A 72089-nucleotide genomic window follows, 5' to 3' on the forward strand; every position below is an offset into this window, starting at 1 on the left:
AAATAAAATAAAAATAATTAAAAAGAGAAGTAATCAGACCTATGGTAAAGCGTATCTACGAATTTTAATGTTGTTTATAACATAAACTACTTCCACCCACTCAGTTTGTCTAGATTTTTAACGTATAACTGTGGTATAACTTAGTACTTTATGTATGAGAATAGACATACCTACTCACATGAAGTTAAACGCTGTTAATGTCGACGGCGTCCCAGCATTCGGTATTTATAAAAAGAAAGAATCGAATAACGTTCTGCGGTGGTATATTTGTGGTATTATATTGCACAATGGACAACACGCATAAGTTGTAATATTAAGTTAAATTATGACTTAATTTAAAGTTTAGATCACACACATTACACTAGTTTTTATTTCACCTCAATCCATCCAGTATTACCGAAGATAGAGCCTCGAGAAGTTTACGGACTTTTTAAAATTTTCAAAAATTTCCAATATTCGCGCGTGACGTCACAACATGATTTTGCAGCCCCCGCACGTTAACCCATTTACTACTTTTTGTCTTTTTCCAACTAAAATAAAATTTTACCTAACTGACAACTGTTGTTAGTTGTCATCGTTCAATCACATTTCAAACTAGGCGCTATAAAAGTAACCATTATTATGCCACCTATTGCCAATTTTGTGCACTATGAAGCCATTTTTACATTTATGCACTTAAATATAAATTTTCTGAAAAAATAACCAAGTTTGTGTCTCTGTGCTCAATAACGAGTAAATAGTCCAGTTATTTGTTAATTTTACTTGGAAAGTTTTCCGGAATTTTTGAAAATTGGTGAATAAATAGATTTCGCTATGTTCTTTCCGAATTTTGTGACCTCGTTTTTTTTTTTTTTGTCTTGTTTGTTTCTACATTACATAATTGTATCCTACTATTATTATAAATGCGAAAGTTTGGATGTCTGGAAGTTTAAAATAAAGTAAAGTAAAGTAATGTTTATTTCTCACCAACATAAAAGATAATATTATGATAACAAACAATCAGGAAAAACAAAAAGTAAGAATGTTGGTGGGTTGATACCTGAACTAGGAAGATTCCTGTGTCTCAGGTTTGTTACTCTTTCATGCAAAAAGTACTCAACGGATTTTGTTGAAACTGTACAATATTATTGTTTGTAACCCAGATTAACATATAGGCTATAATTTATGCCGATCTGTGACACTAAATTTCACGCGGGTGAAGCCGCAGGCAAAAGCTAGTCGTGAAATAAATAGGAAAGTTTAAGGTTCTGAAACGTGGTCGCTTACTATGGGCCTCATAAGAAGGCTCAAGGTCACCCAAAGGGTAATGGAGCGGGCTGTGCTCGGGGTTTCCCTGCGTGATCGAATCAGAAATGAGGAGATCCGCAGGAGAACCAAAGTGACCGACATAGCACGCAGAATTGCTAAAATCAAGTGGCAGTGGGCGGGACACATAGCTCGTAGAGACGATGGCCATTGGGGCAGAAAATTTCTTGAGTGGCGACCACGGGCTGGAAGACGTAGCGTGGGCAGGCCTCCTACTAGGTGGACCGACGATCTGGTAAAGGTCGCGGGAAGAACCTGAATGCGGGCAGCGCAGGACTGTTCATTATGAAAAACCTATGGAAAACCCAAAGGCCTCTCGCCTTTGTCCAGCAGTGAACGTCATTTGGAACGACGAAATAGGAAAGAATGTAACTATCAAAAATCTTCTCTAAGGCAGCATTTTTCCAATTTCGCAACGAGCGCGGCAATCACACTTAACTAACAGACTAACAGAGAGCATAGCGAAATCTATTTAATTAATCACCAATTTTCAAAACTCACGGAACACTTTCCAGGTAATCACGTTAATTTGCACCAAACGACTGGACTATAATTAAATTGATATAAAAATTGGGTACATCTTCTCAAAAACAAAAGAACTGGTGCTAAAAGGGTTAAGTGACGTTTTGACATTTGTAGAGGGCCTTGTAGAAGGGGAGGCTATGGTGCTGAATGTGGATTAACTTGAGTGTCATAGTAACTTATTAGACTGCTAAGCTTGATGATAAAAAGAAAAATATTTTATTCAATGTACATAGTCTGGTCATAAGTTCTGTCATATGATAATAACTTTTGAATTTTGAATGAAGGTTTCAAAAACATTTTTTACTGAATTAGAATTAAAAAGAAAAAATGTGCGATAGTTCGAATTTTATTATGTGTAGTGGACGCATAAAGAAGTCCGAACTGTAGTTGTCACGTTGCATTGCTACGCGCCAAGCAGATTTTCGTTGTGCTGAAAAAAATTTGTTTATCTTTTCATTAAATGATAGGTATAGGTGTACCAGAATCTCATGGCAAACAAAAATATTGGAAAAGTGTGTCTTTCAAATGGCAAATGTCTATGGCTTTATTGTCACCTGTCAACGTAAATCAAGTGAACTGTCAGTCGCTGCAGAAATTTTGTAATCTCTTCATGCCTATTTGTTATTTTTGTGAAAAAGTCGAAAAAGCTCAAGCAGCGTATTGTAAAATAAGGCATAATTCAAAGTCAATCTTTGATTTTAAAGCGCGTCGTTGAGTTGATAGTAAGTTGGAGTGAAATTGGATACATTTAGTTTATAACCTAACTGCGTCAGAAGGAGGGTTTTTTAAAATATTATTCTTATAATAGCTAGGGGTTTCAGGTGTACCTCACAAATTGGTGCAGATGAATGGTGAAAATGTTATGACCATGTAAATAAAATTGAAAAAGATTTCATCAAGTAAGATGGTAGATAGAATAATTGAAATGGTGGAAGATCAATTTATAATAAATAACTCTTTATCTTGATCATCTATTGAAGAAAAGTGGAATCCTTGGAATCGTTTTCTAGTTCTGAATGAAGTGATTAGTTATAAGTATGATAATAAAATTAGTTACATAAAGTAATATACGATTTACTTATTTTTCAAGACATTTTCCTATTATATTACTGACGGGATTGCTACCATGTACCTTAGTTTTGAGTTTCCAATATTTCGGCACTGTTGCAAGCGCCATGGTCACGGAGTAACTGAAGAAATTAAAACCAGACATCGTTCAGATGTGCGTTCAAAAGACCTGAGATTCAAAAAAATCCCACGTTTTGTTTAAACAGTAAACCAAAAATAAGTGACTTGAAAATGGAATACAAAATGATAAGGTATGGTAAATGATAAGTCTTTATCAATGAAGAAGCAGAAGTTCAATTTCATGTGACCTCCATCTAGGCTAGTTTCCATCGTCACTCAAAGTTTGACTGCGGTCTCAAATTTGGGCTTAATTGAGGTATTTTTTGGGTGAGAGGCATAAGAACTAATGCCGTTTTATATCAAAAATTCATACTTAGGGGTAATCTACCAGGTACAAAGTATTTCCTTGTATGTTAGTCTGCCACTCTTTAGTAAGTCCCGAAATCCCCGCTTCGGCTCCCCTACTAACCATTCTAACCATTGTACACAGATAATATCTTACATGCAGCTTTTCATGTTACTACGTCACATTTTCTAAATCCGCGCGGAAAATCGCTCCTAGCGGAAGAGCGCACTTTGAGCTTGAATATTTCAGTCATTTTTAAAGATATCAAAAAAGTAAAAATACAGTATTCATTCTAATTTTTTGTAGTTTTTTTTGGCATCTTCAACAAAAATTGTGCGCCATGTCCATTAAAAGTGGATCCAGCAATTGGTCAACGGGGTCCGGTACAGGTGGAAGAATCCCTTTATAGTTCTTAAGTAGTAATTTAAACAATGATGGTGGAGTCTGGCTCGCCAGTCTTGTTTTCACATACATAAATCTAGTCTAAGCCGCATGACTGATCTGGTTACCTCAGAAATGTTATCGTCATGTGGACACAGAAATAAGTGTTGTTGTCACTGACTCTCACCGTGACTTCACGGGTGGAGTGCATGAAGCGCTTCATTGAAGGCCTAGGTACTAATGGATTGTCACCATTTCATATAGCATTCATTGCTCTTATTGTGCTGCAAATAAAACAATGAAAATCGATCGGATGGAACAGATGGTAATTTGTAATCGTTTTGAATATTCAAGGTAAGCAATCGAATCTAAGATCTTTCTACAAGAGCGCGGTCCCAGCAGGGTAGAACTTGCGTTTTAGCCAGAGGACGTTGTCTGCTGGATGAATGTTTCCCCTGAGGATATCCATAGTGACAGATTCTGTTCATCAATTGAGTTTGGGCCGGGCTTGTTGGTGGCGGTTCCGCCAGGGTTCCTTGATGTTTATTTACTAATATTATTCGTTTTTTTTTTTTGGGCATTTAATAGAAAACGATTTGTTTTTGGAGGCATTTTACGATAGCGGCAGTATATTTAACTACTCAAAACATAGTTTACAAAAGACATCTGGTGCCATAGGGCAATACAAACATAGGGCAATTTTAATCTGACAAAAATCATACTTAACACATTTTTAGCAATGAAATGTGCGTATATTGACCACCTTTATCGTTGTTTAATTAATTCATTGAATTAATGACCGTGTAATTTAGTATGGGGTCACCGGCATTGTGTTGAGAATATTTGATGGAACAACGCTAGCCGTAGAACACTTATAAGGACGAGTTGCCCGATGTCTAAGTGGCTCGTAGTTGGATTAGTCACCCGACAGCCTGGTGTGTATGACATGTACCACCTTAGGCAATTTGAGCAAGTCGTGAAATTGTATGTGTGTGAAAAAAAAGTGTTTTCATTAAATTCGATAAAGCGGTAACTATAATGTTTACTGTAAATGTTAAATGTAAATTAAATTAGTTCAATTAATTATTCAATGTTCTTTAAATGTAATTCAATGGGAATACTATGAAAAAAAAAAAAAGGAAAAGTATTAGTGGAGTGAAAATAAATGCAATAGTTTTAGTTGTCAGCGCTCTAAAATCTGATGAGTACCTAAAGAATAAAATGTTTACTTATCTTGCATATAATTTGTTGAATGTTGAATTGGGAATAAAAAGTGAAAATGAAAAATGAAATGTTTTATTTCATAAATGAAAATGGTTTACAGCATATTTACTACTTGATATTCTGGTACTTGTACATTCCTTTTAAGTTTGAAATATTTAAGAAAAAATAATGTTTTACGCATAATAATATTTTCTTAAATAAGCTTGAATTGAATCCCGAAATCAGGCATAATTTTGAGATTCATTGATAAAGTTTCAAATACCCTTGAATAAATAAAATAAAAGTTATTTATTTCAAGCATGGGCCATAAAAGTATTAGTAACAAAGTTCTTAGAATCTACGTTAGTAAATTACAATACAACTACAAGATTATACACAAGTAAAATATGATAGTTTTAAATCTTTGAAGTTCCTCACGGTTTCTGGTTTAAGAAGAACGTTATTTTCGTTAGGAATTATAATTCATTTACTGATAAATATGGTAATTATCAATTAAATGATTTATACTAGAAATAAACTGATAAAACATTAGCTATAAACATTGCTTAAGCGCTAGAATAATGAGCGTAAAGAGCACCTGCGGATTTACATTAAACGATTCAATAATTTATATCCTCTTATCATCATCATCAACAGACCTTTGAGGTCCGCTGCTGGTATAGACCAGCAGCCTCTTCCACTTTGGTGCAAGGTTTTGTCATAAGTCTTCACGCTTGGCAGGCGATTTGGAGAACGTAGTTTGTGTTTGGGATTCCTAATAACAAGCGTGTATTGAGTATGCAACATGACCGTGATAGGAAGATGCCTGAGGGCCCAGTACCTTTGAAATAGTAAGTGAAGAATAGTTGGATTGGATGTTCTCAATTCGTTGGGTTGGAGACTGTACCAGGATGCCGTAGCGTAGCTCGGTGGAAATAAGTGTTTGCCTGTGGTATCTCCGGATAGTGTGGTGCAATAGTACCTACGGTACTCCTAGGTGGTTTAGTCGGATCTTGCTGAGTAGTAAGGTCTTAAGAGGGGAGACTGTACTAGAATATTGTGAATGTATTCTGGTAGAGGGTGGTGTTTGCTCTGAGTAGCCAGTTGGAATTCGGTAGTGCTATATTTATTTATTTATTTAAACTTCAGCACACAAACTAACAATGCACTGTGGCGGACTTAATGCTGGATGGCATTCTCTGCCAGTCAACCACGGGTCGTGTAGAAAGAGTAAGGCGGTGCAAAAAAATTTACATTTTTGATAATAAACCTACTTACATAAGATTACATTAAAATAAATAACATAATACAAATAAATATAATAGACATACACATAAATACATAAATATAATAATATTATAAATGTACACATCACTCATGTCTGAGATAGCGAGAAAATGGAGAAAAAGGTCATTCCTTGAAATATTTGCGCAGAGCCCTTTTGAAAGTAAATTTGGAAGAAGGCTTGCGTAATTTGGCCGGAAGGCCGTTCCAGAGCCGCACAGCGGAGACTAGGAAAGAGTTGGACATGAAGCCGGTGCTATGATGAGGGGTGGCAAGCTGAAGAGTCTGAATAGAGCGAAGATTTCTATCGTGAGTGGAGTGGAAGTACTGAAATTTATCTTTTAAATAAGATGGAGAGTCAGGATTGAAGAGAATCGAATGAAGCATACAAAGTGAACGAAGATATCTACGCTGTCTGATGGGAAGCCAACCAAGCTGCGAGCGAAAAGGGAGATGTTCTGAGGTGAGATACTTCTGGCCGCTGAGTTCTGAGTTAATCGCCTGTGTGGCACTCGCCTTTGTGGCACTCGCCTGTGTGGCAATCGCCTGTGTGGCACTCGCCTGTGTGGCACTCGCCTGTGTGGCAATCGCCTGTGTGGCACTCGCCTGTGTGGCACTCGCCTGTGTGGCAATCGCCTGTGTGGCACTCGCCTGTGTGGCACTCGCCTGTGTGGCACTCGCCTGTGTGGCACTCGCCTGCGTGGCACTCGCCTGTGTGGCACTCGACTGTGTGGTACTCGCCTGTGTGGCACTCGCCTTTGTGGCATTGGCCTTTGTGGCGTTGGTTATTGTGAGCACCAGTAATGTAACAGTGGTATTTCGTGTGTAACTTACTTTTTCAATGGTGGTGCAGTAGGATCTGGCAGTGTGTAGCTAAGATCATAAAGTCATTGGTTGATTGACTTAGGCCTCCCGAGGTAGGGTAGCAAAATGTGGACCGCGATTGTGATACCTGGGACTCATTCAATTTTTGAAGTAATTTTTGGTAATGATGATTTACCACATGGTCTTAGTGACTTCAATGTAGCAATTATTAGGAATTGTGACTGATACTGACTGTTATTCTTAGTTTTTCAAAGGAACATACGAGGACGCATGTCGCGCAGGATGGCCGTGTGCAGACAGTCGTGAGCGCGTGCACTAAACTGGAATACGGGCGCGGCACCTGGAGGCGAATCGGCACATCACCGTTGGACGCGTTTCCGCAGAGCCATAATGATCATAGCAGGATGGATCGAACTGACTTTCACTCCTGACGCCGACAAGAGAAGAGATCATCGCTTGATGCTCATTAAATTGGATATATACTGATATCCGTTAAATTGGATGCACCCGTGATATCCATTAAATTGGATAAACCCTGATATCCATTAAATTGGATGTACCCTGATATCCATTCAATTGGATGTACCCGTGATATCCATTAAATTGGATGTACCCTGATATCCATTCAATTGGATGTACACTGATATCCATTAAATTGGATGTACCCTGATATCCATTCAATTGGATCAAATCAAATCAAATTTCTTTATTTGCGTAATTCCAGGTACATAAGTGGTCTTACATAGACTTGGTAGGTTTCACTGATATCCATTAAATTTGATGTACACTGATATCAATTAAATTGGACGTACCCCCGATATCCATTCAATTGTATGTACAGTCGCGGAATGAAAAGGTTCGTCACCTTAGTGTCGGTTTTCGCTTGCACTAGGTACTGTAAGAGTCAAACCTGCCAACATAACCGTGCAAGAAACAGTGCTGCTAACATTTAAATAAATATGACGTTTGCTAACGAATAAGGTTTTGCTTGTATATTTTTCTATCCCATCAGTGCAATGCAATGATGACATTGGCCAATTGACAATAGTTTTTTTTATTTAATAGAAATAATAACGGCAGGTTGAACCAACAAGAAGGTTTTAGTTTATCATAATAATCTTCTTGACAAGATAAATCGTCAAACAACTTTGATCTGAATAATTTTGAACTTTACTGACGAACAGTTAAAGATTATTTTCACTAACTCGAGATTATTCTGTAACATAGTTTCAAAAGGTAATATGTGCTCGCGATTCGTTGAAGGGTGACTGTACCCTGATATTCATTAAATTGGACGTACCCCTGATATCTATTTAATTAAATGTACTCTGATATTCATTCATTTGGATGTAACCTGATATCCATTAAATTGGACGTACCCTGATATCTGATATCCATTAAATTGGATGTACCCTGATATCCATTCAATTGGATGTACCCTTGATATCCATTAAATTGGACGTACCCTGATATCCATTAAATTGGATGTACCCTGATATCCAATAAATTGGATGTACCATGATGTCCATTAAATTGGATGTACCCATGATATCCACTAAATTGGATGTATTTTTTTTTTCAGGCAACTGATATCCTTTAAATGGGATGTAACCCGGATCTGTTAGGTAGCCTTGTTGTTTACTAAATTCAAATTAACTTATTTGCATTAATTGAACGTAACTGAAATTGGATGTTTATTAAAGTAATATATAATAGATATTTAAAAAAAAAAAAAAGAGAGTGAGACGTATGAGTACAATAATTCAGTCGGTGTTATCGCTGTATAGCGATCTTTTCCATACTTCTATTACAATAATTAACCTTACATTTACTTGACAAAAACTTTCATTAAAATTTATTAACAAGGAAGGGATGTAGTGTTTGTATCTACGTACTAGATAGATACAATACGCTGTCTCACGTACACAAGTGATAGGCAGTCACGTGACGTCGTTACGAGTGGGACGAGTCAGTCGTACGGCAGACGCCGGCGAGTACGGACGTGCCGCAGTGAGACGCTTGGTGTGACGGTGAGCCAGTGTGCACATTTAGGTACACTACAGAATCGTTTGCGTATTCGACGAAATTCGATACTCAACCTTCGAATTAACGATAACGTGACAATTTTGATTCTCAAAATAAGTTTCGTGCAACCATTTCTCATACTAAGTTCACTAATCGTCACGTTCACAAGGGCGCTGTTGTAGTTTTCGTACTAAATCTTTTGATGGCGATTCGAATACGCAAAAGATTCGAACTCGAAAGTTTTTCGTGCTTGCCGTACGGCAATATTACTTCACAATTTTTTTAAAGTTATTGTGTCGTGCCTTAGCACGACCGGATGCACGACGTGCACGTCCCTTAGGACGTGAGAGAGAAACCGCTAGAGTACCTTCTGTACTCGCCACTCTGCCCAGTGAAGCTGGAAAAGCTATTATAACTGGGTTAGTCCCAACGGCCCCGGTGGATCTGCCCCGGCAACGGGGCGGATGGGAAAAAGTGTTTCAACGACCCCGGTAGTCATAGTCTTAGCGTTCAACGGGGTGGATGGAACACATCAAGTGTCAACCACCCCGGTATATCGTTTAACGGGGCGGATGGATCAAATCAAGTTTCAACCACCCCGGTATATCACAAAACGTGAAAGATGACACAGATCTAAAAGGTTCCACCTCGATATTGCATACCGAAAATAAAACCTGTTATTATTTAACAGTCACTGTTTAAAAAATCTTCAGCATAAAAGTAAGTTTAATTGTCACACAATATTATGGTCATAAAATATAGATTACGTTTAGAATCACAGATGCACAATTGCATTAATCAGTCAATATTAATAACACTCTAATGTGATAAAAAGTAACTCTAAAATTGTTACAAAATATTATTATTTAAGAATCACAGAAACGTAGGTAGTTACATTAATCAGTTGTTGATTAACAATAAAAGTAAGTTTAACTGTCACAAAATATTATGGTCATAAACTTAAAGATTACTTTTAGAATCACAGATGCGCAATTGCATTAATCAGTCAATATTAATAACACCTCGTATTAGTCTAATGTAATGAAAAGTACCAAACTCTAAAATTGTTACAAAATATCATTGTTTATGAATTATAGATACATAGTTACATTAATCAGTTTTTGATTAACAATAAAAGTAAGTTTAACTTTGCGTGGCACAAAAAGCTTAATAAAACAATTTAAAAAAGCAACCGAATATCATAGAGTTGTTAAACACACTGCTCAGCGACGCCTCCTATTATGAAGTGATTTCAAAACAAGTAGAAAATCTGTCAGCATCTCAGTAGTGTAATCGTTTACAGAAGTCTTATTAATGATTTATTTAAGTAGTAGTTTAAGTACTATTGTTAATCAACACCTGATTTATGTATCTACGTATCTGTGATTCTTAAAATAATCATATTTTGTAACAATTTTAGATTTCCTTGTTATTATTTGTTAGTGAGGAGTTTTAGAGTTACTTTTTATCACATTAGACTATTTAAAGTGCTATTAATATTGACTGATTAATGCAATTGTGCATCTGTGATTCTAAAAGTAATCTTTAAGTTTATGACCATAATATTTTGTGACAGTAAAACTTACTTCTATTGTTAATCAACAACTGATTAATGTAACTACGTATCTGTGATTCTAAAATAATAATATTTTGTAACAATTTTAGAGTGACTTTTTTCACATTAGACTATTAGATTTTTATAATATTGACTGATTAATGCAACTGCGCATCTGTGATTCTAAACGTAATCTATAGGTTTATGACCATTATATTGTGTGACAATTAAACTTACTTTTATGCTGTATATTTTTTAAACAGTGACTGTTAAATAAAACTGATTATTTTATTAACAGGTTTTATTTTCGGTATGCAATACCGAGGTGGAACCTTTTAGATCTGTGTCATCTTTCACGTTTAGTGATATACCGGGGTGGTTGAAACTTGATTTGATCCATCCGCCCCGTTAAACGATATACCGGGGTGGTTGACACTTGATGTGTTCCATCCACCCCGTTGAACGCTAAGACTATGACTACCGGGGTCGTTGAAACACTTTTTCCCATCCGCCCCGTTGACGGGGCAGATCCACCGGGGCCGTTGGGACTAACCCTTATAACTACCAGCGTGCGTCTATTAAAAAAAACGAGAGAAAACCGAAATTAACATTCTATGCAGTAAGACTGTGACAAATACTGAATATCCTAGACTGCATCCACTTAACACCAGGTGCGATTGTGGACAAATACCTGCCTTGTTATGCATAAAAAAAACCCTGCCAAGTGCGTGTCGTACCTTGCGCAGTGTAGGGTTCCGTAGTTGTCCTTCGTTATCACAATATACTTCAGAATATTATGACATTTCTGTCATTCATGTTCGTCCGGATTGAAATTTCAGTTAATCAGTTGTAAACAATTACGACTCTAAGAACTGATAAAATACTATTTTCTTTACGGCCGTGTAAGTGCGCTCCGACGCGCTCCACCCGCGCGCCGGTCAATGGGCATCGTACCTAAGGGTTCCTTGTCAGGACTACGGAACCCTAAAAAGAACTTTTAATATGCATGCATGCATATACTACTAATTTGTTATGCACAGCTTGTCTTTTGTTTTGTCTGGTCTATATGTACGTCACTCACATCATTTTCTAAACACTGTAGATAATCTCATTCTTCTCGCTTATAAAAAGAAAATTAAGTAGGTATTAATATCGATAACCTTGCCCCCTCCCTAGTCTATACCTGTTTCGCTGTGCGTGCACTGTCCATACAGTGTTCTGCAGCTTGCGAACTAACCCGCTCGTCATGATAACCGAAATATTGATATTCATTATAACAACCCTAATCGGATACTATTTATATGTTTATAAGAAGATTCACAACTATTTTAAGGAGAGAGATGTGAAGTTCTTGCCCGGTGTCCCCTTTTTTGGGAATGCGTTCAATAGTATAGTGTTGAGGAAGCATTTTATTGATGACCTGTATGCGGTATATAAAGCTTTTCCTGGAGAAAGGTATGTGGTAGTTGTTGATTTAACCTCCGTTGGAAAAGTTAGAGGTATAGGAGCCAAACGGATTATTTTATTAACCTATGACCTTATATTTCTGATTCATATTGTGCGCAAGAGTCTAGGCATTCGAGATAAACATGTTTTAAGTCCTAATTTGTACTTGTTCTTCTTTTTTATGACGCCAAATTGAGCAGTGTTTTTGTTCCATGAGTAACTTTGTATTTACGTTTTGAATGGTAAAAAATTAATGATCTAATGAATGATTTTTTACTGTTCAAAGTTACCCAAGGTGACTGTACTATATACAATGGTGCTGTTTTAATATTTTTTTAATCTATTATCCTACTAATATTATAATGCGAAAGTTTGGATGTCTGGACGTCTGGATGTTTGTTACTCTTTCACACAAAAAGTATTGAACGGATTTTGATGAAATTTTACAGTAATATTGTTTATAACCCAGAATAACATATAGGCTATAATTTCGACGATCTGTGACAAACTGAATTTCACGCGGGTGAAGCCGCGGGCAACAGCTTTATTAAATAATTTAACTTTATATGTATAGTATAGAAAAATACCTTCACCAGAAATTAAAATATCACATTGAGATAGCCATACATAATGTGTATTTTTGTAATGTGTCAGGTGCTTTTGTCTCCATTGTGCCTAATGTGACCTCCAGAATGTAGTATACTTTTCAATTGCGACGACAATTTGGCAAGGTCGGGATAAAGTCAATATCATTACGGATTCTTCTGTTATGCCGTATCATTCGAGTTTAGTTAATATTCAACCTATCCCATACATGTGATCACCTAGACAAAAGGAAAACATTTGCAAATATCAGGTCTTTCTAACTCGTCTGGCCAGCGTGGGGTGTAGCCTGTCTCCTACATTTGCCCCTGGTAAAAGACATGGTCCAGCAGTGGAAATTAAAAGATCTGATGATGATGAAAGGGAAGCTAGGATCTATAACTCAATCGCCAATAAAACTCAAGAAGACATGAAGAACCAAGTTTGCATCGGGAGAAAGTTAAACTTTCATTGGATCTGCAACAAATGTAATCAAAAGAACATGTGTGTGAGCGTGAGTTCCAAGCTAACGGTTGACTTCCCTCCGTTGCAAAGCGGATGACAGGTGTCAAACAAAGGTTGAAGTAACCGTTAAGACAAGATATATGACCGTATTCACAAACATTTCTATGAGGTCTCACAATGCGCGTGCACGCACAGGATGACACACGAACCAATCACAGAGCTCTATTCAACGCTGTGCGTTAGATTTGCTGCTTCACTTAAACAAGCATCGTTTGTGACCATAACCATTTCGTGAAAATAACCATTAACTATTTTGATAAGTTCGTTCGTTTTAGCCGAAAGACGTCCACTGCTGGACAAAGGCCTACCCCAAGGATTTCCACAAAGACCGGTCCTGCGCCGCTCGCATCCAGGCACATCCCGCGACCTTCACCAGATCGTCGGTCCACCTAGTGGGAGGCCTACCCATGCTACGTCTTCCGGCTCGTGGTCGCCACTCAAGAACTTTCCTGCCCCAGCGGCCATTTTGATAAGCACTTGTGTAAAACGCTTAATTTCTTATTCTTGTCTTAGGTATGTGGGCTACATCGAGGGTATTACTCCCGTAATCCTGATGCGTGATCCAGAGCTGATGAAGACGATCACCATCAAAGACTTCGACCACTTCCCCGATCACAAGGAATTCTTCAGCGAGGAGATGGAACCCTTGTTCGGAGAAAGTTTGATTATGATGAAAGGTAAACTATTAGTTTTTTCGTAATTAAAATTTCTTAGCGATTAGAGTCGCTTCTCAAACTAAATTTTAAATAAACAACTTGAAAAAATCGAACTGCCTAAGGCAGGTTTGAACCCGCGGCGAACGCGGCCGTAACAGCGTATTAGGCTGGTTTTAGAATCACGCTGACGCACGCTGACCGTCAGCGCTGATAGCCGAAATGTATGCGTCGGCGCCGAGCGATCAGCGTCACTCAGGAACGTTCCCTTCAATTACATACATTTTGATTTGTCAGCGCCGACGATCAGCGAGCAGTAAGCGCGATTCTAAAACCAGCCTTACACTTGAAAATTTCGACGGGTTCATCCAGTGTCTAAGTAACTCAGTTGGAAGAGCAGTTCCCGGCTTAAAGTATTAGTTTTTTGGAGAACATGAGTACAGGACTTGTCAACCATAATAACCGAAGTCTTGAATCTCGAATCCTATATTTCCAGGTAACAAGTGGCGAGAAATGAGAACCACGCTGAGTCCAGCCTTCACCGGCTCCAAACTGAGGCAGATGATGCCGTTCATGCAAGTAATCAGTAAGAACATCGTGGACTATCTCAAAGGTACGTCTTCTTTTCGCATGATCACACCCTCTCTGGTGGACCGACGACATCATAAAGGTAGCAGGAAGGCGCTGAACGCAGGCCGCTACCAACTGGGCAACATGGAAAGCATTGGGGGAGGCCTGTGTTCAGAAATGGACGTCCTATGGCTGAGATGATGATGATGACGCCCTCTCTGGATTTGTATTAACTAGATGTAGTTATTAACTATATCCTAATCATAAACCACACTAGTTTATTTACCCTATTCAATGGCAATAATTATACAAGTTGAAGCAAGCCTGGTATTTGAAGAGCAATGTACCAGAATCTGGAAACAGTTACGGCAGTAATTTCAATCGATGTTTCATAAAAGCTTTGCTTAGTATTAGATGTATTTATTATCATTAATGTAGCTATGCGTCTCATCTCGGAAGCAAATCCAGGACCTTAGAATCAAGAAAATCCAAACTCACCACTAGACCAAGGACGTTGTTTGTTACAGCAATGGATTGCTTTTGTTTTAGATCAAAATGGCAAAGATGTAGACGTTGATGACGTCATGCACCGCTTCACCACTGACATCGCCGCTTCTACCGCCTTTGGGTTGGAAGTGAACTCATTGAAGGACAGAGACAACGAATTCTTGACTATGGGGCAAGGTCTTTTCAAGTTCAGCACCCTGCAAAGGGTATACCAGTTCTTCTGCAGTCAATTCCCTGGTCTGACTAAGGTAACCTTGATGCTTGGCTTTCTTTATACTTATGAGCAACTTCTTCTTCTTATTCGTTACGCTCTTGGCAGAGCGGTCGTGGTCACGTTGAGGCGTTGTTCACATCGGTTGTAGAGGCGGATACAACTCTCCGCACGATCTCTCGTTATCTCTCTCTGTTGGCAGACTGTCTGGTGCAGTTATATACGCCGTCTCCCACTGCCGATTTCACTTGGTCGGTCCAGCGCATTGGTGACCTGCCACGCGATCGGGTTCCGTCGACTTTTCCTTGGACGAGCAACTTATGAAATAATAAATCTGGATTATTTTCTTAGAATCACTTATCAATTGACCCTTTTGTTTGTATAATATTGAGTAAAAACACTGATAAACGCAGAATAAATCTTACAATTTCTAAGAAGCTGTTATCAATGAATATAGTGTAAATAAACATCTTTTTTTTACATTGGAGAACTGACCCACAATTTCGATAAGCTTGCTATCGCTTCTAAAACAATGCCAGTGAAGTAATAATATGTATAACCCGTTAATAACTTTCAGAAACTAAGATTTACCATGTCGCATACGAAAGTAACGAAATTCTACATGAATTTAGTATCCAGTACTATGGAGTTCAGAAGAAAGAACAATGTGACGCGCCCTGACATGATCCAGCTATTGATGGAAGCTTCCAAAGGTATCCTACCATCCTACTTCCTACTATAATATTATATGCCTATATAGGCAAAAGTTTGGATGTCTGGATGTCATGATGTTTGGATGTCTGGATGTTTGTTACTCTTTCACGCAAAAACTACTGAACAGATTTTGTTGAAACTTTACAGTATTATTGTTTATAACGTAGATTAACATATAGGCTATAATTTATGACGATATGTGACAAATAAATTTCAATAAATAAATAAGGCGTGTCTAAAAAGCGCCATCTATCGTCATTGATTAACATGATATCTAACGGAGGTAAAACCAAACGAGGTCCTCGCGTACGAAGTCGCGGGCAGCCGCTAGTTTAGAATATATATATTTTTTTTATTTTTTATCTTTGGACAATTTCACACAGCGCCAGCTAGCCCCAAAGTAAGCAACTTAATGCTTGTGTTATGGGTGCTAGCTTAACGGATATACTACTTAAATACTTTTTTTTTTTTTAAATACATAAATATTACATAGTACGCAGAACTGACGGCCGATGGGGCAGCAAGGTTCTGGAATGGAGGCCACGTACCGGAAAACGCAGCGTGGGACGTCCACCCACAAGGTGGACCGACGACCTGATAAAGGTAGCGGGAAGGCGCTGGATGCAGGCCGCTACCAACCGTGCGATGTGGAAGTCATTGGGGGAGGCCTATGTTCAGCAGTGGACGTCCTGTGGCTGAAATGATGATGATGAAGACATAAATATTATACATAGTCACAACCAGACCCGTCACAGAAATTAAAATTCATCATTTCAATTTCTGTTCGGCCGGGAATCGAACCCGGGACCTCTCGGCATAGTAGTCCGTTCTGAACCACTACACCAAACGGCCGATAATTGGTTGTTCATTTTCCACCAAGTGTATGTATGTAGGTAGGTATTTTGAAGATCATTACAATGACATAGGTAGCCTTAAAATTTGTGGAAATAGTTGGTTCGGCGGACTTAGTAGATACAACTCAAATAATGAATGTGTGATAGGAGGTATAACTTACGGACAAGGAGTAAAAAACCTATGTTCATCAAGGCAATTATTTTATTATATTTCGTCGCTTCATTCTTTGATATAATTATTTACAAAGTAGTCCCTTTATCCTACAGGCAACATCGCACGACTTTAGAGAGTATCTCAATTGACTTAAAAAACATCATTCGTTCGGTTCACTCGTTCGGCCGTTAGCGCCCAGGTTCTCATTCCTTTTTCGTGCGAGGCAACGTGCGCACGCGCCGCAAAAATGCCGAAGCGCAGTGCACAAGAGAAATTACAACGCTACGAAAAAAAGATTAGGAAGTTATTGGAGAAAGAAGAACAAGTAAAACGCCGACGAATACGCTGTATAGATTCGTCAGACGATGAGGAAAATACAGGTACCTTCTACCTACCTATCATTATTGAATAGTGTTTGTATTTTAACGATTTTTTTTTAAATACTGTGATGTAGTTCATTTGAAACTTTTACAAGCTAAAATAATCATAACAGTACGTTAATAATTACATTGCATAGTATACTTACCCACTTTAAATGATGATATTTATATTTTTATAATCATGAAAAATCTTAACATTTACAACTAAATCGAGATTGACTGCGGGTCAATCGCGATATCATAATTAAGGTAAACGGCTACAAGTTCGTGATAGTACGTAAGTTCGTAAGTTTTTTTTCTAGCTCAAATAATAAGCAAATGGAATATTATTTATAAAAATTCTTTATTACTGCAAAAACTCTATTATTTAAGCTATCTAAAAAACCAAGTACCAACATTGTGGCGCCAAAAATGAGAGTAATACGAAGCTTCAAACTCTCAGAGAGCCAAAAACAGCTGTGCGGCTTGCAAAGGTTGCTCTCACCGTAAGGTTAGCGCTCCAACTTCTTAAGCTTATAAAAAGGCGAAGGAACGTCCATTTAAATAAAACTTGTAATAGTGGTTTCATGTGTTCCTTGACAATTGATTTGGCTTAGAAAAAAGTTATATGAAAACGTAGAATTCCTTTAAAATTGCGATTAATTGACTCACGAAATAGCGTACATATTATTTTTCGTGTGTCCCCTATTTCGTGACACTACCGATTCAAGGATATTATGGATAACATTTTGATGCTTGGTTTTTAAATAATTATTTATGATAATTTAAATGTAAGTTATGAAACAAATAGTGCATTTATTTAAGTTTCTCGTGACCTAAATTCGGTATATGTTTTGTTCACTAGAATTTATATGACACGAGTTTGAAGTTCACATATATGACCAATTTTAAGATAAATTAGCATAAGTAGTACCAGCATAATTTTGATTTTATTTCGATTTGTTTTATTTATCTTTGTTTATTTGTATTGTATATGGGATAGATAATAGTTAATTGACACATTTTGACAATAATCCATGAATTTTACCTGGGGAATTTGGAATAATCAGTATCACGAAACAAGGAACCGTATTATTGTTACTTTTTTCCAAGTTCGTGATATATAAATGTATGGTGTTAGGTACTTTTATGACACACACCATCAAAGAAATCGACATATTTTTTAGTTTTTAATACTTACTTACCTAAGATATTATTATTAATTAATTACTTACTTTTATTATGAGTCATTAGCGTATCTGGGGTTATTTTCAGGGGGGGGGGGCTACCCTCACTTGAAACAGCTCCAGGGGTGGGATTATGGGGAGAAGGGGGGGGGGTGTTACAAATCAAAATTTTATGGGTACGAAGGGAGGGGGGGGGGTAAGTCCCCCCCACATTTCTAATGGTTATATAAATATTTTCACATATCGCTAGAAATAACAAATCAAAATTTTATGGGTACGAGGGGGGGGGGGGCGTTAAGTCCCCCCTCTATATTTCTAATGGTTATATAAATATTTTCACATATTGTTAGAATTAACAAATCAAAATATTATACTAGACACATTATTTCTTATGAATATTATAGGTAAGTAATATCGTCAATTTCACATAATTATTTTATTGTAAATTTTTATTATCGTTTTTAAATTTATTAAACCCTTAATCATTATTAAAATATCCTAACTGTATGCATAAAACCTTATCCCGAAATAGGGGACATGAGTTCACGAACTTAGAAACAGAGCAAAATTTTGTCACGAAACAGGATCCAAACAAGAGGTCCGCAGAACAATTAATATAAAAAAAAGTTCAAACTATATAACTATAAATTATGTATTAACTTACTGTCAAAAGACCAAAGTTTAGCATACAAAAGCTTTGATACTGATATCATGCTTGGTTATTTTTAAATAAAATGTTAAAGTCGTAAGAGCCTTAATATACCGAAGTAGGGGGCACTTACCTTAGCTGCGGGCTAATTGTGGATCATATTTAGTGGTCATATTCGTAGAAATTACATGCATTCTTAGATAGATGCGTGTTGTCTACCCCCTATTGTCTGCGGGACAATACAATACACATTTTTTCTATAAAAATTATATTAAATAATAATTTAACTATGTCGATTAATTTGCATTACAAAAATTACCTACCTTAACTTTTAATTTTTTTTTATTCGTTTTATTTTCACAAAATTTATTCTTAAACTAAAATCGTTGTTTTAGATACGATTAATATCGTTCAACCAAATGAAGCAGAACCGACTGCTAGCATCCCAGATCCATCCACTGGTTTCGATGAAATCCAAACGGAACAATCTGTGTTAACAGACACCGCAGTCACGCCAGAGGTGGCTGCTCAGAATATAACTCCTGAAATTACACTTGATGCTGAAATTCTTTCTGCCTTGGGAGCTTCAACATCTGACGTCCCCGATTTTGGAAATCAAATACACGACAGTTTAGCTAACTTATGGACTCCGCTTTTAAAAAAAGGCCTACCAAAAGACCAGAAGGAAACTCTTTTCAAAGAAAAGGATTACTTAATTCCTAGCAACTGTAAGCTACTGCAGGCGCCTAAGTTAAACGCCGAAATATCCGCTGCAGTGTCAGACGTGGTAAGAGGACGCGATAAAAAGTTTATCGGTTTTCAACAACAGCTCGGAGCGGGTACCTCGGCAATAAACAGAGCAATGGATACCTTGTTGTGTTCCGATAACAAAATACAAGCCTTAAAGTATTTGAGCGACGGCTGCCGCATCTTAACCGATTTACATTACGCCCTAACAAAGGATAGAATCAAATTGATTACACCCAGCTTGGAAAAGAACTTTTTACATGTCATACAAGACTCTGAGCGAGATGACACATTATTCGGCAATTCACTATCTGAAAAGATTAAAGCCAGTAAGGCAATTGAACGACAAGGTTCCCAAATAAGGAAACCATTGACGAATCAAAAACCAGCGAACGTTCCGTCAACTGTTAGTCGCCCTACTCCTCAGGGAAACTGGTCAGGACCTCCTCGGTACCCGTCGAACAGGGGGGGGCGGGGAGGTCAGGGCTACAGGGGCCAGCGACCAGCAGCTCCTCCCAGGCGGACTTACCCTGCTTCGACTTCGAATCAGCTGAAGGGCTACAACCAGCCCCGACCCCGTGCACCGCCACAGTAGATCAGGTACACGCAGGCCGAATTAAATTATTCTTCCATTGTTGGTCTCGTATAACAAACAACCAAACTGTCTTAGATTGGATAAAATACGGGTATTCTATACCCTTTTGTCAGGAAGTGACGCAAAATATTGTCCCCAAGTCTAACTTCACTCCGGAAGAAAGACTCGAGATGGCTGAGGCAATTGATAAATTAATTGAATTAGGAGCTGTTTCACAATGTATTCCAGTTCAGGGCCAATACATATCTAATATATTCTTAGCCCCTAAGCCAAATGGCACAAAGCGATTCATATTAAATTTAAAATGCTTAAATAAATTTATTACAAGTACCCACTTTAAAATGGAGGATTATAGGACCGCTCTAAAACTTATACCTCAAGGCGGGTTTATAGCTAAAATAGATCTAAAAGAGGCTTATCTCTTAATCCCAATAAGCGAAGACGATCGAAAATATTTAAGATTTAATTTCCAAGCTCCGAATTCAACTAATTTATGTACTTATGAGTTTACCGCTATGCCCTACGGCTTATCTGTGGCACCCAGGGTTTTTACCAAAATAATGAGAGAGGTTATTGCATACCTTAGACAACAAGGACATAAATCTGTTATATATCTCGACGATATATTATGTATCGGCGATAATATCGAACAATGTATTGATAATGTACGAACAACCCTATCACTTTTGGAGTGTCTCGGGTTTGTAGTGAACTACGAGAAGAGCGCTTTAGCGCCTTCACAAGTTTGCACGTTTTTAGGTTTTGTATATGATACAAAACATTTTTCGATATCATTGCCACCAGAAAAGCGTTTGCATATCGCCCAAATGGTCCAAAAGTTCTCAAAACTTCCAAAATGTACAATACGGGAGTTTGCACAGTTAATAGGTATTCTAATTGCAGCTTGCCCCGCAGCTAGGTATGGATTCACATACACAAAAGCTTTAGAACGCCAGAAATTTCTAGCTTTGTTAAATCATAACGATAATTATGAAGCCAAGATCCAGCTTCCCTCACTAATCTTAGAAGATCTAGACTGGTGGCGTGACAATATTTCAACAACGTTTTGTCCAATGCGAACACTTAATTATAAAAAAGAAATATTCACGGACGCTTCCCGTACAGGCTGGGGAGCGGTCTGTGACGGGAAAAAGGTTAACGGGCGATGGAAGCTTGCGGAATTAGAATACCATATTAACTATTTGGAACTTCTTGCAGTATTTCTAGGATTAAAAAGTCTTGTTGCGGAAATGGATCACTGTGCTATATTACTGCGGGTAGATAACACCACAGCGATCAGTTATATTAACCGCCAGGGCGGTATCCAATTCCCGCATTTAAATAGTTTAGCCCGGTCCATTTGTACGCATCATACGTCAATACTAAAGATAATTTTGCCGATGCTGAGTCAAAAAAGATCAACCCCGACACGGAGTGGGAACTATGTGACGAAGCTTATCAGTCAATAGTACATAGTTTTGGCTGTCCAGAAATCGATTTGTTCGCCTCTCGCAACAACACCAAATGCGAAATATTTACATCTTGGAAACCAGATCCAGATGCTGTCGCAATCGACGCATTTACAATTAATTGGCATTCGAAGTTTTTTTACGCATTTCCACCATTTTCATTGATTTTGAAAGTCATACGAAAAGTCATAGACGACAAAGCTACTGGTATCTTAGTTTTCCCGTACTGGCCATCCCAGCCTTGGTTTCCCCTCCTGCATAGTATTCTCGATTCAAAAATTATTTTTCTGAACCCACATAAGTATCTGCTCCAATCCGCTTTCAGGAAGCACCATCCGCTGCATCCAAAACTTACCCTGGGTGCCGCGAGGCTCTGCGGGCGGCGTTCGCACGCCGCGGCGCACCATCAAATGCTCTCCAATTAATGCTCGCGTCACTGTCAGACAATACCATCAAACAGTACAGCGTCACTTTGAAGCTTTTGAAATGAAACACTCTTGTAGGTTGTTCTAACTTGTATTTCGACGGTCCCTACGTATAGTTCAGTATCTACCAGTTCCGTGATTTGCCGTTTTAGTTTGCAAAACCTTCAGAGCACCCAACAGTTTCGGCTCAGTTAAAAAAACATACAGTTTTTATTCAAATTGAACCTTAAAACGTCAAAAAACAAATCCCGCAACTACAAAATTAGAACGATTTCCGCAGTAAAATTGCATTAGTGGGAGTTAAGAAATTTTACGTTGGACCGCACGCCTTAATCCGCGCGCCCAGCCCCGCAACTGCCACTTTCATCCGCGCAGATCGAGTAAATTGATACGTAATTTATGAAGGAAATAGGTATTATTATGATTTCTGACCTAATTTATTTCAGTCAACATTAAACCAACGGTAAATTAATCAGTTAACTGTAGGCATAACGTAGTTGCGTTGTTTTACTCGGGAAAATTGAAGTTACTATTATAAGTAGGTGGCACTTACTTATTTTTACGTCGGAAAATTCAAGAATCTTCTAGCCGTAACTGCCACTATAAATGTTTTACTTTGGAAAAGTTTGTTTTTTATCTATAAGTTAGTGCCAGTAACGGTGTTTTACGCTGAGAAATTGTATTTTGGCCATATTTCGTGGACACAAAAGTGAAGACAAAACAATATAAAATATGATATACAACACGACTGAAGTATCTAGGGTCATTTATTAGACTCAACGCAACCAAGTTCTTCTCCTATGCTACTTTATAATACATGATATAAGTAAAAAATCGTAAAATTTATTTTATTTATTTATTAAGCATATTAAGGCATTCAGAAATAAAGATAAGCAGGTAACACTTACAAACAAAAGTTTAAATTAACTGCATTTAGAATTTACTATTACATGATATTGCAAACATATACCCGTCAGAAGGATGAACATATACCCACTAAAAATACCCTGGTGCCCCGTCACTCTCTATAAGTGCTAACTTTGAGATTCCGGACAAAGATCTCCCACCTACACGGCGACAGTTGGGACGAGAGCAACTGGAAGTACACAGCTTTTCCGTACACACACTCACCGTCAGCAGACGGTGGTGGTGGCCTATCTATGCAATGCCTTCCGTGCGGCCTCACGCCCCCGTTACGCTGGCCATTACCGAGGAAGGAAGATAGGAGGCAATCATACTGTCACCTTCCCTGGAGCGAATTAAAATGCACCCGCACTTGGTTCGTAGTCGCGCTATTGTACTGCAGCTTCTTGTGGCACCTTGTCTTCTCAGATATATGTGCTTCATTACCACCCAACTTTTGTTCCCGTCCACATAGCTTTGACTATGCTATCCCGCAAGAATATGGTGTGTCGTATGCTCCTAGCCACCGCAATATAGGTAGGACTCGAAGGATCCGTGCCCAGTCATGGTGCGATCGCTAGACCTTAAACTTCAGCACGAGTGCGAATAAGGTACCCAACTTAGCCACAGCCCACGGCGAGGTGGTTTATCAACTATTAGACTACAGCACAGTCTAGCGAGTCTCACGTCAAACGGCCTCTCTGTCCTCCTATGGCGGAGCTTTCACCTCGTTCTTCACGCTGCGTTAAAGACGACGATGTAGCCCTGTAGACTTTCTGGGCCTGTTAAGGTCTTAGAAGATGGGCAGCGTTACCCTTTCCTATGAGGGTGATGCCTTAGATGGGACAGAATCATGCTTTTGAGGGTACCAGTATAGATAGCGTATCTCCATAGCCTTCCGACATGAGAGTTTTCGGACCTCCAAATTAGGGAAGCAAGCTGTCTTCCATTCGCACGGCGACGGATTGGAAAAAGTGCGAGCTGCCACTGGCTATATACATAAGGTCACCGTATTTGCGCTCACTACTTGGCGCCACTGGTGATTAACAGGATAACTCTTAGATATTTTATCTGGGCCTTAGTTCTGACAGTGGTGTGGGCGTCAAGTGAAGGTGTCAGGGATGCCTTTAAATATATGTAGTCCCTGGCCTTGGGCGACCGTAATGCTGTCTGTGGCGCCCAGGCAAGCCGCCTCGCTGTGAAAGTTATTTATTTATTTATGAGGATATTCTTGTAATGATGAAACAATCTGCATGACAGATACCTTGAAATATCCATGCTTTGAAAAGGGTTCCATTTAGTATCCAGTTGTATTCAATGTTCCACAAGATCGAACTCAAAAAAGAGCCATGTGGATCTTCCTACTCGATGCCATGCTGTCAAACTTGGCCGGCACTATTGATAAAGAAAATTTACCGGTTCTACAAGTATTCTTCAGTCAAAAGACCCCTTAGATAAGGAAGAATCTTAAGGTATTGAGTGCCTCCAAAATGCAACTATCTGGGAAACGAGGCGGGACGCTGTTATGCCTCGTCGAGCAGGACTATGGGCCTAGAGTGAGAGTGTAAGATGTGGTGTCAAAGTAAAACTGATGTCAAGATGTCATACAACTACGCCGTATCAACCGCTTGATGGGATTTATTGAGAGACGTGTATTACCTGCCGAATGCTTTATTGCACTGATTATAAAAATGTTAGAACTACCAAAGTCCCAAATGTAGGTCAGGCGTAGCTGGCCAAAGTGCATGAATAAAATGCAAGTTAACAATAAATTAATTAGTAATAAAAATGTGCGAGTTGACTCGTACAGAGAGTTACTGTCAATAGTAGCTGAACTTTGTTCCCGTGTACAACTACTTATGTGGCAGTTAATAATTTTAACAAATATATTACTCCGACGTAAAAGTTAGTAAGTACCACTTACGTAATTTGTAATTAGAAACTTTCCGTTGTATAAGTGAGTAAATGACAAATAATACACTTATTGTGATAATTTTTTGATAATTCTTCATGTTTTATAAAATATACCTCATATAAAACTATCATACCAAATTTCATCAATGTATGATAATTAAAACGCGAGCTACACATGTTTAAACTTTCAAACCGCTCTCCTGTAAAATTGACCGTTTTCAGATACGTTTTTATACGTAGGGACCGTCGATTTCAGCACCACTGATTTACACAATTCCGACATTATGACGTCATCTTAATAGTACCTCTTGCTTTGAACGCTCAAATCGAACTGACTGTCCAGCGGCATGCCAGCGATTAGGTAACTTCCCCTTCCATGAGTGAAAGTCGACCGGTTCAAAACGACTTATCGATGGCATGCCCCGGAACTAGTCAAATGCAATACTTATTTCATAATTAGCTGTTTTTTAATTTTTAAAATACTAAAATGTATACAATAAAAATCTAAAATAATTAAATTAAATAATAAATATGAAATAATTGGATGTAATACACAATAAATTCTAAAATCATTCTAATGTCTGCAAAATGCCTAGGAAGTAATCAAATAAAGTATTTTAATTTAATAATGGGTTTTTGGGTTCTTCTAAAATACAATAAAAATACTAAAATTGTTGCGATAACTATTTAAAAGTAACCAATAATCGTATAAAATACAATATAAATTCTAAAATCATTACATTCGGCCATCCGACACCGTGATGCCTCCCGGCATTCACGTCTAATAAGGATTTATTCTAAAATCATTAATATTACTTTTCAAAACAATGTGGAGCATATTATATAGTAGAATGATAAACAATTCTATGACAACTTGTTAACAAGTGTTTTAACATTAATAATGCATTTTAGAAACTATATTCTTCATATTAAACAGTAACAAATGTTATCTTGTAGGTAAGTACTTATACATTTTCACCTGATCTATATTATTCGTAATGACTTATTTTATAACCAATAACGGATATTTGCATGAAATTTAGATATTAATCGTTTTACTTTATAATTTTCTCAAAACTTCTCATATCGAATATATTGGAAACTTCTCTTTTTAAATCTAAATTTTTATTTCACATAAATACACGTCCATTAAATGTTAGTACATAATCAATTTAATTACAGTGTATCTTGCCATGACTGCCATGTGAAAGTTAGTAAGTTTATAAGAACATGTCAAAACGTTAATATTATATCCAATTATATCCATTTGTAACCGTAATCTGGCAAATAATGAATTATGGTCACGATTTATGATTACACTAAAGGTACTTTCGTCAGAATTATGTATTTCTAAGGCCTTAACATAATTTTCTTCTCTACAAATTTTCCAAGTTTTTGAAACCAATAGGTACAATTACAGTGTTCTTATATTATGTGTTTCTGAATGTCTGTGATGCTCAATTTCATCACGATTAGCGCAACATATTTGCCATCTAGCTGTACGTGGGACCACTAAAAATAATTTGGTATCAACCTTACTGTATCTGCTATTTGAAGAAATTATGATGTTTGGATGGGTTGTCGTCAGATTCTATGACTAAATTTTGGTATTTGGACTATTCGCGGAACTATTTTTTTTTTTTCTCTTTTTTTTTTTAACGTGGTTCTTAAGGCAGCATAACCGGTAGAAACTTTTAAGTCCTAAAAGATAAATACACCTTTTTTTTAGCACACACACCACAGCTAGTGTCTCCAACTCATGGAAGTTGTCATTCATCGACTAAAGTAAGTGACTGCTACAGAACATTAAAGACTTTTCTCTTTATCATCAAGATCTGACCTAAATATGATTTAAGAGTCCTGAATAATATTGATAAGCAGCTATGGATCAAGTTAGTCATCTATGGATTTCTGAACCCTTTTCCCTTTTGTAATGAGATAAGTGGTAGGTAATGGTGGTATTTGTACATTATTTTTCATCCTGACATCAAAGACTGCACGTGTACCTACGTCCTATCTCAGTCAGATTTATAGCAATACAATCGCGATAATTTCACAAAAGAGTATACAGCTTATCTAACTAACCAGAACGTGTCGGAACTAAGTCCGGGCTTAGTCATAATATCAGCTCTATCGAGAGTATCCATAGCCGAGGGGTCTTTTACAATTCGATTTACATGACATATTGGACATGCTCCAAAAAGCATTGAAGTAGCTATTAAAACATTTGCTTTAAGTGTTATTGGACTAGGCGACAAATTACTAAAAACGATTTCACCTTTGGCGTTGTGAATTAAAAAAAGGCTCTTTTAAACACCCGGTACTTGGCCCCCAGTTTAATTTATATATTAATATTATAAATGCGAAAGTAACTCTGTATACTTTCTTTCACTCTTAAACCACTGAACCGATTTTGATGAAATTTGGCATAGAGATTGAGTCCCGGGGAAGGACATACAAAACAAACAACTGTGACAAACAAAATTCCACGCGGGCGAACCCTCGGCGGAAAGCTATTCGCATTATAAAATATTAGTTTATCTAAACATCCCCTGTATATATTTTTTTTATCACTTGATAATATAGAACCGCCTAAGGCGGGAATCGAACCCACGGCCTTAAGCTCGCCAGGTGTCAAGTTATTCAAAAAATTTAAATCGAAAGGCAACTCTAAAAGCCAGAAACTATCCTCTGTAAAATTAGAAATAACTGGTATTCACCTGTGTCCGTCATCTTCGTGGCTCTCGAAAATATTCTGGCCAGGAAATTTATAGAATGTCAGTATTCCAAACCGTGAGAAATTGCAGTTACGTGAAGTTTTGACCAATAGACGTGTTGACACCACCAGTCAATTGACGTACTTTTAAAAACTGTTAAATCAAACTCCCATAGATCTTGTATGGCACGACAAGCAAGTGACGTCACTATTTTGTGAATTTAATCAAACTACTTTTCTTAATTACAATGCGATCAAAAACGGTAATTTACAGGTCATTTCATGGGGAATGGTGTCAAATCGTCTATTGTCAGTGAAGTCTGCTATGCATCATCAATCACTAACACTTCTATAACAGCGTCAATCTCATCAACATTTTTGTTTATGTTCGCTCTAAACACAGAGGTATGACTGATGATTGACCACAACTTTTACAATTGGAATTGATATTGAAATGATCCGCCAAACTATACTTAGTTTCAGCATCGGTTTTGCGTCAACAAGTGCACTCACTACCAACATTTAAAAGGAATTTTCATTTACCAAAACAGTCTCATATTTCTTTTTTCTGTCATTAAAATAATTACGTAAACTGTTCATCCTTTCAAGTAGTAGGATTCAAAATTTCCTCTAACAGACGTCCGTAGTTCTTAGCCAAGCCAATTAACTTTTGCAATGTCTAAGTTAAAGACAAAATTCTCTTATTTGCATTAGCTATTATAATAGCGCTCACAAAATTGTCATAAAAAAATGTAAGACTACTAAAGTGGGTGGCGCTAGTAGCCACGAAAACAATAGCTCTGATTATTTTAGCAAAAATAAAATGTTTAATTACGTAAATTCGTCGTGTGAGTGTTACTAAACTATAAAACAACATGAATTATATGTGTGAGAGTGTTATCTAAAGAAACTATATTGTACTTACAGTGATAATTGATATAGAAATACTCAGTGAACGTTTCGCCGAAAAGTGTATTTAAACCAAATGAACAAGGAATAGTCTTGAATGAAGAAGTGCTATGAAAATTAAACTTTAAATACAGGATCGTGATGTGTTTATAATGTAACATTTTGGACAATTACAAATTCGCATAACCTAAAAAGTGAAAAAAAGATAATTCTCTTCAGTCATCAAAAAGCCACCTAGCGACATCGTTATGTACTAAATAGTGAAGTAAACGCAAGCACCCTGCTAAGAAAAGCATAACTTTATAGACACGCATAAATTTTTTCGTCTAAGTTTGTGCAATCTCCGCAAGATGGCCAAATGTGCAGCCTGTTTCGCTGAAATAACAAATAGACAGTTTTTGACCTGTTCGCTTTGTAAAGAGAAATATGATATACTGTGTGTTAATGTATCTGAAAAGATATTTTATTTAATGAGCGCAGAACGCAAATTATCTTGGAAATGTCCGAAATGTAAGTCGAACCAACCAAGGCAAGATAATACAAATACACCAGTCAGAGAGCCAGACAATTTCTATACGGACAATAATAATGTAACGTTAAGACGTAAAATTTCTATGACACAAAATGAGGATTCACTAGTTCTGGATGACACCCCTCCCAACGGGGATACCATGTTACATTCGACGCAAAATACTACTACGGAGGCGATTCTGTTGTCTGAGCTTAGAGAGTTGCGGGCTCAGATATCTGCACAAGCAGTAAAACAGGAAGCCCGGGACCGTGAGCTTTCGGATACAATAAAATTACTACAAACGTGTATACACAATATGACCAACCAACATTCATCCTTCGAAACAGAACTGAAAGCCTTACGAAAAACTACAGATAACAATACAAAACGAATTAGCGAGCTGGAAAAGGAAAACATGCAACTTCGGCAGGAATTGAAAGAAAATGAACAAAATGAGACATGCAGTGTAAATAAGAACAAGTTATCCCAACCAACATACGCCAGTGTGACCGCCGCAAGACCACCGAGCGCCGCGCCTGATCCCATCATTCAAAATAAGACGGTAGTCCTGTACGGACTAAATGAAACCCGGTACGAGACTGACTATGAGTTACACGAGCGAGCCCTGAACGTGTTTTATGACATAGCAGGCGTAGACCTAACTGGATATATCGAAGAAATAAGTCGCATAGGGAAACGCGGAAATCGACGACCTCTCAAAATTGAATTACTAAGCAAACAAATAACAAAACACCTCCTAACATGTGTGAAATACTTCAAAAATACCGGATTATGGCTATCGATGTATTTGGACGAAAATGGCCTACAAAAAAGAAGACAAGAAAGAGATAACTTCCGAAATGTAAATCAGCAGCCACAATTAACATCTAAACCACCTAAAACGTCAATGGAACTCAAGAACAATCCTAGCATTGAAAATACAAACTCTATAGAAAATGCTAGTACTCGAGTCGATTCCAGAAGTTCATCTACACATAATACAGTAAAATCAGGAGGGAGAGCTGCGAAACATTCCTTTCGCCGCTAATGACGGAAAACTTACAATTTTATACCAAAACATAAGAAGCATAAAGAATAAATTTCATTTATTAGAGGCCCTTACTGAAGAATTTGATTTGTCTGTACTTTGCTTCACTGAAACATGGATCACTACGGCTAAAACTGACCTGCTATCTCTGGAAGGCTACACCCTTGCTAGTCAATTCGCCAGGAGCAATCGTGAGGGTGGAGGTGTTTGCATATTTATTAAGGATAAAATAGATTTTATTGAATTAGATGACATTAAGTTATTGTCTATAGAATATATTATGGAATTGTGTGCAATTGAATTTCCTAGTCTAAATACAATATTAATAGTTTTATACTGGCCAAATAGTAAAAGAGAAGTAACTTTATTTAATACACAACTAGAACATTTATTAAAACTATTAACTACTAAATATTTAAAGAAAAATATAACTATAGGGGGTGATTTAAATGTAAACTTTCTTGGCAGAACAGCAGAAGCTAAAAATATGGTTAATTTATTTAAGAGTTTTAATTTTCATCAGAATGTAAAAGAACCTACAAGAGTAACGGCCACAAGCTCCACTTGCCTGGATGCTATATTTACTAACTTTGATGCAAGCTGTATGAATGTTGATGTTAAAGAGTATGGGCTTTCAGACCACAGAGGTATCTCAATCACTTTAAATAAATTAGGCCTTTTACCTGATAATCAGGAACACTATGTATACAAAAGAAAATTTAACCCAAAAAGCTTAGCGTTATTTAAAGAAAAACTATTGGCAATAAATTGGAATAATATTATTACTGCTGACAAAAATATAAATGAAAACTATAAAATGTTTCTTGATCAATTAACTACTCTACTTGATTCTGTAATTCCTAAGAAAAATACATTAGTTAAAAATAAAATAAAACCTTGGTTAACTAAGGGTATAAAAGTATCGTGTAAAAATAAGCGTCTTCTTAAAGTATTAATATCACAAATAAATAGCAATACATTAAATAATTATTATAAAAAATATGTAAAACTCTTAAAAGTTGCAGTAAATACATCGAAGAAAAATCAGTATATTAGTAGAATAAAAACATCAAAAAACATAACTAAAGCCATGTGGCAAATTATAAAAGAGCGAACTAATAAAAGAAATAAAAAAATACATAAAAACATACAGTTAAAATACAACGGAGATAACTTAAAAGACCCCTATTTGGTCGCAAATACTTTCAACAAATATTTCGTTTCAGTGGGATCGCGTGATAATGAGGTTAGGATTCCCGAAGGCCGCCCTGTAGTACAACCAATTAATAACACCATGTATCTCAGACCAGTCACTACACTTGAGGTAACAAACATTATTAAAAAATTAAAAAACAAGTCAAGTTATGGTATTGATGAACTTCCACCTACATTAATTAGTACTGTAGAGAGGAGCTAGTTGAACCACTTACATATTTAATTAACCAATCTTTTGAACAAGCCACGTTTCCTGATTTATTAAAAATAACCGTAGTAAAACCTGTTCCTAAAAAAATTAATGCCAAAGAACCCGAAAACTTTCGCCCAATAGCCCTTTTGTCGACCTTTTCTAAAATTTTTGAAACCGCAATGGCCATCCGCCTTCAATCTTTTTGTAAAAAATACAATGTTTTCAATGATAGTCAGCATGGCTTTCGAAAAGAAAGATCTACTATTACAGCCGTTTATAAATACGTAAATGATATTTTAAATATAATAAACACAAATAAATATGCCATAGGAATAATGTTGGATATGAGTAAAGCATATGATCGGGTCTCCCATAAAATTTTATTAAAAAAGCTATACGATATAGGTATTCGAGGAATAGCACATCAATGGTTTGCGTCGTATTTAAATGATAGAGCACAATTTGTAGAAATTGATTATTATGACTGTAGTTCTGGCCTATTAAATTGTACTAGATCTCAAAAACTGCAAGTAGTACGTTCAATACCCCAAGGTAGTGTATTAGGGTGCATTTTATTTATAATCTATATCAACGACGTGGTAACTTGTATTGATAAGAAATGCATAATATACGCTGATGATATATCTATAGTTTTTCCATGTAACAACAGCCAAGACCTGCAACACCAACTATATAGTACAATAGACAAAATATTAGAATGGTTACAAGACCACAATTTAGAAATTAATATAGCTAAGACATCATTGATACAATTTAAACCTAGGCAAAAACAACCCCTCCAAACAAATATTACATTAAATAATAATAGCATAAAATTCGTGACCTCATGTACCCTATTAGGAATAGAATTAGATTCAAATATTAATTGGAAACCACATATAGAAAAAATTGCCGCTAAACTCTCAAAATTTACTTATGCACTGTACGAGTTGAAAAAATGCACGGACTTAAAAACTGCTACCATTGCCTATTATGCCTACGCTAATGCTTGGTTGAATTACGGGATCATTCTTTGGGGTAACAGTACGGAAGTAAGTCAGTTATTTATTTTGCAAAAGAGATGCCTTAGAATTCTTGTTAACATCACAGATAGGGAAAGTTGCAGACCTCACTTCATAAAGCTAAATATTCTTACACTTGCCTCAATGTACATATTAGAAATTTGTAAATTTCTCAGGAAAAATCTCCATGATTATGTCCAAGCAAAAGATCTTTATTCACAAGAAAGAAACTTAAGACATAGAAATAGACTAGTACAACCTTTTACTAAATTGCATCTAGTTAGCTCAGGCACTTACCATATGTCAATAAAATTATATAATAAGATACCTACGAATATAAAGAATATTGAAAATGATAATTTGTTTGGTAAAGAATTGAAGGAATGGTTATTAAAGAAATGTTTTTACTCTTTGAAAGAATTGTATGATCTCAAAAATTAATTAGAATTTGTACTTACATTTATTAAAATAATTTAGATTAAGCTTAATTAATATTATGTATAATGTTGCAATGCCCTCACAGGGCTCATGTTCTGGGACTATTTTATTTTTAATACCTTGTTTGTACCACATGAAGCAATAAAGATATTATTATGATTATGAAAAAAGAAAAACTTTAAACTTCTGCTCTTATGGAACCTTGACGTTTCATATCTTTTGCTCTACCAAAAAATGAAAAGTGACCCTAACTTAACATAACCTATCTATGAAACCTTGGTACAGGTATTAAGTTCTTTTTATAGTTACAAATTGCATGACTTTTTTTTATGACTTCTTACAGTAATAATAATATTGTGTTTATTTGAAGTCGCTAACTGATTTAGTTCTTTTAACTGATTTAGTTCTTTGAGAAAACTAAATTAGAAGAAAAACCTTACTTCACCTAGAAACAGGTCCTATCTAGGTCAGACTAATGTAATCAGAGGTCAGTGTTCGCGCCTTGCAGACGCGATGGAATTTTATAAATAAAACTCGGAGACTGCTTATTTCGTTGTATTCTTGAGACGTTACAATTTTGATGTTGTTCGATCGGAATCCAAAAGAGAAGTGATTTTATACAATGGTTCTCAATATAAAGTATTGACTGACAAAAGTTATGTGACATTTACATTAGAAGTAGATTTTGCTATTAGAATATGACGAGGCGCGAGTAGGGCCGCAACAGTCAGAATAATTCGAAATATATTTTTGAAGTGGAATTATAGATAGACAAGATATTGTACTTGGCAAAAGTACCTACCGAAAGTCCGAACCGATGACAATTTTAAAATAAACGAATCATTAATTAATTCACTTTACTTGTGTAAAAATATTTTCTTTCAAATGTATTTTTTAGCACATTTACTTTAACGTTCCTTTATACATTATAATCGAATAATTTATTATTTTAATTATTACTATTAAAGATTTACTACATAAGCTAATATTCCCATTTTACTGTAGGTATGCGTAATATTCAATAATGTGTGCGCAATAAAAAAGACTACCAATGAAAAAAATACTTTTCTTCACTAGAGTCTATCAGAAATTTTACGAACCACATGTGGCACTGCTCTTTCAGTAGAGCTGGAAGAAGATGAGCTCCTTCGCGTATTTTTCTTCAACCTTGGCCCCATAGAAGACGATCGTGGTGGCGCCTTCTTACTGGACGACGACGACAACTTCTTCCGCTTAGCACGCTTATTTCATCGTCAGCTGACGGTATACGAGCTCCATCTTCAGTCGTCGTTGTACTCAACTGTGAAATAAAGTACTCGACGAAATAAACTGTGTCTGACCAGCATCAACTCAACATCATATGGAAGCTATGTTCATGTTATATTAAGCAAAAGTTTGATTCATTTCTTTTCCAAAAATCTAAATCTCAAAAATAAATCTAAAAAATCTTTTGTTTGACAATTAATATTATGCTCCCTGAGCAAAGTGTAGTAAAATACCATTGTGACATGTTTCTATTATACTTATGCATCACAAATAAAGATTTTGTATTTATATTTCTATTTTATTCAGTGCGACCTACACACACAACTCATGTGACAACTGGACGGCTTCCTTGTTATGTCAGCAATAGAAGGCTTTTTATTCTAGAGACATCCTAAACAATGGGGCCCTTAAGGCGCATCTAGCCTGGTAAACTGGAGGCACGTCTAGCCTCGTCATACTAAGTCATAGTCATAGTCCAAGGCACGTCTAGCCTAATAAACTGGAGGCGTGTCTAGCCTCGTTATATTTAGTCATATTCAAAAGCGCATCTAGCCTGATAAACTAGAGGAATGTCTAGCCTCGTTATACTAAGTCATAGTCATGGTCATAGTCATAGTTATAGTCAAAGTCAAAGTCAAAAGTCAAAATATCTTCATTCGTTTAGACTAATTAATAGTACTTACAAATGGTCGAATATTTTGTTCTTAAGGAACCTCTACATGTCTCATACTTAGTCATAGTCAATGGCGCATCTAGTCTGATAAACTGGAGGCACGTCTAGCCTCGTTTTACTAAGTCATAGTCCAAGGCGCATCTAGCCTAATAAACTGGAGGCGCATCGAGCCTCGATATACTAAGTCAGTCACAGTCATGGTCATAGTCATAGTCTAAGGCGCATCTAGTCTAAGGCGCATCTAGCCTAATAAACTGGAGGCGCGTCTAGCCTCGATATACTAAGTCAGTCACAGTCATAGTCATGGTCATAGTCATGGTCATAGTCATAGTCATAGTCTAAGGCGCATCTAGCCTAATAAACTGGAGGCGCGTCCAGTCTCTCATACTTAGTCATAGTCAATGGCGCATCTAGCCTGATAAACTGGAGGCACGTCTAGCCTCGTTATACTAAGTCATAGTCATAGTCTAAGGTGCATCCAGCTTAATAAACTGGAGGCGCGTCTAGCATCGTTATACTAAGTCTTAGTCATGGTCATAGTCATGGTCATAGTCATAGTCTTAGTCATAGTCTAAGGCGCATCTAGCCTGATAAACTGAAGGCGCGTCTAGCCTTGTTTTAAAAATAACTATTTCATGCATTAAACGAAATATTCATACGTTTTTCTACTTGAACTTTTAAAATCAATTACTTTTTAACCAAATAAATAAAAACGTACCTTATGAGCTGTAGATCACGTACCACTTCTGAGTTGAAATGAAACACTCTTGTAGGTTGTTCTAACTTGTATTTCAGCACCACTGATTTACACAATTCCGACATTATGACGTCATCTTAATAGTACCTCTTGCTTTGAACGCTCAAATCGAACTGACTGTCCAGCGGCATGCCAGCGATTAGGTAACTTCCCCTTCCATGAGTGAAAGTCGACCGGTTCAAAACGACTTATCGATGGCATGCCCCGGAACTAGTCAAATGCAATACTTATTTCATAATTAGCTGTTTTTTAATTTTTAAAATACTAAAATGTATACAATAAAAATCTAAAATAATTAAATTAAATAATAAATATGAAATAATTGGATGTAATACACAATAAATTCTAAAATCATTCTAATGTCTGCAAAATGCCTAGGAAGTAATCAAATAAAGTATTTTAATTTAATAATGGGTTTTTGGGTTCTTCTAAAATACAATAAAAATACTAAAATTGTTGCGATAACTATTTAAAAGTAACCAATAATCGTATAAAATACAATATAAATTCTAAAATCATTACACTTTGGTGGGAATTTTGTACGCTTAATAACATTCCGGTTTTCGAAAATTCCAAAACATTAGTTCTGTCTTTTCTAACACAACAATTCAATTCTGGTTGCTCTTATGGCTCTCTTAACAGCCACCGTTCAGCATTGTCACTTTTCTTAGACGACAATATAGGCTCTGATGAATGTATTAGACGTTTATTAAAAGGGGCATACAAACTTAACCCAAGTCGCCCTAAATATACCACGACTTGGGACCCACAATTGGTCCTTAATCACATTTCTAATTGGTACCCTAACTTAGAACTGAACATGGAAAAAATAACTAAAAAACTTACCATTTTACTAGCACTCTGTACGGCACATAGGGTTCAAACCCTTTCTCTTATTAAAATCGACAATATTTCTATAACTCAGACCGGTGTTAAGATAGCCATAACTGATATAATTAAAACTTCCGGCCCCGGCCGGGATCAACCCATCTTATTCTTACCATATTTCCAAGAGAATATAAACATATGCCCTGCTTCAGCCCTCAAAGATTACATTTTTGTCACAAAAAATATGAGGACCTCGAACGCAGACAAATTGTTATTAACGTACAAAAAGCCCCACAAAGCTGCAAGTTCCCAATCCATCAGTAGATGGATCAAGCAGTTATTAGCCGAATGTGGTATTGACGTGAACACGTTCACCGCGCATAGCACGCGTCACGCCGCTTCCTCGACCGCCCGCGCCGCGGGGCTCAGTATAGACACGATTTGTAAGACGGCTGGCTGGACCAGTACTTCTACGGCGTTTGCTCGCTTCTATAATAGACCAATATTAAGCGAAGGTGATTTTGCAAACGCCGTAATGCGGCATACAAATAGTAATTAGTTATATAATACTGAAGTCTTATTTATTATTTTTGGTTTTCATTGTATGGATACAATATTTTTTGTTAGTTAAATTATCACAAATATAGTACTTAATTTAATTTAAGTTTGGTTATTATTTTAGAAACTTACCTTGCACTTTATTAGAACAAAACTTTTGTCTCTGAACATCTACTTTGTAAATAATTATATCAAAGAATGAAGCGACGAAATATAATAGATGATCAAACGAACTTGCAAGTGAAGTTCGATCGCTATTATATGAGTCGCTTCATTCGAAGATATACGAACCCTCCCACCCGTTAACCACACACGCAAGTGTGGTGTAACCCAAGGAAAAGTTTTGTTCTTTATTTACACTCTAAACATAATGAGAACCTGGGCGCTAACGGCCGAACGAGTGAACCGAACGAATGATGTTTTTTAAGTCAATTGAGATACTCTCTAAAGTCGTGCGATGTTGCCTGTAGGATAAAGGGACTACTTTGTAAATAATTATATCTTCGAATGAAGCGACTCATATAATAGCGATCGAACTTCACTTGCAAGTTCGTTTGATCATCTATTATGGTGAAATAATTTTTCAAATTGGTCCAGTAGTTTCGTTTTTATTTACCTACCTTTAAAATTAGAAAAAAATAGGATTCATTTCTTATAAATTTTAATGAAGACTAGGTTCAGAGGTTAGGTTAGGTAAGATTTTATTTTCCATTGATTAATTAAACATTGCACAATATGCAGGTACTGGCAATGCGGAAAATGACGCTCATGATGCTCGAGGTAGAGGTTGGTACTTTTCACATTACGTTAACATATTGCATGTTACGTAAATTGGTAGATTGCACAAGCTAACAGCATGCTAAACGTACATAGCATTGGATGGAAGACAATTTTATTGATATGAATAAGTGAGAGTAAGGCCCAGAACACACGGTGAAACGCAACGGCAACGAAACTGCAACTTCTAGTTACTTTTGAGTTGCATTGCATCTAAGTTTCTGCCATAGCGTCCGTTGAGAGACCACACATGACGCGACCAGTTTGACCAGTTCAAATCGGTTTCAAGTTGCAGTTTCGTTGCAGTTGCGTTTCGCCGTGTGTTCTGGGCCTAACTTATTATGATTACTTAAAAACTTAAGTTTACAATTTTATGTCTAGAATGGACGCTGGTCCAGCTGGCAAGTCAAGCGCTAACCTTCTTCGTGGGCAGCTTCGAGACCTCTGCATCAACCATGACCATGTGTCTCCACGAGCTGGCCATCCATCCTGATATCCAAGAGAAACTGTACCAGGAGGTCAAAGAGTTCATGGAAAACCACAAATTAAGCTTCGAGAACGTTAAGGAGCTGAAGTATATGGACTGTGTTTTGAATGGTACGTGTTAGAGCGGGTTCACTCTACGCCCGATCCGAATCCGTCAAAATACGAATCTAGTTTACTAATTAAAAATCGGATGCTGGAAATCAGATCTAGTGCGTAAACTAAGACAGTTACAAAAACTCCAAACTCCAGAGAGCATTTTCACGCATTCGGGTTGCAGTCGGATCGGACGTAGTGTGAAACCGCCCCTCCAGTAAAATATGATGTCACACCGTATGAAACGAAATTGGTGCTGATTATTATAATTGATTGATTTATTCATTTTCCTTGTTGCAGAAACGTTCAGAAAATGGTCAGTCGCCATAGTAATGGACAGAGTGTGCAATAAAACGTATGATCTGCCCCCAGCACATGATGGGGGTAAACCCTACAGGGTAAGTTATTCTAGACATGACGTAACGCCCATGTTAAACGATTTAAAAAAATCGTGAGTAACGGACATGCGTCGCTGCTGTCGAATATTTTATTAAAAAAACTATTCTTGTTTGTTTTTATTACAATGAAACTTCTGCGGAATGTCACTGAAGAAAAGCTACTAGGGTCATTTAGTCTCCAATTCAAGAGAGTGACCTTCTCTAATTTAGACTAGGCGCAGACCACAGATTTATTATAGTAGGCCGATAGTTGTGCCCGATTTTGAATAGTATGAAGAATCGGCCAAATCGCATCGGCGTAATGTGCGCACTTCCATACATGCCCATACTGATCAGCTGCCCGACTAAACTATCGGCCGACGAAAAATCGATGGTCTGCGCCTAGGCTTATAAGAAGCAAATAGAGGATCATAAAGGTAGCAGGAAGGCGCTGGACGCAGGCCGCTACCAACCGGGCTACATGGAAAGCATTGCAGGAGGCCTATGCTCAGCAGTGGACGTCCTATGGCTGAGATGATGATGATGATGATGAAATAGAGAATTTGGTCTACACTCGCCACACTGGCCAGATGGGTAGGGTAGGCAGGAACACAGCTTAATTTTAACCAAATTTTTCTACAGCTGAACCCTGGTGACATAGTCTACAACGTAGTCAACGCCATCCAAATGGACCCCGAGTATTTCCCTGACCCTGAGGTGTTTAACCCCGACAGATTCTCTGAGGATAACAAACACAATATAAGGCCTTTTACCTTTAATCCCTTTGGATTAGGGCCTAGAGCTTGTCTTGGTAAGTAGACCCATAGTCATAAAATATATCAGAGTCAAGTAGGTACAAAATGTCAAAGAGCACAAATTGACGCTTTATTCATTCAACTACTAACGAATAATAACTACGTAACTAACACTACGATTTCCTAGATGTGTTAGCTAAGAGCTATCCTGTTTCAAATTATTAGTAACTAGCTTTCAGCCCGCGGCTTCCCCCGCGTGAAATTTTGTCTGTCACAGAAAAACTTTATACCACGCGTTATTCTCGGATAAAAGTTTGGTTGAACTGAATCATAGGTATTTCTTGAAAGAAATCTAAAATATGCTGTACCTAAAATTATTTTACTCTTATGTCAACAGGCATGAGATTCGCGCTTCTGGAGTTGAAAATTTTGCTATTGGAGTTAATTTCAAATTTCAAGATTTTGAAATGTGAGAAAACTGCGGAACCCATAAAGCTTCAGGCAGTAGACTTCAACATCAAGGCGCAGGGTGGGACATGGATAAAGTTTGAACCAAGAAATTAAATAATATCAGTGAACTCGTTTTAACAGCTTCGATGAAACAAATTTCTTTCTGTCAAATTCTATATTTGAGGAACTAGAATTATTTAGTTCTTAACAAATAAAGTAGTATATTATTATACTTACTAACAATTACTTACCTATAATGGATTGATGTTTAATTTGTACGTGATATAAATAATTATTTTTCATAAGCAACAAACATAATTGAATACATATTAAATCATTATGTTAATGGTGTTTTACTTATAACGTATATTATTGTTGTTGTCCACTTTTTATAAGTCCACAGAACGTACGTCAGAAGGTTGGAACAGTAAAAACATGTGATTTATTTAAAGGTGTAATTGCGACTAAAATTAAACTGGCGGGCTCAGCCGCCGACACATACAAGGAACAGTATAACTATTGATTTCTATTGTTGATTGTATTGGGCGATGATGTGGGAACGCAGGACGCTACTCAATACGCTCTGTTCATTCATAAAGTTAATTTATTACTCTGATTAATGTGTACCTACATCATCCCCCTCCTTATACAAAAAATAAAACACAATAACACTTGATTGAGTAAATAACAAAATAATGAATATTTGAAACAACATTATAAAACAAAATTCTATGTCAATTAAAAATATCTAGAGACATAATACGCTCAATCCAATTGTGCACTTACAGATTCAGAATATTTGGTATTTTCAAAAAAATCGCCTGGCAATCGAATTGATTTGCCGTAAGTTAATTCAGCTGCGCTTACACCGCTGTCGCTTCTAGTAGCGGCGCGTAAACCTAACAATACAACTGGTAATTCGTCTACCCAAGAACTGTTGCGTTGTAAGCGTGCCATCAAAGCCACTTTAAGTGCTCTATGCCACCGCTCAATCATGCCGTTACTTTGAGGGTGATAAGGTGTTGTGCGCAATTTGTGTATTCCTAAATATTTCATTAATTGTCTAAAAATATCACTTTCAAATTGTCTACCCTGGTCGCTGGTAAGTCTTGAAGGGCATCCAAAACGAGATATCCAATACGGTACCATCCCAGACTGCATCTCACTTAACGTTGCGATTGCGGTCAAATACTTGTCTTGTTATACATGAAAAAAAGAGAGTAAATAAACATTTCCCAAGTGAATTAGATTTAACGAAACTGTTAGAAATAAAAAGGAATAAAGAAGAATATTATCTTACAATTCCTCACCTTAAAAGATTTAGTAGTACCGTGGTTGAGCCCTAGCAATGAAAAAATATCACCTCTCAAGAACCCAAAGAAAAATAAACCTCAAATAAATAAGAATTACCTTCACGGCCGTGTACGGGGTAAGATAATGTACAAAGTCCATTACTATAGTGTAGGAAAATGTAGTAAGTTCAGACAGTAATGTAACTAATAATATTGTAAATCAAAAACCGACTCCAAAAAACTTACACTAAAAAGTAGCAAAATAATTATTAATTCGTCCTAATAAATAAGTAATTAGTAATATTTTTCTACTTTTTAGTGTAGGTTTTTTGGAGTCGTAGAGCTTGGCACTGAGCAGGCTGGCACCGACTCCGAGAATATCTAGCTAAAGCGTAATGTATTATGATTGTCTGTCTAATCTAAACTGTATGTGGAGTCTGGGCTAAATCCTCCATTTCATCATCATTATCATCATTTCAGCCACTGCTGAACACAGGTCTCCCCCAATTACTTCCAGATCGGCCGTTTGGTTGCGGCTTGCATCCAGAGCCCTGCCTTTATGATCCTCCGCTTGCCTCTGATAAATTAGATAGTAGTGCTCCTGAAATGGAGACTAAATGACTTGATGATGAATCTAAATTATAAATATAACTTGAAAACATCGAACTGCCTAAGGCGGGAATCGAACCCATGACCTTTCGCTTGCCGGGCGATTATACTCTTCCATCGGATCTAACACTGGATGAACCAGTCAAAAGTTTCAAGCATAATAAGCTGTTGCGGCCAGCGATGATGAATCTATTTTGTTTATGATGAAGAAGAAAGACATGATTGAGTATGTAAAATTTTAAACGTTCGCGTTCCATTTCAACTAAAATAGAAAGACGGGTCTTCAAGGTCGCCCGAACGGAGGACGCCGTGAGGCGCCAGTCTGCTTGTGACCACGACGACAGCTGCCATAAAAGCCGAAACATCAAGCCGTGTTACATAATGTAACTCAAGTCTTAAATGTTGCGTTAAGACCCGTGTCTTTCTATCTTATGTGAGTGTGTATTAATACCGATTATTACCGATTAATACGGATTAGCAAGCTGAAGTGGCAATGTGCAGGGCACATAGTACGCAGAACTGACGGCCGATGGGGCAGCAAGGTTCTGGAGTGGAGGCTGCGTACCGGAAAACGCAGCGTGGGACGACGTCCACCCACAAGTTGGACCGACGACATCATAAAGGTAGCAGGAAAGCGCTGGACGCAGGCCGCTACCAACCGGGTAACATGGAAAGCATTGGGAGGCCTATGTTCAACAGTGGACGTCCTATGGCTGAGATGATGATGATGATGATTATGACAATGTGTATTAATACCGGCCAACCTAATAGACTAACGCATGTACAGGCTCTACTGGTAACAGACTTATACTGTGACAGTACTCCGAAAAGGATTTGAGACGACGGCGTCAAGTAGAGTTATGACTTTTAGCCCCACAGGGCAAGACGCCAAAAGCGCGCGACTAACGGTCCTCAGCTATCAACGCTAGCGTGTCCTTTTTAATAATAGATAGTAACTGTTAATTAAAGAAATATAAATTCTCACTGAAAACACTCATTCAAAACGCGTCGTGAACGTTTTCTTAAGAGTCATTACAGGTATTTTGCTAGGAGGTTGTTTTACAAAGACCACAAAACGTTGTGAGCTGTTTTAGCCCAATTAGTAGAATTTTCAGTTTGAGCGTAAGATAATACAAAAATAATACATAAATGACATGATGCGTTTGTTCCATAAAATACTCTTTGATAGACTTACTACAAACATATTCATTTAAGCTGATGTGATCTCACAATGCATAATATTATTGAATCATGTGTTGTGTTTGCAAGATTTTCAGATATTGACATTAATGACAGTGAAGCCAAAACGCCAACTTATGAAGATTGAAGGATTCCACACTCGATGCAAGATGTATGATACGGGCTGTGTTCACTTTGATCTGACCGCAGCCCTTGAAGGCATACAGTGTGGCGAATCCTTGGGAGAGAAATGCAAAACATCTGTCGTTCAAAATGGCGCATCCCAAAACTGGGAGTTGTGGCAAGAATATGCTAAAACAGTGCAGAGCCTAAGACTTGTGCACTTAGCGCTCACAAACAGAATACGGAGCTGTACGTGTCTGGCCGCGAGGGCAGCTGCGAGCCGACAGGGGCCTATCCTGGAAACGTTCGAAAAATATAAATTTTTCGTCTGTCTCATTTGGGTGAAGTATTTTTTTTACGTTGAGGCCGCGTACCGGGAAACGCAGCGTGAGACGTCCACCCACAAGGTCGACCGACGACATCATAAGGTAGCAGGGAAGCGCAGGACGCAGGCCGCTACCAATCGATCAACATGGAAAGCATTGGGGGAGGCCTATGTTCAGCAGTGGACGTCCTGTGGCTGAAATGATGATGATGATGATTATGACAATGTGTATTAATACCGGCCAACCTAATAGACTAACGCATGTACAGGCTCTACTGGTAACAGACTTATACTGTGACAGTACTCCGAAAAGGATTTGAGACGACGGCGTCAAGTAGAGTTATGACTTTTAGCCCCACAGGGCAAGACGCCAAAAGCGCGCGACTAACGGTCCTCAGCTATCAACGCTAGCGTGTCCTTTTTAATAATAGATAGTAACTGTTAATTAAAGAAATATAAATTCTCACTGAAAACACTCATTCAAAACGCGTCGTGAACGTTTTCTTAAGAGTCATTACAGGTATTTTGCTAGGAGGTTGTTTTACAAAGACCACAAAACGTTGTGAGCTGTTTTAGCCCAATTAGTAGAATTTTCAGTTTGAGCGTAAGATAATACAAAAATAATACATAAATGACATGATGCGTTTGTTCCATAAAATACTCTTTGATAGACTTACTACAAACATATTCATTTAAGCTGATGTGATCTCACAATGCATAATATTATTGAATCATGTGTTGTGTTTGCAAGATTTTCAGATATTGACATTAATGACAGTGAAGCCAAAACGCCAACTTATGAAGATTGAAGGATTCCACACTCGATGCAAGATGTATGATACGGGCTGTGTTCACTTTGATCTGACCGCAGCCCTTGAAGGCATACAGTGTGGCGAATCCTTGGGAGAGAAATGCAAAACATCTGTCGTTCAAAATGGCGCATCCCAAAACTGGGAGTTGTGGCAAGAATATGCTAAAACAGTGCAGAGCCTAAGACTTGTGCACTTAGCGCTCACAAACAGAATACGGAGCTGTACGTGTCTGGCCGCGAGGGCAGCTGCGAGCCGACAGGGGCCTATCCTGGAAACGTTCGAAAAATATAAATTTTTCGTCTGTCTCATTTGGGTGAAGTATTTTTTTTACGTTGAGGCCGCGTACCGGGAAACGCAGCGTGAGACGTCCACCCACAAGGTCGACCGACGACATCATAAGGTAGCAGGGAAGCGCAGGACGCAGGCCGCTACCAATCGATCAACATGGAAAGCATTGGGGGAGGCCTATGTTCAGCAGTGGACGTCCTGTGGCTGAAATGATGATGATGATTTTTTTACGTCGGGAAATGGCTTAATGGGACTGTTCCCATCTCTCGTTCCCACCGCTGCAACTCCTGTGTAGCCAGGATCTACAGCTTGACCGCCAATAAAACCCAACCAGTGAAGGTCAAGTTTTTCCCGGGGGAAAGTTAAAGTTTGTCCCGGGAAATGACTTGCGCATACCTATGGGGACGACCACTGGGTTATGTAGGACTCTTCCCGCCAGAAGAACAGGGTCTACGTATTAAAAACCCAAGGTGTCCACCGGAGCCTAATGAAACGGAGCCGCGAGTTATTTTATTGTCCTAACTTCGCCATTAGTCAGCTCCGTCTTCCGTCTTAAAGCATTGTATTGGTATGGTTTACGGTACGGCAACTTTGTAGTATTTCGGCGACTAGCACTTTGATGAGCAACAGCAAATAAAGGTTTATTGATTCGGACGGAGCACTACATCAGAACATTAGGTTATTAAGAATTGATTATTTTAAAAGCTTTGGAGTACACGCTTCTCGAATACGGGAAGCGTAAGAGATATAATAATATCGAGTGCTTTCGAATTAAACACTTGCGCAGTTTCGGCGCCATTCCCAGCACGTATAGCGTTGGCTATGAAATTCCACCTGATAAGTCAAAGTGAATTACTTATTTTAACGCATCTTTACGTCATAAAATTGTTACTTCTTAAACCACCAATACCTATTTGAAAAGTCCTAGGTCCCATCTAAACAATACTTCACTTTATTAACTTTTTTTAAAACGAATTACTGCACCACTATGACAAACCGAACTATAACTTTGTATTAACCAAATTCAATTCAAAGACTGACGATTGTCTCAATACTAAGGGGTATAATTGGCCAATTCCCCAATTCATAGACAAACAATAAAATGTATTGCCTCATTAAGTAATTTGTGACTTGTTTTTACTGCTGCGGCAGTTAATACCATGACAAGCAGTTAACTTTGGTAGACTGGGGAATAATTACATAAATAAATACTTCATACATACACAGTTGAATGGATCCATGCATCACTGGCGACCTCGGTGGGTAAATCTAAATAAATAAAAGGAGAAACTGACTGACTGACTGACTGATATATCAACTGAAATTTGGAAGGGACGTAGCTTAGGTACCGTAGAGGTGCACTAAGAAAGGAATTCCCGAAATTCCCATGGGAACGGAATTAGCGGGAAAATCCTTTTGTATGAAAAATCTAAACCGCTTAAGTTAGACGCTTGAAATTTGGCATGCAGGTACCTTAGTAAACGTAAAGCTTAGTTACAACAGGATATTGCAAAATTCGCACGGGAACGGAAGTTAGCGGGAAAAAACATTTGTATGAAAAAATCTAAACCGCGTAAGATAGATGAAGGGGGTAAAACGGGATCCACGCGTACGAAGTCGCGGGCGGCCGCTAGTTAATTCAATAATCCTTCTCGGAAGAGCCGTTACAAAATCCCTACACTGTTTTCGAGATTAACCTTAAAAGGTAACAGGATTGAGGCTTTTCTTTATTGTAGACTACCTTCTAATTGAGGCTTTGCCCGAGTCTTAATGACGTATGATAAAGTTTTATTCGTCATCATCATTTCAGCCATAGGACGTCTGAACAGAGTGATGCGGCAGGTACAAAAGACACTTAACTTCAGTGATATTCTATTTATTGAGAAGATAATTTACAACCATGTGCACACACTTGAATGGTAGGAAAAAGAGAGACCATAGAGAGGGGCCATAGAGCATACAACGCTTCTGGGTTGCCAGATATCGTTATTACATTTTTACCATACACCCGCCCCATTGAAATTACATTTCAATCTTCAAACAAAGAAGTTAAAGCTATTAACATTACAACTTACATTTTGCAATATAATACTTTAGCAATGAAATACACCTACAGAAATGCACTTACCAAGAAAGAGATTAATTAAGGTAAGTAGGTAAGTTCAACAAACCTAAGCGCTCTTGGCGTCATACATAAGTACACAACCATAAGGTGTCCTACGAGCTATAATAGCCTACCAGTTACATACTAGTAGTAAACAAGTTTTACTTATTGTAAATCCTTTAAATATAACATGTAATTATGTATACAATATTTAGTTTAATACACAAGATAGTATACACTCATAGTGTAGAAACAAATCAAACTATGTTTTTAATCATGAAAGTTAAACAAATACATAATTTACCTTTTAACTTTTACAGTTTAGGCAGTAATTATAAAATTACATTTATCAGTTCTTAAGTTAATTATTTTGTTCAATAGGCAATGGGACAATTTTTGTAATAGGTCGAGAATACAAACCAGTTTTAGTTTTTACAACAACAGCTCGAATATGATTATCTTTACCTTTATATAATTCAACTACACGACCCAATGGCCAAGACATTGGTGGCTGATTATCATCCTTTAATAAAACAATAGTATTTAACATTAAATCTGGGTTTTCTTTGTACCATTTATACCTCATTTGTAATGTATTTAAATAGTCAGTCTTCCAACGCTTCCAGAAGGTTTGCCGTAGCTTACATATTTGTTGATATAGGTACATCCAATCTATTATCAGGAAATTCTGCAAAATCACCCTCTGGAAACGAAGTCAGACTGCTCCCAATTAAAAAATGAGCTGGCGTGAGACACTGCTCGTCACCATCCAAGTCTCTCAATGGAGTTATTGGTCGACTGTTTACAATAGCTTCAATTTGAGTTAAGAGAGTATACAAATGTTCATAACAAAGTACAGTGTGTCCTAACACTCTCTTTAAATGATGCTTTACAAGTTTTACAGAGCTTTCCCATAACCCGCCCCAATGAGCTGAATGAGGAATTATAAACCGCCATTCAATACCTTCTGAAATTACATAATTTGAAACTTGTTCAAAATCGTTGTTAAACATGTTGAATAACTCATGAAGCTCATTTTTTGCCCCATGAAAAGTAGTACCATTATCACTGAATATTTTAGCACATTTACCTCGTCTAGAAATGAATCTACGCAATGCATTTAGAAATTCCTTAGTAGTGAGATTCGACACTAGTTCGATATGAATAGCTTTAGTACTCAAGCACACAAAAAGGCAAATATAACCTTTAGTTATAATAGGTTTCCTTATACGAGCAACTTTGACAGACAGCGGTCCAGCAAAATCTATGCCTGTGAACAGAAAGGGTCGAGAAGGAGTAATACATTTGGGTAGGTCAGCCATTATTTGTGAAGCAGTTCCTGCCTTAAACCTGTAACAACGTACACACTTGTGTATGAAATGACGCACAGAATTTCGAGCGTTTAGCGGCCACACAAATCTTCGTAAACTGGACAAAGTCGTCTGCGTTCCAGCATGCAACAACCTCTCATGCTCATACCTAATCAACAAGTCAGTGACATGACAACGTGCTGGCAGTAGCAATGGAAATTTTTGATCAACAGGGATATCAGCATAACGTAAGCGACCACCCACGCGCAACATTCCTTCGCCATCTGAAAATATGTTTAAAAACTTCAAAGACTTAGAACCAGAACCAAGTTCCGAGGAAACATTACCATTAGCATTTTTTTGAAAATGAGCATGCTGCACGCATTTGATGATACAACTTGATGCTTGATTAAGCTCCTTACTTGTGAGAAATTCAGTGATTTTAGATTTAGCATTTTTCATATTGTTAATAAATCGACGTACATAGGCCATGACTCTAACCAATCGACTCCAAGACGAATATCTCTCAAATAATTCAAGAAAATCGTTTTTAGTCTCCTCAAAGGTAGGTAGTGCTACACTTGGCATGTCATTACAAGTGTCAACACCCACTGAGTCATCCTGAGAAAACACTTGAGGTGAATGAAGCCAAGGTGAGTCACTTTGAAAAAGCCAGTTAGGTCCATTAAACCATAATTTGCAATTGGAAAGATCCTGTGGTTCCAAACCACGTGAAGCCATGTCAGCAGGGTTCTCTGAAGACTTTACATGAAACCAATTGTCTTTAGGAGACAAATTTTGTATTTGGCCAACTCTATTCGATACAAAAACATCTCGTCTAGCGGGATCACTCTGTATCCAACACAGGGTAATCATGGAGTCAGTCCAATAGAATGAGTTCTCAGAACTAATATTTAAAGTCTTGGAAACAGTGCTCATAAGCTTAGCAAGCAACAGTGCAGCGCAAAGTTCTAACTTAGGCAGAGTGACAGGTTTGAGAGGAGCAACTCTTGTCTTCGCACATACTAAGTGGACTGTAGTTTTTTCAGGACAACTGCAGCGGATGTACACGACGCAGCCATACGCCTTCGTGGAGCTATCTGCGAAGCCATGAAGCTCAACCCTCTCTGCGTCAGTATTAACCATGAGACGAGGCACTGAAATGACATTCAAGCATTCAAGACTGGCACAAAAAAATTTCCATTTAGATAAAATAGCGTCAGGCACCTCAGAATCCCAGTCAACGTTTGCCTTCCAGATATCTTGCATTATCAACTTAGCATAGACTGTAACTGGAGCAATAAAACCCAAGGGATCATAGACCTTAGCAATATCAGACAAAATATTTCTTTTGGTATGACTAGTGGAAGTATATTTAGGTACCTCGACCTGAAATTTATCTGAGTTTGGCTCCCACTTCAAACCTAGCGTTTTAATACAAGAACCCTCCTTATTGTCAAAGGAAAAATGACATTTTTCAAGTTTTTCAGGAGGAAATTGCGACATTAACATTGAGCTATTAGAGTACCATTTGTGCAATTCAAACCTTCCTTTAGCTAACAACTCTTGCAACTCATTTATGGTATTTAATGCAGAAGAAAGATCATTCTCGCCATGCAAAATGTCATCAACGAAGGTACTTTGAAGTAATGCCTTAGAAGCAGATGGAAAATTATCACCTTCATCCTCAACCAATTTCACCAATGTCCGTGTAGCAAGGTAACTGGCTGATGCTGTTCCATATGTAACAGTATCCAGCTGAAGACACTGTATATCATGCGATGGATCATCTCTCCACAGGATGCGCTGAAGTGCTTGATACTGAGGTTTCACTCGAATTTGCCTGTACATTTTAGTTATATCAGACACAAAAAACATAAACATAGGTACGAAATCTTAGAAGTATGGTAAACATGTCAGGTTGAACAACAGGACCCACAAGAAGTACATCATTTAAGCTCAAGCCCGTAGAAGTGGGTTGAGAACCATTGAATACAATCCTAAGCTTGGTAGTAGAGGAACTTTCCTTCAAGACAGCATGATGAGGCATGTAATATTCAATTTCATCACTTTTGTGTGGATTTATATGAACAAAGTGAGCATGGCCAAGTTTAAGAAATTCCTCAATAAAAGCTTTATAGGCCTTAAAAAAGTCAGAATTATTTTGGAATCTTTTCTCCAATGATATAAGACAACGAAAAGCAACATTGTAAGAATTACCTAGTTTTGGTAGAAGTTCTTTGTTTATTGGCAAATCGACATGATACCTTCCTTCTTCATCCCTGGACACAGAATCAAGGTAGCTCTGTTCGCACCTTTTCTCCTGAAATGACAACATATTATCATTAGGCATTTCTTCTAATTGCCAAAATTTTTTAATGTCGTTATGTAGGACAGACAAATGACATTGGCTATTTAAACCCGAAACATGTTGACCTACCACAGACAATTCACCACAAAATACCCAACCAAATTCAGTATTTATTAATGTGGGCATATTTGGACCTAGATCGATCTTGCCTTCTCGAAGACATTTTGCAAAACATGAAACACCAAGAATCATATCAATGTCCTTAGACACATTGAAATTAGGGTCAGCTAAATGCAAATGCATGAGAGATGGCAGTGCCTCTTTAGACACATTGACCATTGGTAAAGGATCAGTAATAAAATCTAACACACCAAATTCTGAACAATATTTAAAATCAGAACAGTTAGAATAAACTGATAGTGCAACTTTATGCTTTATTTTACAAGTATGACCTCCCACCCCGGCCACAGTTTGACTAGCATCTTCAAAATTAACACAGTACAATTTATTAGCAAACGCAGAACTAATATAATTCTTTTGGCTACCTATGTCCAAAAGCACAGTGCAGTCATATCGCTTACCATCACTGTCACACACATTCACTAATGCAGTGGGCAGAAGGGACACTTGACATACAGAGGTACTATTTTGTGTAACTATTGAAGATGTCATTACAACATTACTCGGGGAATTGATGTGAGAATCATTTGAAGTAGAGCTACGGGCAGAAGTCTCATTACATGTCTGCGAATCAAGATGTAATAAGTGATGATGCTTTTGTAAACACTTTTTACAGACAATATTGGATGTGCAATTGCTAGTACAATGTTTATCTGATAAACAAACAACACACAAATTAGTTTTGTTAACAAATGTCTGTCTGTCATTGGGACTCAATTTAATGAATTTAAAACACTTGTAAGTTGAGTGATTTTTGTTGCAATACAAACAAGAAAATAACTTACCATTTGCACTTCTGCCGCTGCCAACAGTCACATGACTAGTGCTCTTTGCCGGAGGCACGACCTTTGTAGTGCTCACTGCTTCAACACGGCATAGCATATCTAATGCTTGGCAGCGCTGCTGTATAAAGTTACGAAATTGTTGCAAACTAGGGAAATCACTGGAATCTCTATGCAATTCAAAATCACGCAAAGAACTGTAATCAATTTTTGTTGACAAAATATGTATGAGAATAATATCTTGCAAGTTTGAAATATTCAGTGATAATAGTGAGTTATAATACTGCATAAATTCATTTGTTAATTGTCTTAGTGTATAAGATTTACCATTGACTTTATGTAAAGACAAAATGTGTTGCAAATGATAATTAGCTATAAGAACCTTATTGTCATATCTTGATGTAATCGCAGACCATGCCTTCACGTAGTTTTCGTTCGTACATTCCAAAGTCGTAACCAAAGAGGCAGCTTCGCCGACCAAACACGACTTCAAGTAATAGAACTTCTGCACGGGACTTAAATCTTCATTTCCGTGTACCATAGTGACGTATAAATCCTTGAACGACAGCCAGTCTCCATAACTTCCACTGAACTTGGGCAACGATATCTTGGGAAGATTCGGTTTATGCTGGTGCTCTTGCGTCGATCCGGAGTCACTCGCCGATGAGTTACAATGATGCTTCAGCGCCTCACGACGTTCACGAATGTCAGTTAGTATTCTTTGACACCTTGACTCGATTTTCGATCCCTCAGCGGTCTCTGAAGTATCCATCGATTCCAAATTGAGATTGACGTCCTCCAATCTCGTAAAAAGACTGCTAATTCGTTCGGCGGCAACATCCAACATGGCGGTGGATTTTACGGTAGAAATGTCCCCCAGCTCATTTTCCACAAGTGATATGCGGCCTTTGATGTATCTTCTCACATTTATCAATTTTTGCTTGTCTTGATGAGCAAAATCACTGCTGGTATCCTCGCCGGTTAAGGGCATTTTGAAAGCACGCAATAAGTGGTATGCAATGCGTTAGCGTCACCCCGGGCCGGCCGCACACAACACGAAAAAAACGGCTCCGAGTACAGATTCTCAGTACAGACTCCTGCATCCAGCTCTGAAGGACCATGAACAGAGTGATGCGGCAGGTACAAAAGACACTTAACTTCAGTGATATTCTATTTATTGAGAAGATAATTTACAACCATGTGCACACACTTGAATGGTAGGAAAAAAAGACCATAGAGAGGGGCCATAGAGCATACAACGCTTCTGGGTTGCCAGATATCGTTATTACATTTTTACCAACGTCCACTGCTGAACATAGGCCTCCTCCAATGATTCAAAATCAAAAAAAATCAAAATCAAAAGTATTTATTCAGTTTAGACCACAAGTGGCACTTATGAACGTCAAAATTATTACAGAAAATAATAAAAAAGAAAAGTTAGCCCTTATGGGGCACTTTACCTTACGGACGATTTCCATAATGACCGGTTAGTAGCGGCCCGCATCCAGTTTTATTAAAAGTTTTAAAATAGTTTCATATTGCTAAATTGAGAGTTTATAAACTTTTATTCCCTACTTCACCATCAAAGGCAACTTATGCCTTCCTTTCAGATTCCTTCTACGTTTTTTATGAAAATTTATTCAGTGGTTTAGACGAGAAAATGTATTAGCAATTTTAGAATTACCCAGTGTCTAATTCCTTGTATTAACCACTTGAACTCTGGTTGAACTTCTCCGATTAAACTAATTTAAAACTTGAGAGTTAAAACTTTCAGGTTTAAAATTCGTTTTTAAATAAGTTCAGCACTTAACTGAAAATTACCTACTCGTAATAACTGGTAAAGGTAGCAACGGGACTATTCCCACCTCTCGTTCCCACCACTGCAACTCCTGTGTAGCCAGGATCTACAGCTTGACCGCCACAAAAACCCAACCAATGAAGGTCAAGTTTGTCCCGGGGGAAAGTTAAACTGTCATTGGATCCGCAACGAAATTAATCAGAAGAACATAGGAGGAGTTCGAAATTAAGGTTCGACTTCCCTCCATTGCAAAGCGGATGACAGGTGATAAAGGTAGCAGGAAGGCGCTGGATGCAGGCCGCTACCAACCGTGCGATGTGGAAGTCATTGGGGGAGGCCTATGTTCAGCAGTGGACGTCCTGTGGCTGAAATGATGATGATGAATAACTATCTGCGGCAAAAATATCGTTATTTAAAATATTTCATTAAAATAAATAAACTCTACGGAGCAGAGTCGCAGGCAAAAGCTAGTCTGATATAAAAATTAACCCCAAAAACGGGTAACTATGAAATCGCTTCCGTCACGGTGACACCAAATGGCCACGACATCTTAGTCATGTCACAATGGAACCAGATACGGTGGTTCTGCTTTATCATATTTTTTTCAGGTAAGTTACTCTTTGAGCGACCGATGATAATTTACTCCCCAAAATAAAAGAAGCCACAAAGGAAACTCTCTGTATTAACGGGTCACTCCATCATTCTTGAACCAAATTCTGTTTACCGAATCTCTTCTGCAGTGTTATGGTCTCACAGCTATCATTAGGGATGCCTATGTTCAACAGTGGACGTCCTATGGCTCAAATGATGATGATGAGCGTTAGCTAGTAGTAGTAGAGGATACGTCAAAAGAGAATAGATATAGATAGCTACTATCCTGAGTGGTAGTCCACTTTCCTTGAGAACACCTCAGGATATCTCAGCTTGTAGCTTTTTAATTAAAAGAAAGATCAGGCCCTTCTGAATGTAGGTCTGGTTCGAAGCTGCTGCCATCCTTATCAGCATTCAAACTGGAGATTCTGTACTTTAGGGCTGTGGCCTTTTCATTGCAATAAAAACAAACATCCAGGTCCTTCTGAATCCGGGTCTGCTGCGATGCTGCTGCCGCGTCATCCGATCAGCAGCAAATCGACCGCTCTGTGATGGATGAACATCGTTAATTATGTACCAATATGTGATACCGTGACGGAGTTTCTGGTAAAATGTAACGGAGACGGTGATGAGTTGGCATATTTTTGCTCATTGTCTGAAAAACTGAAGGAGTTTTGCTTAGAAACTTTGGGATAACACAAGAGTAAAATCATAACTTGAAAGTATAATTTTCTAGAATGTGCTATAGACCTTTCATTTTTGGAAAGCCTAATTCTCTCGCGGCTCGGATTTATGTACACAGAGACGTACGCCTAGGGATAATTCCACTCCTTGAAAATTATGTTACGGACTAAAAGTGCGAAGATAATCCAATTTTTGCAACGTCCTACAGACACACTCATCCACTGTGATGAAGTTGACTGGTCATGATTTCCTCATAATTTTACCAATGCCAGTAAACAGATTTTTATAAATCTCTCATTGACACAGTTTTTATAAATCTGAATAGATTGGGATGTACCGCAATAGGCTTTTCGCATGTTTGAGGTCTTACAAAACATTATCTAGAAATCCAAATATGTAGTACATTTTTCATGAAACCCAAGCAATAAGCTTATTATATTAGGCTCTCTCGGAGTACCTGGATTCTTTTTTGCAGTCGAACAAACCACAATAACACCAATCACCAATAGTGAATAGTGACCGAGTTTCTTGTGCTGCTTCTTCTCAGCACTGGCCCATTTATTGTCCCGAAGCAGTGGTAGGGTTAATACTGGGACGTGTAAAAGTGCTTTTTAAAAGCCTATTTGCAAAAATAAATGAGTTTTTATAAATTTTTCATATTACCTACCTTCACTTCAAAATGGCAGTCGCAACAGGGCTTAAGTACCTTTGATACATTCTTACTTCTTTTTATAATCAAGTAGCCTCTTCCCGGTATCGTACCCAATTACATTACCATACAAGAAGTCGGGGGATCCCCAATAATCAGTATAATGTCCGTCCGCGCATCACGCGCACGCCTCATAAACTAATAATCACGTTATCCCCGACTACCCGCGCGGTGTTAGCTAAATGTTGGGCCTTAAAACAAGCGACTACATGAAAATCTTCTTCTGGTAAAAAAAATCAAATGAGCGAAGGCGAAGGTTAAAGGTTCGGCCAAACCAATGCGTGCAGCCTAAGTGTGCGATGGCGGTTTAGTAACATAGCCCATCATTCATGTAAGTTATCCCGTTTGAAGATGATGAATATAATAAATAAAATAATAAATAAATAAATAAATAAATAATCCTTGGACATTTTACACTGCGCCGCTAGCCCCAAACTAAATAACTTAGGTAGGTAAAACTTAACCTTGAAAACCAGCTTACAAAAGTGTGCGGTATAAAATCTAAATGAGAAATAACACTAACACTCGGAAAAATCCTACCCACGAGATTTCACAAATGCCACATCAGGTCATCAGGTATCAGTCTTGTTGAGTTGCTCAGTGTTTTTGGTTTATCATCAAAATGGGCCTGTCTTTGTGACTACCTAAAGTCCTGAATAAGTTTAAAATCAAGACAGAATGAGTGTTTATTTCTGAGCTTATTCTAATTAAGGATCAACTTAAGACCGCAACTTAATGAAACGAATTCCATTCAATGCTAAAGTTCAATAACATTTAATTCACTCAAAAGGTCCCCGTTTCCAGGTGACTCTTTAAACTAACTTTTAAAAGTTCCCTCAATTACCATTTTCTTCAACCGACTATCTCGAGTTTCGTGGCCTCAAAGTGGCGAAGTAGAAACTTCGTACAAAAACCATTTAACTTCCTTCTGGGATCCGTATCCGTCTGCTAAATAAGGCGCCCGGTCATTCCGGGTCTTAACTTCTGTTAGCCAAAACTACGTATAGACGGGGATATCTAGTGGAATGCTTAATGATGGTTGCTTCAGTTAGTGGTACCGGTGTGAGCTGTAATATTTGCTAGTTGCAGGTTTGAAACTCGCGAGAGATAAATTTTGGGGTGATCACCATGAGGATATTGTTTAATCTGAGTTTATTGGTTGTCTAATCATCATAAAACAAACTGGACTGTTTTAGACAGATTTTCCGGTATTTGTAACGATTGGAACTTCTCTTCTTTACATTTCTTAAGAGTTGACCTGTTCAGATATTCTAGGTGATGTGGTGCCATCACCGGCTTAAAAGCTAGACCATCATGTGCTTGAACTAAGTCAAATTTTATGTGGCTAGCAGTTCAACCAACCCATATAAAAATTAGGACATAATATTAAAAATATTCAAAGCACATTATCCTCCTCTCTTCAGTTGGACAAAAACCCAATCGCCACAAACTACACCTGTTTAACCATTCACCTATAATTATGCCCCGAAGGAGTTTCCCCGTTAAAAACAAACCGCCAGTGTTTGTCGAGCGTCGATCAATTAAACGAACAGAAACAGTGCAAGTTCGAACCGTAGCCTTGTTTTCGTACTGTATTAATTCACATTAATTCATCCAAAAATTCCAAAAGCATTTTTATAAAAAGCTTTTAATAAAAAGTATACCTAATACCAGGCCTATGCATGCACAAGTGAACTGAATTGACCATCAACAGCGAAAGATGGCGAATATCGTATAAGACGAGACGAACTAATCACACTCATAACGACCACTCAGTCAAGAGTCTAAAGACTAAGAAGAAGAAAATCATGCCTATGTAGCGTTCGTAGGACATGCGTAGCGCATGAAAGTTTTCTGAGTCATGCAGTGAATTTAAGTCTGTCAAGTACCGGAATAAAAGTAAATTAAGTATCCCTATAATCCCTGAGTTTCAAATTATCATCATTTCAACAACAGAGTGTCCACTACTAAAACATATACGTCAATGATAACCAGATTGACCGGTTGGCAGCAGCCTGCATCTAGCGCCTTACTAAGGCAGCCTTGGTTTGCAACCTTTATGAGATCATCTATCCAACTTGTCCCTATTCTCATCTATAGCAGTTTAGTGGTTTTAGCGTGAGAACATAATTACTTTTGCGTTAAAAATACTAGCATATACTTACCTAGTATAGATGTATTTTTGCTAAAACATCAGCTCCTAAGTCCTACTATTCCTCCCTAGTTCATGAAACCAATTAGTGCCGTTTTAAAACGCTAAAAGGGCCGGGGTTCGATCAGGCCATCAGTATGCCGGGGCACGCAGCACTGTCGAGTTACCTATCGCGAACGTCTTGGGTACCTGTTCGGTATACGTCGATAAAAAATGTGTACTCGTATTGTTTTACGTGACAAAAAGGTCTATGGTTTTTTAAGGTTCTTATATTACTTAGCGTTTATTTTGATAGGATTTTTTCAATTTAGATCTTATAAGTTGGATATACAAATCTAGGCCTTTCAGTAAAAGAGTATAGGGATGATGACTGGGTATTCTGGGTAATGAAATCGAAATTCATTTTAGTCCGTCAGACAGATAATAAAAAAATATTGGACTTGTATTTTTGAATATTTTTTTCATAATCGATTCGTTCGTTCGTTCGTTTCGTTTCAGCTGAAAGACGTCCACTGCTGGACAAAGGCCTCCCCCAAGGATTTCCACAAAGACCGGTCCTGCGCTGCTCGCATCCAGGCACCTCCCGCGACCTTCACCAGATCGTCGGTCCACCTGGTGGGAGGCCTGCCCACGCTATGTCTTCCGGCTCGTGGTCGCCACTCAAGAACTTTCCTGCCCAGCGGCCATCAGCTCTCCGAGCTATGTGCCCCGCCCACCGCCACTTGATTTTAGCGATTCTGCGGGCTATGTCAGTCACTCTGGTTTTCCTACGGATCTCCTCATTTCTGATTCGATCACGCAGGGAAACTCCGAGCATAGCACGCTCCATCGCTCTTTGGGTGACCTTGAGCCTTATGAGGCCCATAGTAAGCGACCACGTCTTACCTCCTTAGGAGTGGAGTTTCGTAAAATCCTTCCTTAGCGGATGCCTAGCTACGTCATAACATCTACCTGCATGCCAAATTTCAGCCCGATCTATCCAGTGGTTTGGGCTGTGCGTTGATAGATCACTATGTCAGTCAGTCAGTCAGTCACCTTTAAGTTATATAATATTTAGATGAATTTCCTTTCCCAGCAGATTGCAGATTGTAACGACGCATATTGGTATCCAAGGCGTACTAATGGGCCCGTTCACGGACTATTGGAGATTTCACGCTCGAGGGCAGCTCCACACTGCTGGTCTAACTACGCCGAAGCGAAAACAGGAAAAATTGTTATAAGTAATCTATTTCCAGTTAATTGGACGAGAGATTATTTGATGATGTTAATTTTATGCAAATAAAGAACTTTAAGAATAAAATGGCTTGATATTTAGATTGCAGATTTGGTTAGTGTTGTGTATTTGATGTTTGTATGTTGAGGTTCTTGAAAAAAACACATGGATTGAGACACCACTAATACATTTTTACTTTTAAGTACAGTTAAGGTGCACAGGACTTATTAAAACTAGCTATATTTAATTAATTATCAGGGCGCGTTGTGGCGCGTGTCGAACAGGACGGACAAAAGGAAGGTTCGCTCGCTCGGTGGCGACCTCTATAGTCAGAATTTAGCTACCCTACAATACTAAACAGTTATACGTAGCTAAAGTAGCTAGGTAAATGATATCTTATCTACTCTTTGTGACATTATTCGCCAAAACCAAAAAAAAGTATAGTATTTTAAGCAAGCAAGCAGTTGCACCACCTAACTTTGACCGTAAATAACGATAACCGGTGCTTTTTGTATGGAGTTTGATAGATTTTTGGCGTTTGTCAAAGTTAAAGTAAGATGGTGCAACTCAGCCTTAGTATTTTGGGGCTAGGTAATGGACATCAACTTAAAAAGCTACATTTAGAAAGCTCTCACAAATTCCCCAAAGTAACGAGAAGTACGTATCAGTATCTTGGCTCCCCTAATAAGAGCCATTCACGCAGTATTGGAGATTACGCCGCAGCGCCGCCGGCCCGAAAACAACTCGTTAACTTGCTAACGACGGGTCAAAAAGGTATAAATCATGATATTTTTTGTACATTTATGGCCCAGTTCTAACATTTTTGAGATCTAGCGGTTATTAGAGTGTTGACTTTACGACCCGAAAAATTTAGACAAAATTAGGCTATAGATAAATCGTTTCATCCACGAAGACGCGCACCACCATTCTTCCGCTAATGTTTGAGTGTTATCGGTACACGCTAAATTATCTATGAATGCACACGCACACCACAATAATGACGCTTGGATTGCTCGGATCAAACTGTCCGCACCCCGTGCTTCCCTCGACCAAAAATTTGTAGGGCGCGTCTTCGTGGATGAAACGAACTATACACAAGTTTGAATTAAAAGCTGAACCTATGAAGTCTCAAGCCAAGATCTCGACTACTCTTTCCATAATCGACTAAGGGACGAAAATCGAATTTAAAACCAGTCCTCCCCAACATGTCTGACCAAAGCGAGGAGTAGGTATATGCCGAATCCTCATTTTGCAACTGGTAAATTAGAGTCGCATACCTGCATTGCAAACCAAATGACCTGATAATAATGATTATAGTGAAATAACGGAAGCGTTAGAAAAGTTTTCCCTTTATATTCTATCGCCTTATCATCGATACAGTCGCGTTCACTGAGCTGAGAAATGCATTTCTTGCTCCAGCTGCTGCAAAAACTAAGCTCTCGTTACGTCGCTGTCCGTTGGTTTGTGGATAATTGCAGCGAACACAACGTTGATTCCATTTGATTACTTGAATCGCGAGAAAATATGATTTTAAGCAGCAATATTTTTTTGGGAAACAAATAAGTCACAATATAATTTAACTGCAGTAAGAAAACACATAAACCATTAAGTTTCCACAGTTAATTTCGCTTCTTTGATACCACAAATGTTCTTGCAACCTTCGAAATATACTACAGAGCAAATCTAATGTAAATAAAAGACTTACATACCTCTAGCATATTTTTCTGCCCATGACTCCCAAAAGTAAACCGCCCCATAAATGTTCGTGAGTAAGTATCATGTTATACCCTCAACATACTTACACGTACTTATTCTAGAACGCGTAATACCAATCCTAAACGCCATCTATTACTAATACCATCCAAGACTGCATCCCACTTAACACCAGGTGCGATTGTGATCAAATACCTGCCTTGTTATGCATAAAAAAATAATAAAGTAGCTCTCCAAAATAGAAGCACATACTTCATTACAAAAAAATACGTAGAAAACAGTTTTAGATTTATTTTTACCTAGTTCTCACTTATCCTTACCACGGGAACATCTCCATGCTTCAATGAACGGTGTAACAAGTCCAAACTATCTTGCATCGCGGAGATGCGAACTTTCTTACTTTCTTTGCATTTTCTAACACAACTAGTGATGCACAGCTGTACATGATTTGTCGATAGTTAAGCTTGAGGAATATTCAGGATATCGATATTATCTACCTCATGTGAAGACGATCTAGCGCAGCAGTTGAAAACTGAACTATTCCTGGATAAAGCCATGTATTCTTTTTGATTTCATTATTTATTTATTCCAAAAACAAAATACACTCGACGTCAAATAAATCGCACCTTCCGCGACAAGCATTTTCAAACGTATGCATCCCCACTTACCACCAATATTGGTACCATTTAAAAGCCTAGTTCTAACCTTCATTTCATTAAAGGAAAGGTTTTTACCCCAAAAATGTGTCTTTAGAAGGATCCAGAGTCACTTCTTCAAAAAATAGGTAGTTACGCTAGAGCCAACTTTTATGGCTATAAAACTGTTAAGTTGGGTTTAATTGCTATCCATCTGTTAAAGAGAACACGTGAGATCATTATTTGGTTTTATAACCATAAAAATTGGTCTAATTGATCCCATAGGTGGGCCCAAAGTGAGGTATTTTTTCAAGTCACATTTATGGTATATGTTAATCATTTATTAAGAAATTAAATGTATTTTTTTTAAGGATATTTATTGGGCTTTCAAATAACACCAATATTGTTGGGGCACCATGATTGTGTCAGAAGAAAATCGTTAAAGTTCGCGTCGCGGAAGGTGCGGTTTATTTGATGTTGAGTATACATTGTATTGGAAAATTAGTTCGACATTAAAATTCACACAATCTACAATCCATCATCAACAGCCCTTTACAGTCCACTGCTGGACTATGAGCCTCCTCCACTATAGTGGAGGGTTTTGCCATAATCTCCACGCTAGGCAGGCGGGTTGGAGATCGCAGTTTAAAAGATTGATGTTTTTCAGAGAGCGCTGCTGCCTATTCTCTGTTTGATGTGTAGTCCCTAAGTCGCCTACAATCCAATTAAAATAAAATTAATCTAATTTAACCCTAAAATTTCATTTCACATACTAGAATTAATTTCAGTGTCAGATTAAATAAATTAATTAATTAAACATGAGGCAACATTTGTTGATAAACACTGTTTATAAACTGTTCTTAAACAATGTTTTATAATGTTTCATCGTCTCTGTAAACAGTTTATAAACAGTCCATAAACATAGGTGATGAAACATTGTTTATGATACATGTTGCCGTGCTCCCCGCTATGAGTGGAGAGCAAGTGTGGACGGCCAAGTTTCAGAAACCTGTGTTTATGGTAAACTTGTTTCACACTAGTCATAAACAGTTTATCAACAAATGTTGCCTAATGAATACATGGCTTTATACCAAATATTGACTTGTATTTAGCAAACAAAAATTACGTAATGTGTACATTTGGATGGTTTTATAGCATTTGCGTCCACTATCCTTATAATTTATATCTAGGTAAGTAGAAAGCTATTGCCTAAAACTATCGATAGTGGATTGCCAACACGCAACACTAAACTAAACAACATGTTATGCTCTCAAACTAACCGGTGAGGACGTGAAAAACGTTATTCTTTCTACCTTTCTAAGAACTAATATAATATTGTAATCTAACTTATTACTTACATACTAATAACTTGAAAATGGATTACTCTATCAGACTGTGGATTCGCCATTGCAGATATTTGTGAAAGCTTGAATACATACTTGAAATAACCATGGTTTCCCGTTTAAATATAGCTGCCATATACCATGCTTCACCCTGTGTTTTCTCAAAACTTATAAAAATAAGCCCACAGGTATTACATACAGAAGCGAAAGGGGACCGAATCCATAGCCAAAAACAAACAGCCAGTACATTACAGGCTTTATTTTCGATTGATATTTTTACACTGAACCCTTTTTGATTAATTGTAGAATAAACTTAGAGAAAATCTAGCAGCAGCAAGAAGTAAAAAAATATGAGGGGTTTCGAATTTTGGTATTAGATAAAATATTTTTGATTAGGGTATGCACACGCAATATAACATTAACTGAAAACCAGGACACCCTCCTGGTTTTCATCTTATTGTTAGTTTCAACCAAATGACGTCCACTGCTGGATAAAGGTCTCCCTCAAACGAATTCCCAAATAAAGTAAAATATGGATTCCCCCCAAATAAAATGGAATTAAAAAATGGATTGCCTCATTTTGTTTCTTTTCTTCGAAACATGTATTTTATACTTTTTATCTTTTAAATTTTAACGAGAACTGTCTGTTTTATATTAGCATCACCGAAGCGTATCTTGTAAAATTGTCTGCAAAAATAAAACCACGTCATATACCCCCTTTTATACGTTTTATGGTGGAACTGGAAGAAAAAAGATATTTTTTCGCTCTCAGCGAAAATACAGGTTCTCGTGCGGAGAAAATGATACACAGTCTCGTCACATATTGAAATATTCAAGAGTTTATCTAGATTTCTTCTTATCCCCGAAGTCTGTAACCACGTAGTTTAAAGTCGCATTTTGTTTGGATTGCGCCACTATTTGGCGAAATAAAATAACAAAGTTGTGACTCACTTTCTCTACAAAGATACCTAGCAAATAAAAATGAAAGAAAAGAGTGCGACCGCTTTAATGGGGTTTTATAAAATGGTGACTCAATAATTTGAAAAAAAAAAAACTTTTTGTTTTAAATAATATCTAAATATTTATAAGAAAAGTTCCAATAACAGATTAAGTATAATTAACAAAAATAATCTTAATTCCTTCCAAGATAGCTTAATTTGAATGTTAGTTTCCAGAAAATACACCAAGAAAAGCACTATGTCTACGAAAGCTACGAACACGCACCGTTTGCTGCGAACTACGAATCCAAGACTACAAAGCTGGCTACGGATATACATGTAGCACCAAATTCACAAATTCAATGACTACAAAGCTTGCTACGGAACTCGCTACGAGAACGGGTTAAGCTACGAAAATGTTAGGCCATATTCAAGCTTTGAACTTAGATCGAGCGGAGCGTGAACTAGTAAGTATTTTGCATTGAATTATGTTCAATAATAATAAATAATAGGATATTCGATGATATCGTAAAAATAGGAATAGGTCATCGTTTGCAGAATTATCAAATAAGACAAACATTTATTTATTTAATTTAAAACTATGGAAGTATGGTGCGAGTACAGCTTTTTACGAGTATGCTGGTGAAGGTCGCGGTCGTGCCTGGATACGAGCGGCGCAGGACCGGCCTTTGTGGAAATCCTTGGGGGAGGCCTTTGTCCAGCAGTGGACGTCTTTCTGCTGAAACGAACGAACAGCTTTTTATGCATCGTGTTGATGGTTACTTTTCCTAGCCACATTACTATAATGTCACTAAAATAAACGCATATGTATAATACTGCATTTTCAGAACGCTTTGATAATTTTATTTTCTCCATCTCCGAGACAAAATACCCTCAGCTCGAAAGCCGAGCGGAATAGCGGCCTTACGCTCTACTGATGTCTACGTCAGCAAATGCAACGCGACGCGACGAGCGTGACGAAAGCGATCAAACTAACAGCACTATATTGCTGCTTCGGTACCAGTTTGCGACGAGATGTCACTAAAGATCTTGTGTACATTAACCGCATCGTGTACATCGCATCTTCTAGCGTTCTGTCGCTTTTACCACTGATTTAAAACGCCGCATGATTTCTTCTACGTCGCTTAGTAAAGACACCACGACATGTAACTCGAGAAATAAGTGTACGTAAACCGCATCGTGTAGCGTCGCCATATTGCACTTTTTGGACGCAGATTTAAAACGCCTCATAATTTTCTCATAAATAGCGTCATGTAGCGTGGTGTAACGTGACGTTGTTTGTTAAAGACACCACGAGATGTGACTCGAGACCAAGTGTACATTAACCGCATTTACGCATCGTGCAGCGTTGTCTCTTTTTCCACTGATACAAAAAGCCGCATTATTTCCCCATGTAGCGTGGTGTCGCGTGACTTCGCTTGTTAAAGACACCACTAGATGTGACTCGAGACCTAAGTGTACATTAACCGCATCGTGGAGCGTAGTGCCGTGATTTAAAACACCACGAAATTTCCAAATGTAGCGTCGTGTAGCATGGTGTCGCGTGACGTCGCTTGTTAAGGACACCACGAGATGTGACTCGAGACCTAGTGTACATTAACCGCATTTACGTATCGTGCAGCGCTGTGTCTCTTTTTCTACTGATACATAAAGCCGCATAATTTTGCCATGTAATGTCACGTAACGTCGCTTGTTAAAGACACCACGAGATGTGACTCGAGACCTAAGTATAGGTCATTAACCCCATCGTGTAGCGTCTGCGATATCGCGTTGCTTTTGCCGCCCGCTGATTTAAAACGCCGCATAATTTCCACATATAGCGTCGTGTAGCGTGGTGTAACGTGATGTCGCTTGTTAAAGACACCACGAGATGTGACTCGAGACCTTAGTGTACAGTAACCGCATTTACGCATCGTGAAGCGTTATGTCTCTTTTTCCACTGATACAAAAAGCCGCATAATTTCCCCATGTAGCGTGGTGTCACGTGACTTAGCTTGTTGAAGACACCACGAGATGTGACTCGATACCTAAGTGTACATTAACCACATCGTGAACCGCTGTGTTGCTTTTACCACTGATTTAAAACGCCGCATAATTTCCACATGTAGCGTCGTGTAGCGTGGTGTAACGTGACGTCGCTTGTTTAAGACACCGCGTAAACCTCGCGTATGCATGAACGCGCACTTAATGTCGTCAATGAAGTCGCACTGAAATGACGTAGCAAATATCCAAAATGGCGTAGCAAATTGCGTCATTAGAGCAAACGATCTTATATGATTCGCTTTTGGTTGCCTTAGGAGTTATACCGACTTAGAATTTGGGAAAATGAGCAGTAAATGAGGTCTAAGTGTTATGAATGCCTAATACGTAGTAAGTTATTTAATTTAATTTGCTATTGTTACACGCGTACTCAATACCCTTTGATATACGATATGTAGTTGAGGGAGCTAAGTGTAACTTCTCTATTTTGGTTAGCCTTTGGTAATTGTGCCTAATCTCCTTTAAGAGAATGAAAATTTTCACTTTTCATTTCCGTCTCAACAACTCTTTATGTTAGAATTATCACTTCACGGGATTTATTGCAACAATATCTATTTTAACGGTAAATAAAATATTTACCCTCCCGACCGTTAAAATAGATATTGTTGCAATAAATCCCGTGAAGTGATAATTCTATAGTAAAAATGCAACATAATAGTTTAAAATATTAAACTCTTTATGTTACTTTAATAAAACATAACTAAATAAGAAGTCATGAAGAAAATATAAGAAATACTTGGCAATATAACAAGGATTTCTTCAGGGACCATTGAGGGTCGGAAAGGGGGACACAAAAGATCCCAATGGGTTCAAGTGCACTATGGAAGTGAAGTACCTTCCTCATGACCTTACCAACAAAATTTATACGTAAATAAGATAAGTTTGAACTTGGTGCCCGCTTATAATGGTCAAGCAAAGTAATAAAAGTGAATCTGGGGGCACGGCAGTGCCCCCGCCAAGTCGAGCGCGAAGCAAACACTGCCGTACCATCCTTTACTGGAACCATTTCGCCGCATTTTCAGGCCCCTATTTGAGAACCTCTGGATAAGACCAGAACGCAGAAATTTTCGTCATCTAGTAAGCTATAATCACATACTTAAAATCCAAAATTTCAGGTCTGTAGGTCATTTAGTTCCGAAGTTAAGCGAAAGCAAAGTTTCGCATTTGTGACACTCACTCACTGATAACACTATGCAACAAATTTAAAAAAAAAAAAAATTCACTGGGTTCAAAGTATGTAATTATGATTTACCACCTTAATACTGTTTGAAATATTGAAATAAAATTGTTGTATCACATCAAGTTTATTAGTGAAACGCATTTATTGATTTTATTTAAAATTGTACGAAATATGGACATAGATTGTTATTCTACATTAAAAAATAATTTTTTTTTGATCGATTGGCTTTCCTCTTATGGTCGGTAGTGTCAGTATCCCTCTGGAGGCTCCAACAGTAATCTGCAAGCATCGCTGGCTCCCATCTACCTTGGTAACGCTTCTCATACTCTGCTATTTCTTGATGAAATCTTTCTCCGTGTTCATCACTTACTGAACCCATGTTATCCAGAAAGAAACTTAAATGAGAGTGTAAGAAATGAATTTTCAATGACATATTGCATCCTAGTTTGTGATACGCATCCAGCATCCTGTAAATTTTTCATGAAAATCTGGTGATTTGTGATTGCCTTTTAGGAGTAAATTGACCACAAACGTAACAAAATAAGTCAGGAGAATTAACACAAACACGCGGCATTTTGTAGATTTATGAGTAATCTAAATGTTCTGATGACTTTTGTACACATCAATGATAAAATTTTATAACTACCCTCAACCAAATGTTGCGGAACGTAAATAAAGTAAGATTTCTATTATTTATGTTTTGAGACGACAAAGTTATGAATTTGTTTTCTGTTGTTTACTAAGTATACCTAATACGAATCATCACTCGGGGTATCAGTGATTTTTTTGGTGTTGCATAGTGTAATCATCAAAATAGAACTAGTACTTCCCATAAACTCAGAGAGCTGAAATTTGGTACAGAGTTAGGGTTTAATGGCCACATAAAGGAAAAACTATAAAAACTACGAAAATCGAAGATTTGAAGTAACACCACATTCATAATCAATACTACTAGCGCCACACTGGCACCGTGGTGTTCGCCTGTACCGCTCACCGGTAGATGGCGCTAGCACTTTGAGTGTCGATTTTCTGCACCGCGGTGTCCAGATTTTTTTTCCTTTCTAGACCCCCTCGTCGATTAAGTTGAATGTTGTGTAATTTGCATTTCGTCGATTTCGTTTATTATATCGTGAGGTTAGCTAAGGTTAAGTTATTAAAACGATTCTTATTCGTTGTACATTTAAAAGGTATGTTTATTTGTGTTTAATATCGTAAAAAAATGTCGATAATACTTATTAAAGGACGACGACGTTAAATAATTATGCCACTTTCTACAAAAATAAGTGAAATCCCACCAAAAACATTCTGTAAAAAACTAGCCAAGTCTCGATGGAGCTGCTTGTTTATCTCTAAAAAGTAATGAAATCCAGACAAAGTCGTGCCAAGTCTATGGTTCCTTACTGCGATTTCTTTATTATTATAGTTAATTTTGTGTGACTTGGCCGTTGAACAATCTTTATTAAGATAATCATAGGTTAAGTATTATTGAAATACGCTCAACGTTTTCCAAGTGGCAATTTATTTTCCATCGTCAATGGGTAGCGGTTCTGGTGACAGATTGGTGCAATGGTGTCATGGAGCACCTGGTTTTGTACCCTTCAACGGCCAAGTCACACAACATTAACTATAATAATAAAGAAATCGCAGTAAGGAACCATAGACTTGGCACGACTTTGTCTGGATTTCATTACTTTTTAGAGATAAACAAGCAGCTCCATCGAGACTTGGCTAGTTTTTTACAGAATGTTTTTGGTGGGTCCTATAGTCATAATACAAGTAAACCTATAATTTACATATTTTTATTAATATAACTCGATAGTAACAATAATTATAAAGTGTTGGACAGTAAAATCTTCCGATCACTCATCACCATTCAGCCCTTGTAACTGTACGCATACATTTATTCGACTCCATTCGACTGTGCTTATTTCAGTCGTCTCCATATAATATTCACGTATGTATAATAATATACATTTCCAACGATTCCCTTGTCAACTCACGTAGGGGGTCATAATTGTGTCGAGTAGGGCGAATGTGGCGTGACCGAATTATGAATCGCAGACACCGCGGGCCGCAACACAGACACCGACTAAGGAACTTTTTTTTTATCCACAACGAGGAAGCTCTTGACCTGTATCTCACCTGATGGCAATCAAAAATCAGGCCGAAGGTGGAAGCGAGCTTCACCCGGAATCCTCAACCATGGAAGAACTGGCTAAATCTAACTGCCGGAACACAACAATGCTGTTAACATCGCTGTCATGGCAACAGACTTAGGTAAGATGGTGGTAGCTAGCCAGGCAGACTTAGAATAAACCCTACCACTACCAAACCGAACAGAAAAATCCCCCAATGAGAATCGAACCCGGGACCTCTGCGTCTGAAGCAGGTGGTCTTACCACTAGACCATAGAGGCGGCAACTAAGGACTGCATTATATTTTTCTTTTTACACACATCTTAATCAGAAAAGTTCTCGAGTGGCGATCACGGGCCGGAAGACGTAGCGTGGGCAGGCCCCCCACTAGGTGGACCGTCGTTCTAGTGAAGGTCACGGGAGTACCTTGATATGGGCAGCGCAAGACCGGTCGTTATGGAAATCAGGGAGGCCTTTGTCCAGCAGTGGATGTTATTGGACTAAAACGAACGAACAAACACTCACATCAAAACATTTGTCTTTCTCTCTAGCTATAAGTTTCTGAAATTATTGTCACTATTTAGCAATAAGAGCAACTCATTTTCTTATTGAAGGCATGAATTTACAAATTCATTACCTGTGGTATGACTACGGTTTTTTAAATTTAAAAATCTATTCTTTTGTTAAACGACAGGTCCGACCACTTGAATTGAATTTCACCGTTGAATAATATCGTTTCAAACGCGTTTTTAGTTTCAGTCTGCTACAGAGTTTTATTTCTATTTTTTGCTGAGGAATGTTTTTAAGCTAGCAACAAACAATTAAAAATACTATGCGAATCAAGAATTAGTGAAACTGTGAATGGTTGACATTTCATGAGATATAGGTAATTATACACCCCTTTGAGTCTTTAAACGCTATCGTCCGTTTAAGTCAAATGTCGTCCACTGCTGGACAAAGGCCACCCCAAGGATTTCCACAACCACCGGTCCTGCGCCGCCCGCATCCAGACACCTCCCGCTACCTTCACCAGATCGTCGCTCCATTTGAATTTGAGGTTTTGTACTAAAAATAACACACATAACTATTAAGTAGGTCAAAAGTGAACAGTAGTGTCTTGAATGCTTTAAAACAGTGTTCCACAAACGGCGTACCGCGCGGCCCACTGGTGTACCGTGGTCATTAGATGGTGTGCCTCGGAAAAATAAGGTTATCTTTTAAACTTACTTTATTAAGTAAGTAAGTAAGGGTGAGATTAATAAAGGTAATTAACCTAAAAATTGAATTCCAAAGAAATTCGTTTTCCTAGATAATTATCTTGAACACAAAAATTTTGCGGAACTCTCCACGGGCCCGAGCCTACCCTTAGTACACCCCTGGCAGTACATTTCACACAAACAGTGGTTTGCTTCGGAATGTCTGTTTACTCGTGTCTTTAGGCCGTGCTTTCGTAAAAAAGTGATATCTCAGCCTTTGGGAAACTGGCGTTGTATAGAAATATATGTTTTAGAGAGACTCGGTCTCTGAGTTGTGGTTTATTCTACTCTGCGGGTTTACTAAGAAATGTAACGGATCTCTCTTTTTGTGCGTTTATATTTGATATTTAATTTCAAGATGGCGTTTTTCTTTTTACTCAGAAGTAGAAACGTTTAAGGCAAGTTTCTGTGAACGCTTCTATCGTCCAGTACTTAGAAAGATGGGCTCTCTTGGTCCGGATGTCACGAGTTCGATTCCCAGATGGGAGAAAAGTTAAACTATTGATGAAATTGAGCCTTGAACGGCTGATAGTCTAACTTTAGGGATGCGACCTCAATTCTCACAACTGGCAGGATAGAAAAAGCATTTTAGCACGAAGCCACAATACTAAAGTTCATACAAACAAAGTCACTGGTTTAAGAAACTAGACCGCCGTTTCAACCAAATAAAATAATCATTGGCGGTTATTTCGCAAGAACGCACTGGGACAATGCAGTTTGAACTAGTTTAAGTCGGCGTGAACTGGTGTAAACCGGCAGAAGTTTGGAATAGTGATGCTATTTACAATTTGCCAACGCCATTCCTGATTCCAGTGCATTTTGTTCTGGCCAAATTTTTTATTAAAGTTTTAGCTGGTTTTGGTTAAGTGAGAATGGTTTTGCGAATTTCGAATTCTCACTTATTTTAGTCAAGTTAGAATTCTTGGGTGAGAGTCTTGAGAGTTTGAAAAATTGCGATGCATAATTTATTAAGTCATCCAAGTTTTTTGCTGCATTACGGAAAAAAATACCTCGTAGTGATTACTAGAATTCTGATAAACCCAACAAAAATTCTCGCGCTATCGTGACAGCGTGAATTGCATTGTAACAAATACAAATTCAAGTTTTTCTGAATTGACAAATTGTGATGATTACAAGAATGTTTGATACACACTAAGTCTAGTTTCTAGTTCGTGGGACATTTTTGTATATTACTAATCGTTCTAGTAGTCTCGTAACTCAAAATTTCTTTCAGTGCTCATCTACGAGTAAAAGTCTAATTTAACTACAGTCAATATGTAACTTACATAAAGTCAGCGGACTGCCACCAAAAACTCTGTTAATCTGAAAATACATAGTCGATGAATTCGTTACAAAAAGTCACGGTCAACTCGATTCATCGGCGAACAAGCGAAACAATCGAGAAAAAAAAATATCGCGCACCAAAAAGGCGATAATCCCGTTTTTCGTGTGCGCAGCTGAAAAAACTGAAAAAACGTTCGAAATTACATTTTCTACAATCAAACCGCGCGTTCGAGGTGTGCGTTTTTAAAATACATATTTTTTGGGTTGGTAGTTTTAACTAACTGGCATTCGTTGCGCTAGGAATGGAGTGTTACGCGTGTTGTTTGAACTATTGGTAATTGGTTAGATAGTTATATCAGAACCGCAGTTTTTGTGTGATGTGCCGATGTTGTTATCGGTATTTTAAGCCGATGACCTGGCTTTGCACGTGTACATTTATTTGTAAATAACATGAATCGTTAAAGCACAGGATACAGGCAATTATACATCATTTATCGATAATAAAAAATGGGACTATAAGGACCCTTTCTTGAACACGACATCAGTGGTGCATTGGCATGATTCTAGCCAAAGAGAATCAAAGAATCTGTGGCAAGAATGCACACATGTTGATTAATGTCAATTTTATTCCAACGAATTTGACATATAATTTTTCACGTATACTGCTCAAAACGTCTTATTTGAGAGAGCACTAAGAACCGTATACGTCAGACCGTGTCTCTAGGGCACATAATAATATTTCTTATTCGACAATAAGGTTGATTTAAACCTGTAATCAATTCACCCAAAGTTCCAAAGAAAGATCATTTTATTCATTTTCCCTGTAGCCAAAAATAGATTCCTAGTTGATACTTAGAATCTATGATATGATATTTTTATTGATATGAATAAAATCAGCTTTGTCCGTATTACAATTTTATGTAAAAGAAAACGTAACCTTTTAATTTAATCTGTTATTATACATTTTTA

The 72089-nt window shown here is 37.7% G+C and overlaps 2 protein-coding genes across 2 annotated transcripts; one reads left to right on the forward strand and one right to left on the reverse strand.

The window, feature by feature from the left end:
• The first annotated feature begins 11753 nt into the window (after nt 1–11753).
• Nucleotides 11754–40459, forward strand: LOC135074733 (probable cytochrome P450 9f2). Its single transcript, XM_063969102.1, has 9 exons — nt 11754–12032; nt 13644–13807; nt 14280–14396; nt 14903–15108; nt 15649–15784; nt 38334–38549; nt 38832–38929; nt 39551–39719; nt 40061–40459. Exons 1-9 carry the CDS (start codon nt 11824–11826, stop codon nt 40225–40227), a joined length of 1482 nt encoding a protein of 493 aa, XP_063825172.1. The 5' UTR covers nt 11754–11823; the 3' UTR covers nt 40228–40459.
• A 7650-nt stretch (nt 40460–48109) lies between these two features.
• On the reverse strand, nt 48110–50805 carry LOC135074867 (uncharacterized). Its single transcript, XM_063969248.1, has 5 exons — nt 50620–50805; nt 50423–50478; nt 49835–49998; nt 48189–49312; nt 48110–48115 (listed from the first exon to the last, which is right to left on the reverse strand). Exons 1-5 carry the CDS (start codon nt 50803–50805, stop codon nt 48110–48112), a joined length of 1536 nt encoding a protein of 511 aa, XP_063825318.1.
• Nucleotides 50806–72089: the final 21284 nt, after the last annotated feature.

This window comes from Ostrinia nubilalis, chromosome 9 (assembly GCF_963855985.1).
Source record: "Ostrinia nubilalis chromosome 9, ilOstNubi1.1, whole genome shotgun sequence".
Taxonomy (NCBI): Eukaryota; Metazoa; Arthropoda; class Insecta; order Lepidoptera; family Crambidae; genus Ostrinia; species Ostrinia nubilalis.

Excerpts from the sequence above, each read along its gene's own strand:
- LOC135074733 (XM_063969102.1), top strand. The coding sequence starts at position 11,824 with ATGATAACCGAAATATTGATATTCATTATAACAACCCTAATCGGATAC. Across the intron at positions 12,033-13,643 it reads AAAGCTTTTCCTGGAGAAAG|GTATGTGGGCTACATCGAGG; the intron begins GTATGTGGTAGT and ends TTCTTGTCTTAG. Across the intron at positions 39,720-40,060 it reads AGGGCCTAGAGCTTGTCTTG|GCATGAGATTCGCGCTTCTG; the intron begins GTAAGTAGACCC and ends TTATGTCAACAG.
- LOC135074867 (XM_063969248.1), bottom strand. The coding sequence starts at position 50,805 with ATGGTCAATGTGTCTAAAGAGGCACTGCCATCTCTCATGCATTTGCAT. Across the intron at positions 50,479-50,619 it reads TAAATACTGAATTTGGTTGG|GAGAAAAGGTGCGAACAGAG; the intron begins GTATTTTGTGGT and ends TTGTCATTTCAG. Across the intron at positions 49,999-50,422 it reads TCCAGGGATGAAGAAGGAAG|GCAAATTCGAGTGAAACCTC; the intron begins GTATCATGTCGA and ends TAAAATGTACAG.